The sequence below is a fragment of the Schistocerca nitens genome, chromosome 1, assembly GCF_023898315.1.
Source record: "Schistocerca nitens isolate TAMUIC-IGC-003100 chromosome 1, iqSchNite1.1, whole genome shotgun sequence".
NCBI lineage: Eukaryota > Metazoa > Arthropoda > Insecta > Orthoptera > Acrididae > Schistocerca > Schistocerca nitens.
Genome location: NC_064614.1, coordinates 744,883,916 through 744,956,004, shown reverse-complemented (window position 1 = coordinate 744,956,004; position 72,089 = coordinate 744,883,916).

Here is a 72,089-nt window from a genome sequence, read left to right as displayed (position 1 = left end):
TCTTTAGTGGTGACTCACCAATGAGTTCCAGTGACTTGTTCAAATAGTCTACGGAAGATTGAAGATCAATAAAAGAATCGTTTACATTTTCGCTACTGCACGGTAAAACTTCTTCTTCTGTTTTGTGTTTGTCACTAATCTTTTTCCTACATAAATCACATATTTTCATGCCACTAACGATTCCCAAGTCTAGAGAGCACATCCAGTCTGTTGCATTTCTTAGTGATTGTACACAGACTTTCTTATGTTGTTCTACTTTAAAAGAGTTACAACATTTAGCAGCAATAATCGCCCAATTTTTCTAAGATGCCATTTCTGTAAGGTAACAAATTCTACTATCAAAAGTAAATATATATATATACAACTTAAATAACTACATTTGTATTATTTGGAACATTCTACAAAAAATAAATATAGTAAATAATCGTATTTTATGATGTTTGATATATTACCACATACATGGCACAGTGTACACTAAGACTACACTGCTCTATACTAGATCACTTGGACAACTTAACGCTAAAACACAGTACAATATAGAGCACTCATAAGTTTTTTTGCTATGATTATTTCACACACATTTTAATGTAGGGGCGAGGCCCCACTTACGACTATATTAATGACATGTTTTTAGGTTTTATCATGTTTAACTTGTAGGAACTGATAATATAATACTTAATTTTACCTCTCAAGAAGTTCTTCTGATGCTTTGTACAACATGTAAAAAGAAGAAGAAGAAGATTGTGTGTTGCTTAAAGAAAAACACTACATAACTCAACTTCTTTAACACATATCTTTTCATTAAATGGGGACTTCAAACAAGACCAAACAAAGAAATGTTTCTATAGACAATTGAATAGCACATTTCATATTGCTTATTATAATCTATGGTAGGACTGGCTGGTATTCTAAAGGAGCTTAAGATTGCACCCGTTACATCAAGGTGGCCATAAGTGGGGTAGTGGCTAAAACTAGAGCCTTGACCCGATATGAAAATCTCACATTTCTTTAAAATAAAAAGTGAACGTCGTATAAAATCGTAAGATTCTTAAGTTATTATTTTTTTATGTATTTTATTCTCACATTAAAATATCATTTAATGAATTAACAAACAATAAGAGGGTAATGTTGAATAAAAAGGCTAACATAATAATTTAAGTTTGTTAGAATTACATAGGCCTACCTTAGTATTCATAGCCTAGAAATAGTCTGCTTTTCACCTCACTAGTGTGTATTGTGGTAGTAAAATATTATTTTATACAAGAACCCATGGATATCCCATCTTGAAATTTTGCATGCATGTAGTCAGTTAGACTGAACAACACACAAAATTTTTATAAAAAAAATCCGAGGGTACGTATTTTGGAAATTTCAAAAAATATTTTTTTAGGAATAGTTTAAAATTTTCAGATTTAGGTAGCATAGTCATGTTACATATCAAATTGAAGGGAATTTTTAGAGGAAAACAATGGTGCAAGTTTGAGCTCTCTAGGTTGTATAGTTTTTGAGCTACAGCATTTTAAAACAATCATCGATTGATCAAAAACAGAGTTTTTTTTATTTTTAAACCCATGAAACTCAAAACCCAAAGGTTAGAAAAATTTGAAATTTCAAATTTAAACTAGTGTTAGTGGGTACATTACCTGTAAAGAAAATTCATCCAAAACTGAGATATCAAGGTTCAGACTGTTAGTTGATTTGAGACGGAATGCCCCCTACCACAGTATGAAAGTTGTAAGTAAAGTAATTTTTGTGAAAATGTTCCTTGTGTGATAGTATGTGTGGCGAAAATTTCCAACAATGCCATGATCAAACTGTTCGAGAAAAAAAATTGAAATATAATTCAGAATGTAGCCCATAACATAATTACCTCACATGTAAAATTTGGTTCTATTATCTTTCAAACACGAAAATATGTGTTAGGTTATGTAAACATGTCAATTTTCTCCTCTGTCCCCTCTTAAAACCGACTGTCAGGAATATAATTTTTGTTTAAAACTGTCTACAAGGAGAAAGAATACAGGAGAAAGAATTTTTCCAGTAGCATAAATGCTCTGCTGTCTTAGTTAAACGTGACAGCGTGAAATGAAACGAAACTGTACATTTTCAAAGTACAGCATTTTCTTCTTGCAGTCGATTTTAACACAGAACCTAAAAATTTTTGTTTAAAAAGAATAAGAGTAATCCGATTTGGCACATCTATATTTCTAAAATCAATAAAAATATACAATGAATTTTATTTTTTCATGAATGGGAAACTCAAAAAGGTCTTTTTCATATCTTTTCATAGGCGTTCAATATGTCCCACTTTAAGATACACGGCACATACTAATTCGGTATTCAAATTGTTCCCACACCGCAGCGAGCATGTCTTGACTTACATGCTGCTCAGTTCATTCATTGTTGTTGGTAACGGAGGCATGTAAACAGGGTCTTTCATTAACCCTCACAAGAAATAATCACATACTGTCAGGTTAGGTGGCCTTGGAGGCCAGTAGTGTAAGGCTGAATCATTTGGTCCAGTGCGAACCATTGATCGTTCAGTAATCCTTTGATTTAAAAATTTCCGCACTTGTAGATGCTAGTGTGGTGGTGACCCATCCTGTTATCAAAAATGGTTCAAATGGCTCTGAGGCCTATGGGACTTAACTTCTGACGTCATCAGTCCCCTAGAACTTAGAACTGCTTAAACATTACTAACCTAAGAACATCACACACATCCATGCCCGAGGCAGGATTCGAAGCTGCGACCGTAGCAGTCGCGCGGTTCCAGACTGTAGCACCTAGAGCCGCTCGGCCACTGCGGCCGGCTCCTGTTAGTAAATGAAGTCATTCGAAGCTCTCCTGCGAACCTTGCAGGACTAGCACTCCTGAAAGAATGGATATTGCGGAGACATGGCTTAGCCACAGCCTGGGGGAGGTTTCCAGAATGAGATTTTCACTCTGCAGCGGAGTGTGCGCCGATATGAAACTTCCTGGCAGATTAAAACTGTGTGCCCGACCGAGACTCGAACTCGGGACCTTTGCCTTTCGCGGGCAAGTGCTCTACCATCTGAGCTACCGAAGCACGACTCAGTATACTTCGGTAGCTCAGATGGCAGAGCAGTTGCCCGCGAAAGGCAAAGGTCCCGAGTTCGAGTCTCGGTCGGGCACACAGTTTTAATCTGCCAGGAAGTTTCATATCAGCGCACACTTCGCTGCAGAGTGAAAATCTCATTCTGGAAGTCGTTCGAATCAGTTTCCAACTTTGGGAAAAGAAAGTCCTGAAGCATATGTGCTTCCTGCAAAAGTGCTCTCGGGAAAGAAATGTGGACCATACACCTTTCCCCGTGAAACTGCACAAAGTACATTAAACTTTGGAGAGTCTCTCTCATGTTGTACAACTTCATGTGGTTGTTCCGTACCCCGTGTTTGCACATTATGAAGGTACACCTTCCCATTTAAATGGAATGTTGCCTCGTCACTATACACCAAGCGTGGAAGGAAACCATCATCCTCTATCTGGCCAAGAACGAAATTAGGCTATCTGTTGTCTCAACACCATTTTTACTAGAACTGAAGTGGGCGCACCCTGCCGCTACCTGGAGGGAACTATGTACAACTCGAGAGTGTGCTCTTTCCAACAGTATGTTGTTCACGCACATATCTCAAATAACATAACAGCTACGATTTTTTAGAAATCAGATGATCCTTTTCGATACATCCTGTATATAGTATATTTCGTTGGAATGTTTATTAGACCATCGTGTAAAAATTTGCAGTAAATCGGTCAAGAGCTTTTGAAGATTTTTGGATACAGCATTACTGAAATTAAACTTCTAATTGCTGTTGTTTATAGGTCCCCTAACTCTGACTTCATAGCATTTCTGCTCAAGCTAGAGAGTGTTCTTAGTTCACTTTATAGGAAGTACCTAAAATTAGTTATATGTGGTGACTTCAATATTAATTTTGTATGTGATTGTGCAAGAAAAATGGTGTTGGTAGATCTCCTAAACTCGTATGATCTGATGCAGACCGTGTTTTTTCCAACTAGGATGCAGGGGAACAGTATCACAGCCATAAACAATATTTTTATTCTTTCTTCATTAATAGATGGGCATTCTGTTAGTATAAGGGTGAATGATGCACAAATTTTTACTCTAAAGGCTTCTGTACTCAGACAAATGTCACATATAATTACAAACTATGTAGGAACGCTAATCCACCTGCAATACAGGGTTTTTTAAACTTAGTTAAGAAACAAGAGTGGCAGGAAGTTTATAGTGCTGATAACATAGATGACAAATATAATGCTTTCCTTAACATATTTCTCAGGCTCTTTGAGAGTTGCTTTTCATTATAACAATCTAAACGGGGTACTAGCAGTAAAAGGCAGTCTGGATGGCTGACTAGTGGGATAAGGATATCACGTAGAACAAAGTGGGAATTATATCAAAATGTTAGAAATGGTCACAATCAAGCTACAGTAGCCCATTACAAACAGTATTGTAAAATGCTTAAAAATGTTATTAGGGAGGCAAAGAGTATATAGTACACAAATAGAATAGCTAATTCACAGGGTAAAATTAAAACCATATGGTCAGTTGTGGGGGAAGTGTCTGGTCAGCAGCACAAGGTCGATGACATAACGTCAGTTCGTAGTAAAACTATTTCTGTTACAGATAAGTCAGATATATGTAAGTATTTAACGATCACTTTCTGAGCATTGCTGGTGAATTAAATAAAAATTTAGTTCCTATAGGGAATCACGTAACTCTGGAAAATACCTTTCAGAGAGTGATGTCTGAAATACTCCTCTGCGATATTGAGAAGGGAGAGATTGAGACAATAATTAAATCACTGATGACTAAGGACTCTCATGAGTATGATGGAGTGCCTAGCAGACTATTAAAGTACTGTGCTGCACATGTTAGCCCTGTACTTAGCCATAATTTTTCCTTTAAGAACGGTCAGTTTCCTAAACGATTAAAGTACTCAGTTTTAAAGCCGCTTTATAAAAAGGGAGAAAGGGATAATGTAGAAAATTTTAGACCTATTTCTATGCCATTAGTGTTTGCTAAAGTTACTGAAAAGGCTATGTATGTACAGATAATTGATCATTTTATATCACATAATTTGCTATCTGATGTACAGTTTGGCTTTAGAAGTTGTTCAACAACTAAAAATGCTCTATTCTCTTTTCTCTGTGAGGCACTGGATGGATTAAACAAAAGGTTTCGAACGCTAGGCATATTTTTTGATTTACTAACGCGTATGATTGTGTTGATCACAAAATATTGCCCCAGAAGTAGGAGTAGCTCACGATTGGGTCACTTCTCACTCCTGTTCCTTATTTATATAAACGATATGCCCTCTAGTGTTAAGGGTAACTATAAAATATTTCTGTTTGATGATGACACTAGCATGGTAGTAAATGTTGTTGTGTGCAACATTGGCTCTGTTTCAAATGGTGCAGCCTACCTTAGTATACATAGCCTAGAAGTAGTCTGCTTTTCACCTCACGAGTGTGTATTGCGGTAGTAAAATATTATTTTATACAAGAAACCATGGAGATCCCATCTTGAAATTTTGCATGCATGTGGTCAGTTAGACTGGACAACACATACAATATTTATAAAAAAATTCGAGAGTACGTATTTTGGAAATTTCAAAAAAAGGCTTTTTTTGGAATAATTTAAAATTTTCAGATTTGGGTAGCATAGTCATGTTTGATATCAAATTGAAGGGAATTTTTAGAGGAAAACAATGGTGCAAGTTTGAGCTCTCTAGGTTGTATAATTTTTGAGCCACAACATTTTAAAAGAATCATCGATCGATCAAAAACAGAGGTTTTTCTGATTTTTAAATCCTTGAAGCTCAAAAAACTAAAGGTTGGAAAAATTTGAAATTTCAAATTTAAACTAGTGTTAGTGGGTCCATTACCTGAAAAAAAATCATCCAAATCTGAGAGGTCATGGTTCAAATGATGTAGTACAGTTGGTTGATTTGACATGTAATGACCCGTAAGTAAATCTTAGTAATCAGATAAGCAAACGTGTGGAACAGGTTTTTAATATCATTTTTAGAGCTCTTACAATTTATTTTCAAAAAGTATGCGTTTGAAACAAAGCAATTTCAATTTTACAGAAAAGTAAATAATTTTGACAGAAATACACTTAGAAAAATTTGTACCATAGGAAGTTGTGTTATACTGTGAACAAAATCTACAGAAAATTTCACTTTTCTATCTCCAAAATTTGTACCACAGGAAGTTGTGTTATACTATGAACAAAGTCTACAGAAAATTTCACTTTTGTATCTCCAATGAATCATCATACACTGAAAAATGGCAGTTCTGGTAAATGCACATAAAAGATTTTATAACGATTAACACCATAAATTTGTACCTTAATGTTGACCATAACCATACATTTGATCTTCTTGCTCTTCATGTGCCTATTTCCAATTTATCTGATGTTTCTGGCGTGCCCTTTTGGCTATATCCTTCACAGACAGTGTATAGCGTGCAATGCGTGCATTATCTATCTTCTTCAATAGCATCTCGGTGAAGCAACCTGCAACAAATCCTAGTTCAGTAATGGTCCTTATTCTTCCAATTAGACAGCAGACATGCATCATATGTAGCAATTTTAACAACAGTAGATAAGCTTATGGGCATCTTTTACAAATAAGACTGTTGAAGCTCTAATTCGGGTTTTGTGTTCCACCATGGGTACATTTCTTTAACAAATCTGGATGAGCTATAAACTGGGATGTTAGCTTTATGGTGTTTAAGACTGCTTCAGGAAGACTGTATTTATGTAAAAAAGGTTATGTTTTCTGCTTTTGTCTGTTTATATTTGCACCAGGATATATGACACAATTCATGTACTGGCTTCTCATTAGTTGACAACTTGTGAAAAAATATTGCCCACACTGCGTTCTGCATTGCCTTGAAATCTCCAGTGTTTTGCCTTTTTGCTTTGCTATAATATATTTGCAAATTGTAGGTCTCTTTTCAGGCGTTGTGACCCACCCAGTGGCTTTCCATCTTTGAGTTTCACACCTTTTTGTTCTCGTTTCAGTTTCAGAAGTCTCCCGCCCATCCTCTTCTAAATGTGCCCCACACACTCTAGCTTTTCAGTGTTGCATCCATTTCCATATGGCTTGCTTTCTACAACAGATTTGAAAGCACTAGAATCTCCATCACCAAGATTTTTCACATATCTAACTCCATTCCTTATTTCGCTCCGATGAAATATTGATTTCATTACTGCTAGCTCCTTGCCACCACTAGAACCATCATAATCCTTGCTGCAAATTATTTTGTGTTATATTTGTCACTGTCTCTGTTTTTCCTTATCGTCCAACGTCTTCCTCTGTGCACAAATAGAGCAATATTTGGACATCGCCTGCAAATTCAAAACTTTTCCTGTGTCAGCACTTATAACTGATGAAACAACGTGTAGGGAGGCGTGGCCCCTTTTCATCCATGTGCTATCACATGAAGCACATAGACCTGTAGAAGGCAAAGGGTCATTTACTTCTGTCTGAATGTCTTTGTTAAATAAAACTGCCTCTTTCACTGCTGCTGACAAACTGCTATAGCATTTGTAAGTAGGCTGTTAAGGTTTTCTTATTGGTAACGCCACGTAGCGCTCTGTATGAAAATCACTGGCTGTGCTGTGTGCAGTCTGTGGCTAGTTTGCATTTTGTTGGCCATTGTAGTGTTGGGCAGTTGGCTGTTAACAGCGCGTAGCGTTGCGCAGTTGGAAGTGAGCCGCCAGCAGTGGTGGATGTGGGGAGAGAAATGGCGGAGTTTTGAAATTTGTAAGACTGGATGTCATGAACTGCTATATATATTATGACTATTAAGGTAAATACATTGTTTGTTCTCTATTAAAATCTTTCATTTGCTAACTATGCCTATCAGTAGTTAGTGCCTTCAGTAGTTTGAATCTTTTATTTAGCTTGCAGTAGTGGCATTCGCCGTATTGCAGTAGTTCGAGTAACGAAGATTTTTGTGGTGGTGGTGGTGGTTAGTGTTTAACGTCCCGTCGACAACGAGGTCATTAGAGACGGAGCGTAAGCTCGGGTTAAGGAAGGATTGGGAAGGAAATCGGCCGTGCCCTTTCAAAGGAACCATCCCAGCATTTGCCTGAAACGATTTAGGGAAATCACGGAAAACCTAAATTAGGATGGCCGGAGACGGGATTGAACCGTCGTCCTCCCGAATGCGAGTCCAGTGTGCTAACCACTGCGCCACCTCGCTCGGTTTTTGTGAGGTAAGTGATTTGTGAAAGGTATAGGTTAATGTTAGTCAGGGCCATTCTTTTGTAGGGATTATTAAAAGTCAGATTGCGTTGCGCTAAAAATATTGTGTGCCAGTTTGAGCACAGTCATGTATAATTTTTCTAAGGGGACGTTTCACATTCTGTTTCCAAGGCGTTCATGAGATGATTGTTTAATGTTGAGTACGAGACAGACGGAGATGTTATATTCATTATTGCACAAAATAAATTGCTACCTTCCCTTCCAATGCCAACACATCTTATCCCATAGCAAAATCTTAGGTTGGCTTCATACACCCAATTCTAAGCAGTAGATGTTTTGAATTGAATGTCAGTTTGACAGCTGTCAGAAATCAAGTGCATATTACACACAATACCATCTCTGTCATTGCTGTCATACACTACTGGCTATTAAAATTGCTACACCACGAAGATGACGTGCTACAGACGCGAAATTTAACCGACAGGAAGAAGATGCTGTGATATGCAAATGATTAGCTTTTCAGAGCATTCACACAAGGTTGGCGCCGGTGACGACACCTAAAACATGCTGACATGAGGAAAATATCCAACCGATTTCTCATACACAAACAGCAGTTGACCGGCGTTGCCTGGTGAAATGTTGTTTTGATGTCTCGTGTGAAGAGGAGAAATGCATACCATCACGTTTCCGACTTTGATAAAGGTCAGATTGTAGCCTATCGCGATGGCGGTTTATCGTATCGCGACATTGCCGCTCGTGTTGGTCGGGATCCAATGACTGTTAGCAGAATATGGAATCGGTGGGTTCAGGAGGGTAATACGGAACGCCGTGCTGGATCCCAACGGCCTAGTATCACTAGCAGTCGAGATGACTGGCATCTTATCCGCATGGCTGTTACCGATCGTGCAGTCACGTCTCGATCCCTGAGTCAACAGATGGGGACGCTTGCAAGACAACAAACATCTGCACGAACAGTTCGACGACGTTTGCAGCAGCATGGACTATCAGCTCGGAGACTGTGGCTGCGGTTACCCTTGACGCTGCATCACAGACAGGAGCGCCTGCGATGGTGTACTCAACGACGAACCTGGGTGCACGAATGGCAAAACGTCATTTTTTCGGATGAATCCAGGTTCTGTTTACAGCATCATGATGGTCGCATCCGTGTTTGGCGACATCGCGGTGAACACACATTGGAAGCGTGTATTCGTCATCGCCATGCTGGCGTATCACCTGGCGTGATGGTACGGGGTGCCATTGGTTACACGTCTCGGTCACCTCTTGTTCGCATTGACGGCACTTTGAACAGTGGACGTTACATTTCAGATGTGTTACGACCCGTGGCTCTACCCTTCATTCGATCCCTGCGAAACCCTACATTTCAGCAGGATAATGCACGACCGCATGTTGCAGGTCCTGTACGGGCCTTTCTGGATACAGAAAATGTTGGACTGTTGCCCTGGCCAGCACATTCTCCAGATGTCCACCAATTGAAAACGTCTTGTCAATGGTGGCCGAGCAACTGGCTCGTCACAATACGCCAGTCACTGCTCTTGATGAACTGTGGTATCGTGTTGAAGCTGCATGAGCGGCTGTACCTGTACACGTCATCCAAGCTGTGTTTGACTCAATGCCCAGGCGTATCAAGGCCGTTTTTATGGCCAGAGGTGGTTGTTCTGGGTATTGATTTCTCAGGATCTATGCACCCAAATTGCGTGAAAATGTAATCACATGTGAGTTCTAGAATAATATATTTGTCCAACGAATGCCCGTTTATCATCTGCATTTCTTATTGGTGTAGCAATTTTAATGGCCAGTAGTGTATAATCGTAAAGGTTTATTGCGATAATTACCACATGCACGTGGATTTCTAATAATAGAATACGTATTTTCTAAATCAGTTATCCTAAAACCACTATTCACTTCGTCTTTAGTGGACTGAAGCTGTACAGCAGTTCTAAGTTTCTTCTGTGAACTGCTTGTTATCTTAGCTTCACAATTATCTTCCGCTAAATTATGTTGATTTACTTGTAGAAACTGTTTATTCACACGTAAATGGCGAGTTTTAGCCACTTTCTTAAACACTTTACCCCTATATCTTGGTACTGTCAACGGTAAATCATACAAAAAAAGCTTGAACACAGTCGTAATTTTCACACTAACAGCAGAACTGAAATGTTTGTATTTCTGCACCACAGACAATAACAGCTGCCAAAGACAGCTAGCGGAAAGCAAAGATAACACGACGTAAACGGGTCCACAGCGTTCTATACTCTTCCGATACTTTTATAACAGCAGGAAATAATAAAACATCGCAAACGAGGGGAGCGTCGTCTAGAAAAGTGGGCATGGCGCTGCGCAGTGATTGAAACAAGACAGTTTTTTTTATCATTTGTAATTGTAATTCATCTGTGAAAATTGGAGACAGTATTTCTAACAGGCTACAGAACTATCTGGTGGCAAATTTTTTTAAAATCATTTTTAACCAATTTTGCCTACGTCCCCCCTATACAGAAAACAGGATAGTTGGTTGTATTTGTGGCTTACCAGCTTATGATTAGAATACTACTCTGGGATCTGAATCGTCCGCAACTTTGTAATCCCACCGACTGCCAGATTAAAAATATGCGAAATACTAGCTACTGTCCTCACACACCCAGCAGCTAGATAGGTCTCTCTGATAGCCCGTATACCAATGATCCCAATCGGAATACCCTTTCATTTTAAGGGACTACCTCCCCAATCAACGTTTCGTTTGCAGTAACACTAAACAAGGCTAAAGGTCAGAGGTTGGGAGGGGGGGAGCGGGGGGGGGGGAGATGTACAAAGAGAGGGGGAAGGAGTAGGTGAACGGAGAGAGGAGAGGAAAGGAAATTAGGATGTATATGCAATTCCCATATGAATTTAGCCGTTGCGAAGCATTGCCAGGTTCGGTAATACCACAGCTGGCCTCTGAAGAACTTTTGGTCCTTTGCAGCCAAATCCCGGCAAACTGGAAGTGGTGCAAGAGACATCCCAGTTGCAAATATCTGAGAGGTTATTTCCAGTACTCGAATTCGCCTGATAACCAAGGGACGCCTGAAAATCTTGGTCGGAACTGGGCTGCAGCTGGGCACCGTTCGGCTAATCGCTGACTACGCAAGACACTCCATACACATTCACAGTTCTCATGACTCCGTACTCGTACTACAGGGACGTGGAGCGAGTACCATATACACCTCGCAGATGATTTCGCGGGACTGTTCTTCGCAGTGGAGGTAGGATGAAGAGTAAAGCGAGGGGAAATAAATTGCTTAATTGTCTTTGTTGACTAATATACCTGAGATGTACACCGCTGATGAGCTTCGATACACCACAGAGTTTTCACTTTAGAGACTCGTCGTTTTGATTTTAAAGACAGATAACGAGAACGCAGACTAATTGTGGAAAACGTTCACGTTGCGAGCGCCAGGTTTATCTAGCTCGTCAAAACAAGTTGTTTGGACACGTAGTGTGGAAGAACACAGGTAGGAACAAACAGATAGCACGACCCACTCGCGCAGGTTTATTCCGTGCCATGCATCTCCTCGTCAAAAAGGCACCTGCAGCAAGAATATCCAGTGAAGAACAACACTGTTTCACAGTTGGGTAAAGAACACCAAGAACTAGTTGACATTTACGTGGGTAATATTTATCGCATTAAACAAACACTCGCTGCTATTTGTATGAAACTGAGCAGGCTGAATATGTGTACACACAAATTTCTGGAAAGTAACGATTTTTTTAAATTTGTCAGACCAGGTTCAGGACCAGCGTATCTAACACGATAATTGTAATGTGCTTAGCATGTACAGCACGGGAAATAACACATTTACATATACTGTGTGAAACAGAGAATCACCGTCAAAATTTCACTGGTTATTCAGGGATTATTTCTGAGTACTTCGCTTTAAGGCTCCCGTTGTCTCCGGCTGCAGAGTAATTGAATTTCGTTTGATTTCCTACCCTCATTTATCTTTGAATCTGTATCGCACCGAAAACATCTACACGACGGTGGAAATATTGACGGTATGCTCTGTGTAACTTGTCTGGAAACTCGTTCCATTCACTCACGGTACTTGCTGTTGACGGCAACAAAGCCCACTTTACTCTTCACTCTCAAGTTTCAGTTCAGTACTGCTCGGTTCTGTCTCGGGTTTGTTCCTCCAGCAGTGTTAAGTGCACGTTAACAGAGACACACAGCAGTACGGATAGGTGTATTGAAAAAAGTTTCGTCTATATGTAGAGTTACCATATTTTGAAGTTCAAAAACTTGGAGAATTCAGATAATGTAATTTATTTCACTTATTTTTCATTTCCTTGGATCTCTTTTAGGAAACCTTCTTTAACAGATTATTCTGTCATAGTACTGAACACGTGTTACATTTTTCATGTTGCACAGTACAATCAACAGCAGCTTGACATTTTCAACGTCCGTCCACCGAACATTTAGCAGAGAAAATATTCTCCTGACCAGGTATGACAAAATAATACTGTTCCACTTCCAACAGCTCATTCAACAATTCAGTGTTGTAAACTTTGAATTTGCACTAACAGTTGTCTTTTCACATGTTGATTCTTATAACGATATACTGCCTGTTTAACAGTTCACTAGTCGGTCCAGATTCCAGAACATGAAGGTCCACTTGAAAAAGTTGCTGTGAAGTTTCTCTTGTTAAGCGAAACCTTCACAAAATAGGAGAGAAAACAAACAGTAAAGAGATGCAGTGCTGTAAACGTAAAGCAGAGTTCTCCAGAGACTGTCTAGAGGCCAAATAAATCATAGGAAAATACATTTACAAAACGACTGCTAGAAATATAATAGATTTCCTTGATGACTGTTGCGAGAGCCAGGATCCAAAATAAACTCAAATGATAAATAAATAATATGTTTTGTGGTATACTACAGGGTGATTATAATTAAAGTAAAACTTTAACGCTGTAGAAATAACACCACTGGTCAGAATGACGCCAAATTGGAACGGAATATTATCGGAGAAGGAGGAAAACGCATGACAGAAGAAAAAATAGAGTGAAAATTGATCAATAGGTGGCACTGTATGTGTCAGAATACGTAAATGATAACACCTGTCATGCGCACGACCCACTAAAGTTGGTATAAACACGCCGGGCACACGGCTTTTCCTCCTTTCGCGTCTGCGACGTTCGCCATGACTGTCTCAATGCTGGGTCGCGCTCTGCTTGTAAAGCTGTATTACAAGAATGATGACTGCACACGTCGCTCTGCAGAAGTTCCGGACACTGAAGAGTTTCAAAAAGGCGTTGATCCGATGACTGCCGTCGGTCTGGAGAAAATGGTTCGGAAAAGACGGGTTCTTTTGGTGTGCAACATGGTAGAGGGAGGGAACGAACTGATTCGACGTCAGTGGAAGCAGTGGCCACAGCACTGCAGGAGGAGACGAGTGGTGGTGTGCAAACGTGTAGTGCACGGAGAACTGCTCCACCATTGGACATACCCATGAGCATGGTGCGTAAAATCCTATGAAACATCCTTCTTTGCTATCCATTCAAAATTACCCATGTGTACGAGTTGCTTCCCGTTGACCTGTCAGCAAGAGAGAGATTTTTGCTTTAGAATTTCTTGCTCGCATGGAAGTGGTCAATGATTAGCCGTGAAAGATTTTGTGGACAGACGAAGTCCACTTCCATCTGACAGGATATGTTACTACACACTATTGTCGAATATGGGCAACGGAAAATCCACACGCAAATCAACCAGTATCATTTCATCCTGAAAAGGTCGTGGTGGAGATTTACGGCATCACTTATCACAGGGCCATATTTTTTCGAAGAGACAACTGCTTCCGGTCCTGTTACCTGTACCGTCACTGGTAAGCGCTATGGTTTCTTTTGCAGAACCACGTCATTCCAGCTCTCCAACAGCGTGGGTGTGTGGAAGGGTTCATTTTCATGCAAGATGGCGCACCTCCGCACATTTCAAATCCAATTAAGCAGCTACCGAAGCGCCATTTCGAAAATGCTGGAATTATCAGCCGCCGTTTCCCTACAGCCTGGGCTTCCCGATCACCTGATCTGAATCTGTGTGACTTTTGGCTGTGGGGCTATCTGAAAGATATTGTGTTCAGTGTTCTGATTGTGCAACATATTCTGAACGTGACCCCGGGAACACTTTGATCAGTTGTGGAACATTCTGTTTCTCGATTCCAAATTGTTGCAGAAAACGGTGAACAGCATACTGAACATGTTTTGCGCCAGTCACAAGGAAATTAATAATCTGATTTGATTCTGATTGATGCTTTTTATGCGGTTTTTGGCTTCAGGACAATTAAAAACCGATTTTTCCCATCCGATGTGATATGACCTTGCCGTGGTGGATGGACTTAGGTAACAACAGTATCACACATTACACCCATGCACACTGAGTAGTACAATTTGTTTAACGTCAAACGTACACTTTAGGCATTGTTGTATGATTCATTTGTCATTTATAGTTGACCACTATTAAATTATGATGTTACAGCGCCATCTATTGCTACATTTTGTAACCATTTGCCGGCTGTTGTGGCCGTGCGGTTCTAGGCGCTTCAGTCTGGAACCGCATGACCGTTGCGGTCGCAGGTTCGAATTCTGCCTCGGGCATGGATGTGTGTAATGTCCTTAGGTTAGTTAGGTTTAAGTAGTTCTAAATTCTAGGGGACTGATGACCACAGATGTTAAGTCCCATAGTGCTCAGAGCCATTTTTTTTAACTATTTTTTTTTTTTATTCTGCCATACGTTTTCCGCCTTGTCCGATAATATTCCGTTGCAATTTGACGTCATTCTGACCAGTTGTGTTATTTCTACAGCGGTTTGGAAGTTAAACTTTAATTATAATCACCCTGGCCGGCCGAAGTGGCCGTGCGGTTAAAGGCGCTGCAGTCTGGAACCGCGAGACCGGTACGGTCGCAGGTTCGAATCCTGCCTCGGGCATGGATGTTTGTCATGTCCTTAGGTTAGATAGGTTTAACTAGTTCTAAGTTCTAGGGGACTAATGACCTCGGCAGTTGAGTCCCATAGTGCTCAGAGCCATTTGAACCATTTAATCACCCTGTATAACTACGAACACATCGTTTACGGGTTTGCGGAATACAATGGAACAAGGGCACTATGACCTTTGCTGATCTGTTACCGTAGCAATGGCAGCCACATCACAATACTTTTACACCTGAGTGTTGTTGCATTACTTTGTGTTATGCGTTTATGTATCTATGGAAAGCAGTTATATGTTACATCACTCGTCCTGGAACTTACCACTCGCTAAAATTTAAACAGAAACCTCTGCGCGAAGCACACTGTCTCTCTTGTAACGCCTGCAACTGAAATTTGTTCAGAATCTCCGTAATGTCCATTCACTTACACTAAACGAGTCTGTGAAGAAAAGCACCGCTCTTCGTTGGCTAATCTTGATCTCTTCTGTTAAGTCGACCTGTTAGTGGCTCAGACAGACTAACAGTGCTCAAGATTCGGTCAAACAAGTGTTTTGTAAGCACTAATTTCGTGGATGAGTTTCATTTTCTTAGGTTTCTTCCTATGGATCTCGACCCTGACCGCTTTCCCTGCAAAAAATTTTATGTGATCATTCTACCTTTGCTTCGTATAACTGCTCCTAGATATTTTAAGGTTGTTACTGACTTATTTCTCGCAGTGTAATCAGGCAATAATTGATATTTCCGATGCTTTAAAACTACCGAAGACTGCCCTGCAGCAGTCTGTGACAGATGGCTGAGCATATTACTAACATTCAAAATGAAAGTTTTCCATCGCACTCACTTCCTAATCACCTTGTGACAAGTGTCAGTTGCCACTTCTCCACACTCTCCCTCCGGCTGTCTTTCAAGTTCCTGTCCATATCTCTCCAACTACGCCCCCTTCTCTCTTCCTGTTCCTTTATCAGTCAGTTGCTACCATTTATCCTGCAGTTCCAGGAGAGGGCCTCGCTAGATAACTCGCTAGCTTCCTCGCTACTTTCGGCCAGATTAAACCACTTGTTACCAAATTCACTTCGTATTTCATTACTTATGAAACCTACGACTCCCACATCTTTCACCCGTAGTCAAATTTTACAGCTGTTTACATTAACATAACGAACTAAGAGAAATGAAGCTTTAAAAGCCAATAACTACCTTTCAAGGGTTCCAATTCTTTAGTTTTTAATCCGAGTTATTATAGTCGTTTTCCTTCCACGATATTTCGACAACTTTCCTAGTTATCTTCGTTAGTTGTCAGGCACAGATTTCGTTGTGAAGCGGCACGCGACGCGGTGTCCTAAGAATTATTTTAACCAACCAAAAGGCTATGCCAAATTAAGAGAAAACAAATAAAGCGAAGTAAACGTCGTTAAACAATACTTTCGTGAAAAAACACCTTAATAGGCACAGTTTTGTTATGTAACGTGATGGAATCAAATTTAGAGCTAAATAACCATGTATCATTTATACCAAAATCACTGCCCCTGTTAATTCAACAGTCCACTGCACTGATTTCGATTGCTTCCACTATTCAAATGCTCTAACAGTTCACCGCCTGTACCATGATGCTCGTGCATATCTTTGTAGTTATTTCCTGTTGACAGGTGAGGCAGAGTTGAGGCATGTGTAGTGTTTGTATTCTCCACGCTGTTATTAGACTCTTCTTATAACCTTTCTAATTCCAAATTTTCACGGTAAGGAGTAACATTAGATTATCGGAGCCCTTGAGTGACAGCTTATGGCATGCAGATAGATGATGACGTGGTTGGTTTGTGGGGCGCTCAACTGCGTGGCGATCAGCGCCAGTACAAAGTCCCAATATTTACGCAGTCCAATCTCGCTACGTTCGCGAATAATGATGAAATGATGAGGACAACACAAACACCCAGTCCCCAGGCAGAGAAAAAGCACCAACCCGGACGTGAATCGAACCCAGGACTCCGTGATCCAGAGGCGGCAACGCTAGCCACTAGACCACGAGCTGCGGACGCATGAGGATAGAGGCAGACTTTCTGTAGATACTGTGCCTCAGAGATCTATAGCGCTCTTTTATAAAGGTAGTTGTTCATCTCGTTCCGTCCCCATACTGAATTTAGTACTTGGATAGATCGAGTTGCGATTTTGTTTCAGTTTTTTAGGTTCCTCCATTCCATGTGACCAGGCTACAATCATGTCGTCAGTACACCGATAGAAACATGTTGGCCTATATTTGGCAGATTCTACCGCCATGGCTTCGAAATGCTAAAGGAAGGCAATAAGGGACCGCCCTTCCCCAGCCGACTCATCAGAAAAAACATTATGGCCGTTGCCCGCGTAGAGACTGCATGCCGCCTGATGTAACGGAGCATGTGACGCGGTAAGGAAATACTGCAGACGCAGCAGGGACGAAAGGGAATCGAGCTAGCGATAACAGAGGTCGCAAATGGGGAAACTGAATGAAGTAAGCGACTCTGGCAAAATGCAGATTGTTATGGTCCGGCCCTTGGGACCATGCATCTTGGAAAAGCGAGGCTGGTCGGCTTTAGCGAGATACTGTCGTGAGCATCTATAGAAAGCGGTTGAAGTACTGTGAAAGAACTAGTAAGCCATGACGTTTTGTAAGTCCATAACTCATCACAGACCTTTGAGATCGGAGGTTTGCCCATTCTGTAAAATAAGACAAACGACAATTTATGGCAGATATGACGACAGAGCACAATACGGTTGCAGCCGCAAGCGTTTTGGAGGGCTTCGTTCAGTGTACATTATGGAATACGGAGCTCCTTATCATCGAGATTGCACCATGGATCAAAGCAAAGTGTTAACTGGCCGAATGACTCTCATTAGTCCAGCTCGTGCCATGGACGCCTGTGGTGTGGGGCAGCATTATGTTGCTGGGACATTCACCTTGAGGTGTCATGGTATCTATGGAACTACTCGAAGACACCATGAAAACTGTGAATGCGTGAGAATAGTGGCGAACCATCTGCATCGCTTCAAAATTTATATTTTCTCCAATGGCGATGGCATCTTCCAGCAGAATAACTGTACTGCACAACAGAATTAAACGATCATTTCTCGAAACCCGTAATTCCCACCCACTGTCATGGTTGCTTGAAATTTGTCTCAGTGGTACCTACATCCTTCTGCAATGGCTCAAAAGCGTGCCGCCCTGTGACGTCACCCTCTGGCTCGACAAACGCTTCAAACAGCAAGGTGCCGACACATGCGAAAAAAAAGGCCGCAGCTCAGAAGTCCATGTGACGAGTAAGGTGGGTTTATGATGTCATGTTGGCACCAAACGTTACTACAATACTGCCCAATGCCACCGTGGTCGTGTCACACGATCGGAAGGTCGTCACACCCACACCTACCCACATTTCACCCCTTCTTTTGATGCCTCTGCGAAGGAGGTTAGAACGGCAACGCCCAACATTGAAATCAAGTGGTTTCCTTGTGAGTAGCTGAGGAAAATACTTCAGACGCACCAACGCTCAGAATCGGCACGCAAAGGCGGCAGAGGGTGGCATAAAGATTGCCAATGAAACCAACCCTTTCGCTTGGGCGTTGGTTCCCACACGTTTCGCGGCCTAAAACATGTTGCAGTCCGTTGAGCAACAAGGTGACGTTCTTCACAGACTTCGACTCTGCTGACACCCTTGGTCATTTCAACCGTTCCCTAAAGACATTGTGGGGCTGCATCCCCATAAACGTGGTCGCACCCGTTTGGAGTGCAGCAAGACCACAAGATCTATTCTCGTGTACAGGTCGGAACCACTAGTGAACTTTCGAAACCATTAGAGGAAATTTGAAGATGATTCGAAGCAAGAAAGGGTGCTTATAGTTTTTCAGCGGTCCTACTTTGTGTCCACCTGCGGCGTGTTCATAGAGGGTGTGACAATGACACATGCATGAATAAAACGGCAAAGGATGGCTCTAAGCCCGCCAGCTCGTCAAAACCATCGGTGGCACCTTCCCACCTTGAATGAAAATTTAAAAAAATAAAGTACCTGTGCAAACAGAACCCGTGACGATCTCCTACGCGCTTGCAGGTTGGCAACCCCTTTGACACTACGACTCCAGATAGCCTACGATCAGGAGCAAGAGTAGCAGCGTAACTGCGAAAGAACAGCGTCGCAGCCTGCCTGCAGGGACCTGGGACACCCGACACGAGTTCTGTCTGTACAGACACATTTCTAAGGCTCTCAAGAAACGCGGATACGTGGCACCGAGGGTTTCGTCGAACTGGGCGATTTCAGAAGCATCCGTCGCCGTTTTATTCACGCACGTGACCGTGTCGCACTCCCCTATCTTCACGCCTCAAGAGGAGGCAAAATAACAGGGTTGAAAAAGCGTAAGTTCCGTTTGCTGCTTCGGGTCATCTTCAAATTTCGTGGAATGGTGTGGTGCGAACCGGTATAAGGCAGGAAAAATTGCGGCCTCGCTGCGCTCCAAACTTGTGCGATCGCTTTCGATGGGGATGCAGCTCCACAATGTCCTTAAAGAACGGTTGAAACGTCCGAGGGTGTCAGCAGTGTCAAAGGTTTTGAAGAATGTCACTGTGTTGCTCACCGCACGGTGAACTGTCATTTTCGGCCACGAAATGTGTGGGAATGAACGCCCCAGGCAATGCGGTGGTTTCACTGGCGCCCTTTATGCCACCGCCTGCGGCCTTTTCGAGCTGTCTGTGATCCTCTATGTGTCTGGAATGTGTGCCCTGGCCATAAAAGAACCATGTGATTTCAACTTCTCACCTCCATCGCAGAGGCATCAAAAGAAGGGGGTAAGAGGGGGTGTAACAATTTTACTACCGTGTGACACGTCCACGGTGTCGTTGGGCATTCGCCGTAGTGTAGTGGTTATGATTCTAGATTGTTGCATGGAACTGAACCGAAAAATATTAATTTCTATATTCGGTTCGAGTACATTCTAGAAGTATCCACAAATGGCAAGAATCATTGTACTGTAATGTTCTGTAGCTGTATATATACCGTATGTGTACTGGTCGGAAGCAGTTCGCTCCGCGCTCTTGTACGTGCAAGTGCTGAATAAACCTTCATTAAGTGAAGTTAGTGTCCGTCATGCATCTGCTTACTCCTTCCTCTACGTGACATTATTCTGGTGGAGGCGCTGGGTATAGTAACTTATGATACCGCACATAATCGACGACACAGTGGATCCCATCAGGCCACGACAGAGCCGCCGTTTACGTGGCGAGAAACCCGAGTTCAAGCCGTATTCAACAGACCGCAATCTGAAACTTCCTGGCAGATTAAAACTATGTACATCTACATCTACATCTACATTTATACTCCGCAAGCCACCCAACGGTGTGTGGCGGAGGGCACTTTACGTGCCACTGTCATTACCTCCCTTTCCTGTTCCAGTCGCGTATGGTTCGCAGTAAGAACGACTGCTGGGAAGCCTCCGTGCGCGCTCTAATCTCTCTAATTTTACATTCGTGATCTCCTCGGGAGGTATAAGTAGGAGGAAGCAATATATTCGATACCTCATCCAGAAACGCACCCTCTCGAAACCTGGCGAGCAAGCTACACCGCGATGCAGAGCGCCTCTCTTGCAGACTCTGCCACTTGAGTTTATTAAACATCTCCGTAACGCTATCACGGTTACCAAATAACCCTGTGACGAAACGCGCCGCTCTTCTTTGGATCTTCTCTATCTCCTCCGTCAACCCGATCTGGTACGGATCCCACACTGATGAGCAATACTCAAGTATAGGTCGAACGAGTGTTTTGTAAGCCACCTCCTTTGTTGATGGACTACATTGTAAGCCACCTCCTTTGTTGATGGACTACACTTTCTAAGCACTCTCCCAATGAATCTCAACCTGGTACCCGCCTTACCAACAATTAATTTTATATGATCATTCCACTTCAAATCGTTCCGCACGCATACTCCCAGATATTTTACAGAAGTAACTGCTACAACTGTTTGTTCCGCTATCATATAATCATACAATAAAGGATCCTTCTTTCTATGTATTCGCAATACATTACATTTGTCTATGTTAAGGGACAGTTGCCACTCCCTGCACCAAGTGCCTATCCGCTGCAGATCTTCCTGCACTTCGCTACAATTTTCTAATGCTGCAACTTCCCTGTCTTCTACAGCATCATCCGCGAAAAGCCGCATGGAACTTCCGACACTATCTACTAGGTCATTTATATATATTGTGAAAAGCAATGGTCCCATAACACTCCCCTGTGGCACGCCAGAGGTTACTTTAACGTCTGTAGACGTCTCTCCTTTGATAACAACATGCTGTGTTCTGTTTGCTAAAAACTCTTCAATCCAGCCACACAGCTGCTCTGATATTCCGTAGGCTCTTACTTTGTTCATCAGGCGACAGAGCGGAGCTGTATCGAACGCCTTCCGGAAGTCAAGACCGAGACTCGAACTCGGGATCTTTGCCTTTCGCGGGCAAGTGCTCTACCATCTGAGCTACCCAAGCACGACTCACGCCCCTTCCCCACAGCTTTACTTCTGCCAGTACCTCGTCTCCTACCTTCCAAACTTTACAGAAGCTCTCCTGCGAACCTTGCAGAACTACCACTCCTGAAAGAAAGGATATTGCGGAGACATGGCTTAGCGACATTCTGGGGGATGTTTCCAGAATGAGATTTTCACTCTGCAGCGCGAGTTCGAGTCTCGGACCGCCACACAGTTTTAATCTGCCGGGAAGTTTCATATCAGTGCACACTGCGCTACAGAGTGAAAATCTCATTCTGGAGATCGCAATCTATCAGAAACAGACGAAGAAAATGACGTCACGATGACAGCAACTTTGTGCCACCACGTGAGACATCCTTCCGGGTCTTCTGGTGACGATGGCCAGGATCCAGACAAGTGGCTGAAGGTATATGAGCGTATAGCAAAGTTTAACAAATATGATGACACCGTGTTTGGATAACGTATTTTTCTACTTGGAGGGCACTGCCATGCAATGGTATTTCAACAACGAGAAGTTCACATGCTGGGAAGTGTTCCAAGCGGAACTGCGCAAGTATTTCGGCGACACACACCGACAGAAGTGCAAGACTGAAGATAAATTAAAGTGCAGGGCACAGCGTCCAGGAGAAACGACAGCATCCTACATTCAAGACGTTCTGGAGCTGTGTAAAATAGTGGATCCTAGAATGAAGGAGGCAGATAAGGTTGCACATCTCATGAAGGTTGTTGCTGACAAGGGAACCTCCCCATCGCACCCCCGTCAGATTTAGTTATAAGTTGGCACAGTCGATAGGCCTTGAAAAACTGAACACAGATCAATCGAGAAAACAGGAAGAAGTTGTGTGGAACTATGGAAAAAATTAGCAAAATATACAAACTGAGTAGTTTATGCGCACATAGGCAACATCAAGGACAATATGAGCATAGGAGTGCCGTGGTCCCGTGGTTATCGTGAGCAGCTGCGAAACGAGAGGTCTTTGGTTCAAGTCTTCCTTCGAGTGAGAAGTTTACTTTCTTTATTTTCGCAAAGTTATGATCTGTCCGTTCGTTCATTGACGTCTTTGTTCACTGTAATAAGTTTAGTGCCTGTGTTTTGCGACCGCACCGCAAAACCGTGCGATTAGTAGACGAAAGGACGTACCTCTCCAATGGGAACCGAAAACATTTGATCGCAAGGTCATAGGTCAACCGATTCCTCCACAGGAAAACACGTCTGATATATTCTATACGAAACTGGTGACGGCATGTGCGTCACATGACAGGAATATGTTGTCGACCCACCTAACTTGTACACTTGGCGAATGGGTAAAAAGATTCTTCTACCTTCTACCCAAAAAAAGTGATGAAAACGTAACAGTTTGTCACATAAACTGAAAAATTAAACTTTTCACTCGAGGGAAGACTTGAACCAAGGACCTCTCGCTCTCCAAGTGCTCACGCTAACCACGAGACCACGGCGCTGCTGTGACTCTTAATGTTGACTATCTTGCACATGGACTACTCTGTTTGTATATTTTGCTTTTTTTTTCATAGTTCCACACAACTTCTTCCTGTTTTCTCGATTGATCTGCGTTCAGTTTTTGAAGGCCTATCCAATGTGCCAATTTATAACTAAATCTGAGGGGGGTGCGATGGGGAGGTTCCCTTGTGAGGACGTGTATCAAGCCTTACTCGTCAAGGAGGTTTCGACAGCAGACGACTTCATAAAATGGTGCCAGTATGTCGAGACAACGCATCAAAAAAGAATTACACGCAAGAAATTTGAACCGCTTCCAAACGTCGCGTCGATGTCTTTGATGGAGGAAGCAACTGATGTCACAAGTGTTCTTCGTCAGATAGTGAGAGAGGAAGTTCAGAAGGCACTTGGATTGCACGGCGAGCAAAACACCGAGACGCTTCAAGAGGTCATAAGAAAGGAAGTGGAACAGATATGGTACCCAATCTCTCGTCCTTCATTTGCCTTTAAAACAGTAAAAAAGTCGAGACCCAGGCGAAGTTACGTTCCTACAATGCCGCATGACGAACCTGTTTGGGCACCAAGGAAGACTGATGTCTGGAAGACCCAGGATAACCAACCAGTATGTTTCCACTGCGGACGACCGGGACATGTGGTGCGCTATTGTCGAGAAAGGCGGCGGATATTTGATGATGCCCGGGTCAGAAGACAGCAGACCGATCTTAGCCGACGCCAACTCCGGGACGACGAAGATGAACAAGAAGATGTGGGTGCAGGACGACGTAGGTCACCATCACCGCAAGCTAGCCGCTGGAAAGGACGCTCCCCAACACGCCGATCAAGGTCTCCATCGCCGTTTAGAAGCTCCAGCCGATCACCTACCCGCCGCAACCTGGAAAACTAAAGGGTGCGACCTTCCTTGGAGGTGAGGCCGCCGAAGACAAAAATCCTTCGCCGTCGATCACTACAAAAATGCCAGGAAACTACTACAATATCCTCATGGATGGCCGACCAGTCCAAGCTCTTGTGGACTCTGGAGCATCATATTCAGTCATTTCGGAGAAGTACAGTCGCCAGTTGCAGAAAACCGTAGTCCTCGACAGCAAAACATCTCTGCTGCAAGTGGCTAATGGGAAATCTGTAAAACCTATAGGATGATGTGTCATTCGTGTGGGTACAAGTGGCCATACACAGCCCTTAGAATTCATCGTCTTACAAGAGTGTAGTCATTACGTCATCTCGGATGGGACTTTTTGAAAGCTTCTGAAGCAATTATAGATTGAGGTCGCTCGAAGATTATGCTAGACGAGATGAGATACTGTGGACAGGAAGATGCGCATCCGCATGTGTGGAGACAATGTGTGCTGGATGAAGTGATCATTCCTGCAGTTAGCGCTAGAAAGGTAACTGTCGTGTGTCATGCCATGCTTCAAACCATGGATATTGTAGTGGAATGTAAGAGAAGCGTACCACTGAAGAATTAGTTGGACATCCCAGCCTCTGTCGTCTCATTTAAAAACGGATTCGGTGTATTGTGGATAGTTAACTGTCGCCGAGAACGGCAGATCCTTCCAAGACACATGTGCATAACAAATGCTGAGCCGTTTATTGCAGAACAGCTGAGCGTCGTAGAAACCTCCCATGAATAGGAATTAGCGCTATCACTACGAGACAAGATCTTCTAGCTCGATTTGCACCAGATCTCACAGAGGAACAACAGAAGAAGCTACTTGCCATTCTTCGAGAGTTCTCTGAATGCTTCAATCAACAGGTGAAGAGCGAATTAGACAAAGCGACGGTGAAGCACCGGATTAGCATTGGAGACCATCAGCCAATAAGCCAGAGAGCATACCGTGTGTCAGCAACGGAGCGTCGAATAATTCGCGACGAGGTAGAGAAAACGATGAAGAATGACATCATTCAGCCTTCGCAGAGCCCATGGTCGTCACCAATGGTTCTTGTCAGGAAGAAGGATGGCAGTTGGCGCTTTTATGTTGATTACAGGAAGCTTAATAAGATAACTAAAAAGAACGTTTACCCTCTTCGACGAATTGACGATGCACTAGATTGTCTGAAGGGAGCTAAGTTTTTCTCAACCATGGACATGTACTCGGGATAGGGGCAAATCGAAGTAGATGAGGCTTATCGTGAGAAAACTGCATTCATCACCCCTGAGGGCCTGTATAAGGTAATGCCGTTTGGTTTGTGTAATGCACCAGCAACTTTTGAACGAATGATGGATAATCTTCTAAGGCACCTGGAGTGGACGATGTGTCTTTGTTATTTAGATGACATTATAGAGTTCTCAGACACATTTGATGAACACATAAAAATACTGAGAGCCGTTCTTAAGTGTCTCCAACAAGTCGAACTGAAACTTAATCCAAGAAAGTGTTTCTCTGGAGCAAAAGAAGTCAAAATTCGTGGGCACCTTGTGTCAAAGGAAGTTGTGCGGCCAGACCCAGAGAAGGTGAGGGCTATAACGGAATTTCCTATTCCTAAAAGTATTGCAGATGTGAGAAGCTTCCTCGGATTGTTTTCTTATTCCCGTCGTTTCACCAAAGACTTTTGTGTCAAAGCCAAACCACTCCAAGAGTTGTTAAAAGCCGATGCTAAATTTATCTGGGGTGGTGCTCAACAAGATTCTTTCGATGTGCTGCGAAAAGCTGCGACGACTGACCCTGTACTTGGTCTGTATGATGAGAGAGCATCTACAGAACTACACACAGATGCCAGTGGGTATGGGATCGGTGCTGTTCTGGTGCAGATTGTGGATGGAAAAGAGAAGGTTATAGCCTATGCTTCTAGGACACTTACAAAAGCTGAGAGAAGCTACTCAGCTACAGAAAGACAATGTCTTTCTGTGATCTGGGACATGAGCAGATTTCGACAGTATCTCTATGGAAGGCCATTCACAGTTCTTACAGACCATCATTCACCTTGTTGGTTGACAGGTCTTAAGAATCCAACAGGACGACTCGCCAGGTGGGCACTACGTCCTCATGAGTATGACATTACCATAGTGGAAGAAAACACCAAGATGCCGACTGTCTCTCAAGACAGACCATCAAGACTTTAAGGAAGATAGTGACTGTCTCGCTGCACTCCAGGATTTGTCTGCTGAGCAGAAGAAGGAGACCAAGGTATTTCAAATTATGCTTGCCTTAAATCGGCCAGAGGATGTGAAAGGACAATTTAAGGTAGTTAATGCATTACTTTGCAAGAAAAACTTTGATCCGTTTGGAAAGAGGTGGCTACCAGTGATTCCTAAACACATGCGCTTAGATGTTCTACAGAAATTCCATGACACACCTGAGGCCGGACATTTAGGATTTATTAAGACATACGATAGAATCCGCAAGAGATTTTTCTGTCCAGGTTTATTTAGGAGTGTCCGTCACTATGTGTCGCACTGTCGAGAGTGCCAGAGGAGAAAGGCAGTTCCTCAGAAACCACCTGGCCGAATCATTCCAATTCAACCAGCCGAAACGCTTTTCCAGCATGTTGGTATTGACCTCCTCGGACGAGGAGATAAACCGTCGGTGCACCAATATTCATCACATGACGACTGCCTGCCGTCCGCAAACTAACGGGCTTACTGAATGCCTTAATAAGACCTTGGTCGACATGCTATCAATGTTCGTCAATGTTGAGCAGAGCAACTGGGACGAGGTGCTGTCTTTCGTGACGTTTGCCTACAACATCGCCAAACAAGACACCACAGGATTTACGCCAGTTTTCCTGGTGCATAGGCGTGAGGCGGCGACGACGATGGACACTGTGTTTCCGTTACATCGTGATGACGTGTTAACCAGAGCTGAGGAGGCTCGGAAGTTGGCTCGGCTCCGCACTCAGCAGGCTTAACAAAAAGATCGCCGGAGGTATGACGCGAGCCGCAGCCCTGTTGCCTACCAGACTGCTGACCTCGTCTGGATCTTCACTCCTGTTCGGAACGTTGGTCTCTCTGAGAAGCTCCTCAGGCGCTACTTCGGACCTTATAAGGTTGTAAGACAGTTTTCTGATTTTATTTATGAAGTTGCATGGGGGCTTAATTAAAATAGAATGCAAATAATTTTAATTACTGCTTTAGTAGCTGTTTGTCCGATTACGCAATGTCTCGTCAACGGTTGGCCCTGACTCGTATTATTACGCTATCTGACTGCATAGAACAACAACAAAGAATGAAATGGAAATTTTCATTAACACAATTAATTAATTAATTAAGTCCCCAGCAACTATAAAACCTACGAAACCAAAGCACAAGTATAACTGTTCTGTGTGTGGAAGTATGACTCAACGTACGCATCTGGCACGGTTCTTCTTCAATAACACAAGAAATTTTAAATATCATTTATACTGAATTAATTAAAGAAAATAAAAATACCATAATTACTCAAGAAAACCAGAATTACACTCTAATACAAGAACACAAGCCAGATGCTTTGTTGACTGAACCTGTAATGACGCATTATTTAAAACATGGAAATAATGAAAAATAAATCAAGTTTCGTTACCTTCATATATTGACCAAAATCACTCTAATCATTACAATATATCTCCACACCGACTCGCTATTATCACATCTCAACAAGAACTTTTCAGTATCACATCTCAGCAAGCACTCCTTACTAGCACATCTGAACACGAACTGACTACTACGAGTCCTCGACAAGCACTGCCCACTAAGAGTTCTCAATAATCACTGCCAGTGGAGGCGGCGGAACAATGCTCTCTAGCGATCTCTGGCGCTGTGGCTCAATGTAGCCACCTTTCAAAGTTGAAGATTTCAAACCCGGCACAAGACGACGAAAAATCAGAGATACGGTCCACGTCCTTAGAATGAAGCCCTATAAGGATCCTGCAACGTAGGGTAAATTCGAAGCTCCAGCGACAGGCAACAAGCGGAAAGGCAACGAAGAACGTAGTGGCAAGGAAAGTTCTAAGAAGATCACCGCCAGGGCGAACATCAGTCATCGGGAGTCGGAGTATGCAGGACCGATGACTCGTTCCCAGACTAGGAGGACGCAACACCGAGACGCTGTTCTCTTAAGGACGGAGCAATGTCGCAGAAGACGCCGAGTAGCGCAGTCGCTGTGGTGTAGTGGTTGTGGTATTAGATTGTTGCATGGAGGGTCGTGAGTTCAAAATTCATCTGAACTCAAAGATTTTAATTTCTATATTCGGTTCAAGTACATTCTAGAAGTATCCACAAATGGCAAGAATCATTGTACTGGAATGTTCTGTAGCTGTATATATACCGTATGTGTTCTGGCCGGAGGCAGTTCGATCCGCGCTCTTGTATGTGCAAGTGCTGAATAAACCTTCGTTCTACTTACACCTTCCTCTACTTGAAAATATTCAAGAGGAGCAATGAAGGCACAGCTGTGGACCCAAATTTATTTAAATACAGCTTTACCACAAAACACTGAGTAGTAGATTGTTGCAAATGAAGAAATATTCCTAAGCTGCAATTCATGACAAATCTGGTCTGGAAGAGATTGCTGCTGCCGTTGTGGTCATCAGTCCGAAGATTACTGTTACCAGTATTTAAATGTACTATCACCAAGAAATCAGTTTTATTTAAACGAGCTAAGAATATTATTATTTAAATTTGTTATCATGAACAAACTTATTTTATTTAGGAGAACCAAGACAATATTATTCAAAGAAACGTATTTAAATTAGGCATACCAGTGTTAGGACAGAGAGAATCTTCTATTCTGTTCATTTTTTCCCAGCAATTGCTCTCCTGTGCAAACCTCTTCATCTAAGAGTTACCCTACGTCCTCAGTTACTTAATGGATTTTATCCAGTCACAGCCTTTCCCTCTAGTTTTTACCGTATACGACTCCCTCTAGTACCATGGAAGTTATTCCTTGGTAGATTAATACATATCCTGTCAACCTGTCCCTTCTTCTTCTCTGTGTTTTCCTTATGTTCCGTTCTTCATTGATTCTGCGGACAACCTCCTCATTCCTTACCTTAGCAGTCCACCTAATTTTCAATGTCCTTCTATACCACCACACGGATTTTCTTCTTTTCTGGTTTTCCCACAGTCCATGATTTACTACCACGCAATGGTTGTGCTCCATCGTATATCCTCAGAAAATTTTTCCCCCAAAAAAGGTCGATGTTTGATACCAGAAGATTTCTCTCGGCCAGGAATGCTCTTCTTCCCTGAGCCAACCTCTTTTCGATGTCCTCTTTGCTTCGTCCGTCTTCTGCTGTTTTGGTTCCAAGGCAGAAGAACTCCTTCACTGCATCTACTTCGTGGTCATCAATTTTGATGTTCAGTTTACCTCTAATCTCATTTCTGCTACTCCTCATTATTTTCCTCTTCCATCGGTTTACTCAAAAGTAAGTTTCTAAACGCTTGCAGAGACAAGATTAAATTAATAACAGCACCCACGGAGTCATTAATCAATCATTTTTTCTCAGCATCGTCCGCGAATGGGACGGGAAAAACATATGTGGTACAATGGGAAGCACTCACCGCCATGCACATCACATGCCTCTTTTTTTTCCTTTATTGAGTTCAGATTCCCCCCGAAGGGGGCGGGTTGGCAGCAGCTTAGTATGCCGCTTTTCAGCCTACAGAATTTGTTTAAAAAAATGAAGATAATAAATAATAAAAACAAGCGATAAAATCGGAGACTTAAATGGTAACATGGCGAAAAATCGTGGAACTTAAAACATAGAACAAAGGGAAGATGATGCTAATAAAATACATATGAAGCAGACAGGTAAAATAATAGACAGGCAATTAAAAAACACGGCGACAGTGTGGTTTCTGTTCCCAAGAGACATAAAATTCACACCCAGCGACAGCATGATTTCTGTTCGCAATAAAATCGGGGACTTAAATGGTAACATGGCGAAAAATCGTGGAACTTAAAACATAGAACAAAGGGAAGATGATGCTAATAAAATACATATGAAGCAGACAGGTAAAATAATAGACAGGCAATTAAAAAAACACGGCGACAGTGTGGTTTCTGTTCCCAAGAGACATAAAATTCACACCCAGCGACAGCATGATTTCTGTTCGCAATGCTTCGGAAAGACGAACAACACAGAACATTCACTTGAGCACTGTACTAAAAAGTTGGCAAATGTGACATACCACAGCCAAGGGTAGATGGGGGGGAACCTGGACAGATGATGGGAAAGAAAAAGGGGGGAAGGAGAGGAAAAACGAAGGGGGGAGGGGGGAAAGGAGCTGATGGAGGACGAGTACCCATAAGAGGGGGGGGGAGTGCAAAAGGACTCGGGGGAGGAGAGAAGGGAGGCTGGGAAAGGTTAGGCAGGGAGAAAACCGGATGGAAGGAGGGGGAGGAGAGGGAGCCCAGGGAAAGGACAGAGGAAAGGAGGGGGGGGGGGGGTGAGGATCAGAGTTGATAGGAGGAATAAATGGAGGGAGAGAGGGCATCATCCGGGAGGGGGAGTTGATGGAAGCCACGTTGGGAAAGGAGATGAAGGGTGAAGGGATGGAGGGTAGGGGGGACACAACAGTGAAGGCGTGGCAGAGGGTGGGGGTGGGAGAGGAGAGGAGCAACCAGAGGGTGAGGGGGATCAAGGCGGCGGGAGGTGTAGAGTATGCGGATATGTTCAAGGAATAGGAGCAGATGGGGGAAAGGAATGAGGTCATAGAGGATCCACATGGGGGACGGGAGGCATATATGGAAGGCAAGGCAGAGTGCATGGCGCTCGAGGATCTGGAGCGACTTATAGAGTTTGGGGGGGGGGGGGGGCGGATATCCAGGCAGGACTGGCATAACAGAGGATGGGATGGATTAAGGATTTGTAGGTGTGGAGGATGGTAGAGGGGTGCAACCCCCATGTCCGGTCAGAGATGAGTTTGAGGAGTCGGAGGCGGTTGTGGGCTTTGAATTGGATGGAGCAGAGATGAGGGATCCAGGTGAGGTGACGGTCAATGGTGAGGCCAAGGTAGGTGAGGGTGGAGGAGAGGCGAACAGGACGGGCGGAGATGGTAAGGGAGAATTCCAGGAGCCGGAAGGAGCGAGTGAGCGAGTAGTAAGACCTACGATGACTGCATGGGTCTTGGAAGGATTGATTTTCAGGAGCCACTGGTTACACCATGCGGCAAAAAGGTCAAGGTGATTCTGGAGAAGGCGTTGGAACCGTTGGAGGGTAGGAGAGAGGGTAAGGAATGCGGTGTCATCGGCATACTGCAAGAGGTGTACTGGGGGGGGGGGGGGGCATATCTACCGTGTACAGGAGGTAGAGGAGAGGGGAGGGGAGAGGACAGAGCCCTGGGGCACACCTGCAGACGGGTAGGGAATTGGCACGCACATCACATTGTTTGCAGAGTAGATATGTAGAAGAGGACGAAGAACAGCATTCGATAAGTGATTCCCATCTAAAGACTACATCGACAAAGGAGCTTTCTGGCGATCGGAAGGAGGCTTGTTACCAGCTTATTTCTGGTATTCAATGAGAGAGTTCTCTTTTTATTCGACGAATCATACAGGGTTAGCACAAAGTCTTGCCCTGATCGTAAAAATTTATAACAGAATAACCGTTTCATACAGTAAGTAACATTTGATGCCGTTACATAGGTTAGTGTTACTAGTTGTGACCAACAGACGGCGCTAGTGCTCCACAACACCGACGCGGTCTGTTAGGTCACGTTAGTTGCTGGCGAAATGGCGTCGAAGCAGGAGAAAGCGCAACGTGTGCTTTGGTTTCACGAAACGAAATCGCCCATCAGTGTTCAGCGTAAATTTCGGGCTTCTTATGGACGCAGCCCTCTTGACGTTAAATCAATAAAGTGATGGTGTGCAAAGTTTAACGAAACAGGCAACGTTGAAGATCGTCCTCGATGTGGCAGACCTCGATGAGTGATGCAACTGTTGATCGTGTTCGGCAATCGTTTCACCGGAGTCCATCTAAATCAACTCGTCAAGCATCACGTGAACTTCAAACACCGCAAGCAAGTGTGGGGAAGATTCTACATGAAAGGCATGCTTACAAAGTGCAAATTGTGCAGGCCTTGGAACCGAATGATTTGCTGACACGTGCTGAATTTGCAATTGAGATTCTCAACAGGATTGATGGCGCTAACGATTACTTAAATCGCATATACTTTACCGATGAATCCACCTTTCATCTCAGTGGAATGGTAAATAGGCATAATGTCCGTAAATGGGTTTCAGAGTCTCCATATGCTACTGTACAGTTACAGCGAGACAGTGAAAAAGTGAATGTTTGGTGCGGCCTCATGCGTAACAAGGTTTCTCTTCGCGGAAAAATCTATTACCGCTAACATTTACTTAGACGTTTTGCAACAGTTCATTACCCCACAGTTAGAAGAATATCAGCTATGGATAATTTTCCAGCAAGATGGAGAACCCCCCCCCCCCCCCCCCCCCCCCACTGGGGTTTGATAGTGCGTGATTTCCTGGATGAAACATTTCCGGATCGGTGTATTGGAAGGAACGGTCCAACACCCTGGCCACCCCGCTCTCCAGACATTAAGCCCCTTGACTTTTTTTTCTGGGGCTATATCAAGGACAGAGTCTTCGTTACACCAGTTGCTGACGTCGACGAACTGAAGGCTAGGATTCAAGCTGCTGTGGGTACTGTGACAGAACACATGTTACGAAAAACCTGGCGGGAACTGGAATACCGCCTCAACATTCTCCGAGCTACCAAGGCAGAACACGTTGAGGTTTACTAACGTAAGTGGTCTTTAAAAAAATTAGTAACACTAACCTACCTAACGGCATCAAATGTAAATTCTTATGTCAAACGGTTATTCTGTGATAAATTGTTATAATCACCCTGTACTTTATACTTGTACAATGCATATTTTTCAGTGAGAAGTCATTAATGGTCAATATGTTACACCACAGAAGTTTTGATTACATCCAATATGATCTTTGATTGCCAGTAGTATTGTCGTTGGCTGTAGAAGTAGTCGAGAGTAGGCTATTAAATGCGAGAGTCTCGAGTTGGTCACGCTGCGCGAGAGTTCTGGAAATGACTTACAGGACACAGAGATGCAAATGCAGATGATGCTGATTTTTGAAAATATCGTTTTGTGAAGATTGATTATAGAAGTATGAAGATATTCAGGTAATGCCGCTGCGTTGCTTGCTCGCGCGTAATTTATGATGAGTTTCTGGGAGGCAAATTTTCAGTGTAATTTTTCTTTATTGGTTCGGGTCGGTTAGTTTAATTATCGAGACGAGATTAAACAAAACTGTAAACTCTCATGGCTTGGGGTCAGAGTTACACATTCACCACTACTTTATGATTTCATTAACGAATTATATGAGAGAATTACACTTTTTGATAAGAAATTAATTTTGTGATGCTTGTTGTAATAGATAAACGTGAGTTTCATAATACAGTTTTAAATTCTTAAAAAAGGAACTTATTTATGATGGACCATACCACATATGTAGAGTATCAGACAACAGTGCTGTATAGCTTGAATCCTTTCTTACACAGATGAGTACAGGAATTGACCATGCCACACATCTGAAAGCACTTATTGAGTAAAACTTAACATAATTTGCTGCAAATAGCTGAAGAACATTTTTTATTTCTGTCTGTTTGTACATGGCTGCCTTCTTACATCCAACTGACTATTATTTGATTATGGAATATGCATTGCTGTAACCTGCACTGTTGTACTTTCCGCCACATGTAAGGCATTGTAGTATAGAAAATATATGCTATTTTATAGATACACACATCAAAAAAGTTTTGCATCTCCTGGGTTCCGAGAGTTCCGGGACCTGTACAGAAAATTGGAACAGAGATCAACGTAAACATCATATCTACCCTTTTTATTGCTCATGGAAACCACACATTGCATGCTGTACCACCATACAGAGAGATCTTAAGAGGTGGTGGTCCAGATTGCTGTACATACCGGTATCTCTAATACCCAGTAGCACGTCCTCTTGCATTGATGCATGCCAGTATTCGATGTGGCATACTATCCACAAGTTTATCAAGGCACTGTTGGTCCAGATTGTCCCACTCCAAACGGCGATTCGGCGTAAATCCCTCAGAGTGGTTGGTGAGTCACGTCGTCCATAAACAGCCCTTTTCAATCTATCCCAGGCATATTCGATAGGGTTCACGTCTGGAGAATATGCTGGTCACTCTCGTCGAGCGATGTCGTTATCCTGAAGGAAGTCATTCACACCAGCTGCGTACGTCGGCCCCACATAACGCCACCCCAAAACAGCGGGGAACCTCCACCTTGCTGCACTCGCTGGACAGTGTGTGTAAGCCGTTCAGCCTGACCGGGTTGCCTCCAAACAAGTCTCCGACGATTGTCTGGTTAAAGACATATGGGACACTCATCGGTGAAGAGAACGTGTTGCCGATCCTGAATGGACCATCCGGCATGTTGTTGGGCCCATCTGTACCGCGCTGCATGGTGTCATGGTTGCAAAGATGGACCTCGCCATGGACGTAAGGAGTGAAGTTGCGCATCAAGCACAAGTGGGCACAGTTTGAGTCGTAACACGACGTCCTGTGGCTGCATGAAAAGCGTTATTCAACATGGTGGTTTCCAAGCCATAATCCGAAGTTAGCGGCCATCCACTGCAGTAGTAGCTCTTGTGCGGCCTGAACGACGAATATCATCAACAGTTCCTGTCTCTCTGTATCTCCTTCATGTCCGAACAACATTGGTTTTGTTCACTCCGAGACGCCTGGACACTTTCCTTGTTGAGAGCCATTCCTGGGACAAAGCAACAATGCGGACGCGGTCGAGCCGCGGTCTGGGCATCGTTGAACTACAGAAAACACGATCCGTGTACCTCCTTCCCGGGGGAATGACTAGAACTGGCGTTGCTCATGCATGATTTCTTACATCTTTGGGCGGGTTTAATGACATCTCTGAACAGTCAAAGGGACTATGTCTGTGACACAATATCCACAGTCAACATCTGTCTTCAGGAGTTCTGGGAACCGGGGTGATTCAAAACATTTTTGATGTTTGTAGTATCTTTCTATGTAACTTAATTTGTTTCTATGTTTAGGTGTTTTATGACTACAAAGAAAATTAAAGTGAGAGGTTTATTTTAAGAAATGTTACACGAAGGAATCAATCGTTACTCACAAGGGAACCTCCCCATCGCACCCCCCTCAGATTTAGTTATAAGTTGGCACAGTTGATAGGCCTTGAAAAACTGAACACAGATCCATCGAGAAAACAGGAAGAAGTTGTGAGGAACTATGGAAAAAAATAAGCAAAATATACGAACTGAGTAGTCCATGAGCAAGATAGGCAACTACAAGGACAGTGTGAGCTCAGATGCGCCGTGGTCCCGTGGTTAGCGTGAGCAGCTGCGGAACGAGATGTCCTTGGTTAAAGTCTTCCCTCGAGTGAAAAGTTCAATTTTTTATTTTCAGACAATTTTTTCTGTCCGCCCGTGTCAATTATCAAAGTTCAGGCACTCACACATAATCAACTTCGCTCTCCAAAATTCCAAGACATGTTCAGATTTGCTTGGACATATGCAGGATTTGACGGTCTACACACGGAAAAATTTGAAAACGTTAAAAACGTATGTTTTGATAGAGCACAGGGAAAACTGTGCGACTGTGAAACTGTTGCATTCATTTGTTGCAGTTTATGTCACAAACTCTTATGTTTTCATCACTTTTTTGGGAATGATCATCACATCCACAAGAAAACCTAAATCGGGCAAGGTAGAAGAATCTTTTTACCCATACGCCAAGTGTACAAGTTAGGTGGGTCGACAACGTATTCCTGTCATGTGACGCACATGCCGTCATCAGTGTCGTATAGAATCTATCAGACGTGTTTTTCTGTGGAGGAATCGGTTGATCTATGACCTTGCGATCAAATGTTTTCGGTTCCCACTGGAGAGGCACGTCCTTTCTTCTACTAATCACGGTGCGGTCGCAAAACACAGACACTAAACTTATTACAGTGAACAGAGACGTCAATGAACGAAGGGACAGATCATAACTTTGCGAAAATAAAGAAAGTAAACTTTTCACTCGAGGGAGGACTTGAACCAAGGACCTCTTATTCCGCAGCTCCTCACGCTAGCCACGGGACCACGGAGCTCCCGAGTTCAGACTGTCCTTGATGTTACCTTTATTGCACATGGACTACTCAGTTCGTATATTTTGCTTATTTTTTCATAGTTCCACACAACTTCTTCCTGTTTTCTCGGTCGATCTGTGTTCAGTTTTTCAAGCCCTATCCACTGTGCCAACTTATAACTAAATGTGAGGGGGGTGCGATGGGGAGGTTCCCTTGTCAGATGATGGAAGTAACAAATGAAAGATTTTGAGATATGCATGAGTGGTGACGGTAAGAGTTGGGTTGGGTTGTTTGGGGGAAGAGACCAAACAGCGAGGTCATCGGTCTCGTCGGATTACGGAAGGACGGGGAAGGTAGTCGGCCGTGCCCTTTCAAAGGAACCATCCTGGCATGTGCCTGGAGCGATTTAGGGAAATCACGGAAAACCTAAATCAGGATGGGCGGACGCGGGATTGAACCGTCGTCCTCCCGAATCCGAATCCAGTGTGCTAACCACTGCGCCACCTCGCTAGGTATGTTGAAGATAGAGAAAAAGGATGTACAGAGTACTTTTACCTTTTTCCTTGTAATATAAACGTTATGTCATATTTTTGCTCTTAAATTTATTTTTTCTACCATAGCATTATAGTCTGAGTTTTATTGTTACAAGGTGACCTATGTGGATACATTTCCCTGTGATAAAACCGTTTTCAGGTTATATTACTTCTTCTTTTTGGAACCAATTTAACATACACTAAAGTTAAGAGTAGGAGACCAATAGGCAAAACAAAACATACAAACAGAACAGTTACACCTCAAATATAGAAAATACTGAAGAAGAGAAAACTTTCCACACATATATAGCTGGTGGGGGAGATTGCATTCCTGTATTTGGCTGACAAGGGTTGTAAAGCAGTACATTTGGAGGTCGATCACTTGCAGTCCCGTTAATCATACATTCCAGTATCCTGCGAGATGTTTCAACTTCCTCATAGGTATTTTAACCCAGCATATTTTTTTTCCATCAGGCTTTTGCATGGAAAATTGTCCGCAGTTCACCAGCAGCTGCATGAACTGCGTTACAGAGGATTACGTCTTCCCCAAAACATTTCGAGAAACAAAGAAAAGATTCGCGGGTGTTATTACAGAAAAGAGTGTATGCAGTTAGTTTTTGCAGCTGGTGGTGTAACGCATTTTGGTCTGATCACCGTGTGCGCAAGCGCAGCTGATCGAATATGTACACAACTGTCTGCTTGCTTCCAGGAGGAAAGTGATACCCACAGTGCTAGTGTATCTGACGTAATGGACACGGCACAAATGCAAGGGCAGCGAATCTTGCTGCTACCTTCAGTGCAGATACAAAAATTTAAAAGAGCTCCGAACAACCTTACGCCGATAAATTAGGGCAAGGACTTTTTGGAAAGAAATATGTTGGATGTCTTATGTCACCAGGCATCTGACATACCCTTGAGAACTCAGTGTCGAAAGTTTCAGAGCCTTCAGCTTTTATATTTATATGTATATGTGTATTAAATGTATAAATAACTCAAGTCATTTTTCCAGAGACACTGAAATACACTGTTGTTACATCCCTCTTTAAGATAGAGCGATGTCAATAACCAACGACCTGTTTCACTACTGACATCATTTTCCAAAATCTCTGAGAAGGTGATATATTCTAGAATAGTATCTCACCTTAGTAACAATAATATACTCAGCAAATGACAATTTGGGTTTCAAAAGAGATGCTCCACTTAGGATGCCATTTACATGCTCACTAATCAAATTTTACAAGTATTAAATGATAAAATAGAGCCAGTTGGTATTTTCAGCGACCTATCTAAGGTATCTGACTGTGACGTCACAGTATTCTCCTAGATAAATAGAAGTTTTATAGGATTTATGGAATAGCCAACCAATCGTAAACGTCATATCTAACGAAAAGAATGCAGAAATCTGTATCTAGTAATTCAGTCAATATAGTCCAGAGACTTAGTTCTGACTGGGGAGAAACCACGTATGGGGTTCCCCAAGGCTCAATCTTAGATCTACTATTGTTCCTTATACATGTAAACGATCTTCCATCTAATACACAACAAACAGAATTAGTTCTTTTTACAGATGATTCTAATATTGTAATCAATCGAAGCATATATAAAGGAAGACAAGAAATTGTAAAAAATGTTCTTAAAAGTATCATTGAATGGTTTTCTTGGAGTGGTCTCACCTTATGTTTTGAAAAGACTCGGCATATTCAGTTCTGCACATCTAGGGAAACTACATTCATGGCAAGTGCAATACATGGTTAAGGACGTAATAAATAAGGTTGAAATTTCCAAGTTCTTAGGTGTCCATATTGATGAGAATTTAAAATGGAAAAACACATTTTGAAATCATAAAAACAGCTTAGTTCAGCCACATTTGAAGTTACAAACATTCCAGTTTTGGAGAGAGACAAAGCACTGAGTTACATATTTTACATATTTTCATTCAATAGTATCATATGGAATAATGTTCTTGGGTAACTCATCTTTAAGAAAGAAAGTCTTCATTTCTCAGGAACGTGGTGATTACCAATGATCATCTTGTAGACATCTGCTTAAGGATTTGAGCATTCTCACTACTGCTTCGCAGTGTATTTATTCATTCGTGAAATTTGTTGCAAATAATCCACTATATTTCAAAAGAAACAGTGACGTACATTGTTACAATATCAGAAGGAAAAATGACATTCACTACTCCACATTAACGTTGTCTTTAGCACAAAAAGGGGAGCACAATGATCAACAAATATTTCTGATCACTTACTCAGTGATATAAAATGTCTGACAGACAGCGAAGTAATATCTGAAAACAAATTGAAGAAGTTTCTCTTTAGCAACTCCTTCTATTCTGCAGAAGAACTATTTTTGTAATGTGTAAAAGGCGGCGGGTAGGAGTTATTGTATATTTAACAAAAAATACTGTATATTTAAAAAATAAAATAAGATATAAAAGTTCAGCATGTAGCCATATTTACAAATGAATTTGCTATGCGAATGTAAAATGACTTGTTCCACATCGTTAAGATTTATCGTGTAAAATGATGCATGGAACATGAAACTAACTACTGCATCTCACATCAGAGAATGCTAACGCTGGCATTTCCTTTACTCACATCTGTTTCGATGTCGTTTTATTCATTCGATAGTAAAATAAATAGATATCACTGGCACGCATATTCTATTAAAAGCAAAAACAAAATCTGTTCGAAAATAAAGAAAATAGATACCACTGATGCGCATTCTCTATTAAAAACACAAAGGCTGGAGTTTGACGTTTTGACCTTTGTGAAATCATCAGAAGTGAAACTCTAGCTCAGTTGGAGGACGATAGGGAAAAAGAGTTGATCGTGTTCCTGTCAAGGAAACAATTTTCGTATTCGTCTGAAGCGGGTTAGGGAGGACATAAAAATCACTATGGCTGGATAGTAGCATCTGCACATACAGAATAGGAGGAATATTGTCTCAACCACTCGGCACGATATGTCAGTAGATCTTCCGTTATTAACATTTCTTCCAGTTTCTTTCTACCCATTCCTTTGCGACGTATTTTCCGTAAAGGACATAGCACACCAGATGCAGGTCCAGGATTCGGTTTTGGCGAGAGTAACTGATGTTACCGCATATTACAGTGCCCCTTCTCCAGCCACATATAGCTCTTTGTCTCTACCACCTTTAATATGTTCTAGACGCCAAGAATTTTAATAACAAAATATAAAAAAGTCATAATATATCGTAAATAATTTGTTTACATAAGTGGCTGGTACATCGATTTAACACATGTTGGCTAGGTTGTTTCGAGTACATTGCCGTTACACACCCTCCATACATGGCGTGCTCTCCCCAGATGATCTCCATGTTTTTGGAGTCCTGAAACAAACATTCGTGCCCATTAATTTGCTTTGGACGAAGAGGTACACCCCTGGATACAATCCGTAGGCATCTGGAAGCGTTTTCCCATGAAGGTACTGACCGGCTTGTCTCACAGTGGGATAACTGTGTTAATACACTCCTGGAAATGGAAAAAAGAACACATTGACACCGGTGTGTCAGACCCACCATACTTGCTCCGGACACTGCGAGAGGGCTGTACAAGCAATGATCACACGCCGGCACAGCGGACACGCCAGGAACCGCGGTGTTGGCCGTCGAATGGCGCTAGCTGCGGAGCATTTGTGCACCGCCGCCGTCAGTGTCGGCCAGTTTGCCGTGGCATACGGAGCTCCATCGCAGTCTTTAACACTGGTAGCATGCCGCGACAGCGTGGACGTGAACCGTATGTGCAGTTGACGGACTTTGAGCGAGGGCGTATAGTGGGCATGCGGGAGGCCGGGTGGACGTACCGCCGAATTGCTCAACACGAGGGGCGTGAGGTCTCCACAGTACATCGATGTTGTCGCCAGTGGTCGGCGGAAGGTGCACGTGCCCGTCGACCTGGGACCGGACCGCAGCGACGCACGGATGCACGCCAAGACCGTAGGATCCTACGCAGTGCCGTAGGGGACCGCACCGCCACTTCCCAGCAAATTAGGGACACTGTTGCTCCTGGGGTATCGGCGAGGACCATTCGCAACCGTCTCCATGAAGCTGGGCTACGGTCCCGCACACCGTTAGGCCGTCTTCCGCTCACGCCCCAACATCGTGCAGCCCGCCTCCAGTGGTGTCGCGACAGGCGTGAATGGAGGGACGAATGGAGACGTGTCGTCTTCAGCGATGAGAGTCGCTTCTGCCTTGGTGCCAATGATGGTCGTATGCGTGTTTGGCGCCGTGCAGGTGAGCGCCACAATCAGGACTGCATACGACCGAGGCACACAGGGCCAACACCCGGCATCATGGTGTGGGGAGCGATCTCCTACACTGGCCGTACACCACTGGTGATCGTCGAGGGGACACTGAATAGTGCACGGTACATCCAAACCGTCATCGAACCCATCGTTCTACCATTCCTAGACCGGCAAGGGAACTTGCTTTTCCAACAGGACAATGCACGTCCGCATGTATCCCGTGCCACCCAACGTGCTCTAGAAGGTGTAAGTCAACTACCCTGGCCAGCAAGATCTCCAGATCTGTCCCCCATTGAGCATGTTTGGGACTGGATGAAGCGTCGTCTCACGCAGCCAGAACGCTGGTCCAACTGAGGCGCCAGGTGGAAATGGCATTTATAGAGACGATCGTAGAGATGCTGGATGTAGTCCTGTGGAACACAGGACTACATCCAGCATCTCTACGATCGTCTCCATGGGAGAATAGCAGCCTGCATTGCTGCGAAAGGTGGATATACACTGTACTAGTGCCGACATTGTGCATGCTCTGTTGCCTGTGTCTATGTGCCTGTGGTTCTGTCAGTGTGATCATGTGATGTATCTGACCCCAGGAATGTGTCAATAAAGTTTCCCCTTCCTGGGACAATGAATTCACGGTGTTCTTATTTCAATTTCCAGGAGTGTAGTTACGGCGAGAGGAACGAAAGAGCATGGAAGGCTGTGAGACGACTTCAGCCAATAGCACGCTCTAGCAGAGGCACTAGCAGAACCGTTATTAGTGATCCATAGGCACTCGCATGATAGCTTGTATGGACATTGTATATAACGAGGAACATTGATTATCTCCATGTCGCGCCCATCGCTTGCGACAACTCGTTGTAACCAAAGTTAAGTATTGTCACTCTACTTTATTGTAACAAAAACCATTAATGTAATTTGCTTGAATTGTATAGCTATCAGAGGAAGCAGAATACTTTAGGCACCCTGTAAGAGACGAGTGTACAGGACCCCACAATTACACCTACAGAAAAAAAATGAACAGGACCTTCTTGTAGGAAGATTAATATAGTTAAATTTTGAACTGGAATACGTTTCCGCCGTAGGCTACGGTTTTCGAGCTATTTGAGAAAAACGCTTTTACAGTTCACTAAAGTACGTTTTCCTTGAATAATTCGAGAACTATGGCCTCTGGAGAAAACGTACCATAGTACAAAATTAACTATATTTAAGTTCCTACAAAAAGGTTTTGTTCGTTTTTTCTAGGGAACTAATAGTTTCCGTTTAGCGAGAGAGAGAGTATGAAAACCATGCTCGTAGTGTTTGAAGATGTTGTGGGTTGCATGAGACCCATAACTAGGGGCAGCTGAATCACCTCGCATAAGCACATGAGACAATAACTAGTCTGCGCGTCGTTTTAGATACTTTTCAACGCACAATTTTTGGAAATGCAGAACTAGTACTATTGTACATCTGTCTCAGGTATGCAAATTGTGAAAACACCAAATTTATAGAGAAAAACATTTTCGAGATGTGCAGGCAAATGATACGTCTTGCCTTTCTACTGACGGATGTACACTGAGCCAAAATATTACGATACTGTTTTTTTCTTTTTTTTTTTTTTTGTTTCACCGACTCAATAGCGTGTGGAGCCGCCTTTGGAGCGCAATACAACAGCGATTCTGCTGGCATGGATTCGACAAGGATTCAGGAGCTATGTGGCACTAATTCCCACGAATTATGGATCAATTTTTTGTGGGAGCTGGTGCCAGATAGCGTCTCAGAAGTGTTCCATTGGGTTCAGAACAGACGAATTTGGTAGCCAAGACATCAAAGTAAGTTCACTAGCGTGCTCGTCAAACCACGGTAGCACAGTTATGCTTTTGTGACACGAACAGTCAGGCTGCCAGAAGATGTGATCGGCCCCAGCGAAGACATCAAGCATGAAGGTAGCAGGTGGTCTGTAATGATGTTCATGTAGTCCACAGATACCATAAATCCATTGTAACGCTGCGACATTTTGTCACCATACATTTAATATTCTGATACATTTATATTTATGGTAGATCACTGCTTGTGATAGCCAGATTAGTAACGATTTCATAGGCTGATACTGGCTAGCAAAATGTACTTACAATTTCTGTAGTACTGCACGTCTGGAAGTTAATTAGGGCTGAGCACTGACAGAAAAGATGAAGTGGGCCACATGATCCTCAAAAGCCACTGCTGGATAAAGAGGGGCTTGGAAGAGACTTGTCGTGTTCTGCAAGGGCGGAAATTTATCGCCCTGTGAGAGAGCAGAGTGTGGCGGCGGGAGTTTACGAGGCTGGAGGCGGCTGAACCCCTGAAAGGTGGGCAGGTCTGGCAGGAGATTGCTCTCTGGTGGGGAGGAAAAAATTTCTGAATAGTGTACTGGAGATAAATGGCTCTGAGCACTATGGGACTAACTTCTGAGGTCATCAGTCCCCTAGAACTTGGAACTACTTAAACCTAACTAACCTAAGGACATCACACACATCCATGCCCGAGGCAGGATTCGAACCTGCGACCATAGTGGTCGTGCGGTTCCAGACTGTAGCGCCTAGAACCGCTCGGCCACTCCGGCCGGCGTACTGGAGAAAGAGCGGCGGGGGAGGAAGAGGGCGAAGGACATCTTTTCAGTATCAAGGAATGCACAGGATCACAAACAATGGTCACGAGCTGACTTCCGAGGGATTTTCTCAGCGGAAGTGTTAGGGTACGCTTCCCTGCAAAAAGCAGAGACACGTTTCTGATCGACAGAGTGATAAGAATTTAAGAGGGGAAATGGAACCTTCCAGAAAATCGTCTGAAGGAAGTATGAGCTTCAAGTGATTTTCTTGCGGATTATGACCCATTTAGTGGAAGGTAATGTTTTTGTAATGGCCACTGGAATTCGTCGCCTGAGCACAAATGTAGACGCCGCGTGTCCAGGTGTGTTCGGGATGTATGATATGAGCAAAGGCCTCCAACCAAGGATCGTCGAGAACACTTGCATTCTGGGAGCGATAAAAGGCAGTTTGCTCCGGGGTCAAGCTAGAGACTTTGCTGGCAAGAGCCATATTGGAGAATCTGGCAGTTATATATTGAAGCACCAAAGAAACTGGTATACCCATGCGTATTCAAATACAGAGTTATTTAAACAGGTGAACCACGGCGCTGCGTTGGTAACGTTTATATAAGACAACATGTTCTGGCGCAGTTGTTAGATCGGATACTGCTGCTACAATGGCAGGTTATCAAGATTTAGGTGAGTTTGAACGTGGTGTTAAGTCGGTGGACGAGCGATGGGACACAACATTTCCGAGGCAGCCATGAGGTGGGGATTTTCCCGTACGACCATTTCACGAATGCACCGTGCATATCAGGAATCCGGTAAAACATCAAATCTCCGACATCGCTGCGGCCGGAAGAAGATCCTGCAAGAACGCGACCAACGACCACTGAAGAGAGCAGTCCAACGTGACAGAAGTGGGTGCCTTCACCAAATTGCTGCAGATTTCAATCCTGGGTCATCAACACGTGTCTGCGTGCGAACCATTCAACGAAACATCATCGATATGGGCTTTCGGGACTTCACATCTGAGGTCATCAGTCAACTAGAACTTAGAACTACTTAAACCAAACTAACCTAAGGACATCACACACATCCATGCCCGAGGCAGGATTCGAACCTGCGACCGTAGCGGTCGCACGGTTCCAGATTGTAGCGCCTAGAACCGATCGTCCACAGCTGCCGGCCCTACACAGAAGCATATACTTCTCGAATTAATGTATCTTATAACATAGCGTAATTCTTTCACTGATTCAGTTGTTTCATAGCCTTATCACGTGATTTACAGTTCTGAACGCCATCTGTATCCATTTGTATTTATTCACTGAATAGTTTTATTGCTTTCTGCTGTTACTCCTTGGCAGAGATGACTGTCAGTTTGGCTCAATCCTTTTGGCTGTGATGTCGTTTGCATAGTTGTTGACCAGTGGGCTATGCTTGGACGATAGACAGTTATTGTCAGACAATCACATGAAAATTCGTCAATAAGATATATAAATACTGTACAACATTGTCGGTGTTTTCTTTCCTAAGGAGACTCAGAGACACCTTCTCTTTCTTGGTCTAATGTCGGTGGTTTATAATCTGCCAAATAAGAAGACGTTATCAAATACCTCACTCTGCAGTACACCTACTCACCAAAACAAACCTCACATAGGGTTGAACCACTTTGGAACGAATCTTAGGTTTGTGTTATCTTCTTCTTCAGCTGAAGCCGTATCCTCCCTCCCATGAATGTGAAGCGAGAGGCTCAGGGTACTCAAACCTTCAATAGTGTGCAAAACTCAAGGACGAATGTAACTTTCGCATGATATGTTACTGCCAAGTGACATAGCTCGATGAAATTGGGGCTATACATAGAAAGAACGTCAGCCGCTCGTGGTCTCGCGGTAGCGTTCTCGCACCCGAAGCGCGGGGTCCCGGGTTCGATTCCCGGCGGGGTCAGGGATTTTCACCTACCCCGAGATGACTGGGTGTTGCTGTGTCGTCTTCATCATCATTCATCCTCATTACTGTCGGAGGAAGGCAACGGCAAACCACCTGCATTAGGACCTTGCCTAGTACGGCGGTTCGGGTCTCCCGTATCGTTCCCCTACGCTCTGTCAAGAAGCATGGGACTTCATAGCATAGTACCGTGCAGCACAGAAGATAACTGAAATTAATATGCAATGGGGCGAACAGAAATGACGGTTTTATTCAAAGACGTTAAGTATACTGAAGCGAACGCGATTTGTAATGGTCTCCCGGACATTACAAAACGTGGGACACGGTTCTTAATAGGGTGTGTGATCACCACGGATGACAGTGCATGCTCTGCAACGTGTTCCCGTGCAGGCCACAAGGTTGGTAAGAGAGCATTAGGTGATGAATTTAGTGGACTGCAATATAAGGATGTCGATAGTGCGACATATGGGGATTTGGGTCGGTCCGTTCGAGTCCCGACCCGACACAAATATCATTGTGAATATTGGGTAGTAGATCTATACCTAATACAGCTGACGTCAAGGAACTCGCAGCTAGCTACCAAGTTCATAAGTATTGTGTACAGCTACGGATCGTCGACAGTGTGTATTCTTCCAGACATGCGTTAAGTTCTGTCGAATATAATCGTTTTTGTGTTCAACGTTACTGCGACAGTACTCTTTCCCCACGTGCGTCTCTTCAGGGAAGCATTCGGCCCTATCTTCATTTTTACTGATGACAGTGCGCTACCGTATCGAACAGCACAAGCGGGGGAGCTCTTGGAACGAGATGATATTCGGTAAATGGACTGACCTGCCCTTTGCCGCGATTTAGATCCCATCGAGCATGTATGGGAAGCGTTGGGGTGACGCACTGCAGCACGCCCGCATACAACAACGAGCCTCCAGCAGTTATCAGCAGCGCTGGTGGGTGAAAGAAACGCCTTACCACAAGAACTCCTAGGAAATCTGTGACCAACATGGAAGCACGGTGCAGAGCTTACATTGCCGCCCACGACGCTCGCACATCCTATTAAGAACCATTTCCCGCCTATTGTAATATCTAACGGGCCATCATAAATCGGGGTGACTTAAGAATAATTATATACTTTAAATCGCAGTGATTTCAGTATACACTGAAGCGCCAAAGAAATGGTATAGTCATGTGTATTCAAATACAGAGATACGTAAACAGGCAAAATACAGCGCTGCTGTCAGGAACGCCTATACGAGGTGCATTCAAGTTCTAAGGCCTCCGATTTTTTTTTTCTAATTAACTACTCACCCGAAATCGATGAAACTGGCGTTACTTCTCGACGTAATCGCCCTGCAGACGTACACATTTTTCACAACGCTGACGCCATGATTCCATGGCAGCGGCGAAGGTTTCTTTAGGAGTCTGTTTTGACCACTGGAAAATCGCTGAGGCAATAGCAGCACGGCTGGTGAATGTGCGGCCACAGAGAGTGTCTTTCATTGTTGGAAAAAGCCAAAAGTCACTAGGAGCCAGGTCAGGTGAGTAGGGAGCATGAGGAATCACTTGAAAGTTGTTATCACGAAGAAACTGTTGCATAATGTTAGCTCGATGTGCGGGTGCGTTGTCTTGGTGAAACAGCACACGCGCAGCCCTTCCCGGACGTTTTTGTTGCAGTGCAGGAAGGAATTTGTTCTTCAAAACACTTTCGTAGGATGCACCTGTTACCGTAGTGCCCTATGGAACGCAATGGGTAAGGATTACGCCCTCGCTGTCCCAGAACATGGACACCATCATTTTTTCAGCACTGGCGGTTACCCGAAATTTTTTTGGTGGCGGTGAATCTGTGTGCTTCCATTGAGCTGACTGGCACTTTGTTTCTGGATTGAAAAATGGCATCCACATCTCATCCATTGTCACAACCGACGAAAAGAAAGTCCCATTCATGCTGTCGTTGTGCGTCAACATTGCTTGGCAACATGCCACACGGGCAGCCATGTGGTCGTCCGTCAGCATTTGTGGCACCCACCTGGATGACACTTTTCGCATTTTCAGGTCGTCATGCAGGATTGTGTGCACACAACCCACAGAAATGCCAACTCTGGAGGCGATCTGTTCAACAGTCATTCGGCGATCACCCAAAACAATTCTCTCCACTTTCTCGATCATGTCGTCAGACCGGCTTGTGCGAGCCCGAGTTTGTTTCGGTTTGTTGTCACACGATGTTCTGCCTTCATTAAACTGTCGCACCCACGAACGCACTTTCGACACATCCATAACTCCATCACCACATGTCTCCTTCAACTGTCGATGAATTTCAATTGGTTTCACACCAAGCAAATTCAGAAAACGAATGATTGCACGCTGTTCAAGTAAGGAAAACGTCGCCATTTTAAGTATTTAAAACAGTTTTCATTCTCGCGACTGGCGATAAAATTCCATCGCCGTACGGTGCTGCCATCTCTGGGACGTATTGACAATGAACGCTGCCTCATTTTAAAACAATGCGCATGTTTCTATCTCTTTCCAGGCCGGAGAAAAAAAATCGGAGGCCTTAGAACTTGAATGCACCTCGTATAAGACAACAAGCGTCTGGCGTAGTTAGATCGGTTACTGCTGCCGGATTGCCAGGTTATCAAGATTTAGGTGAGCTTGAATGTTGTGTTACAGTCGGCGGGCGAGCGATGGGACACAGTATCTCCGAGGTTGCGATGAAGTGGGGATTTTCCCGTACGACCATTTCACGAGTGTACCGTGCATATCAGGAACCCGGTAAGACATCAAAGCGCCGACATCGCTGCGGCCGGAAAAAGATAGTGCAAGAGCGGGACCAACGACCACTGAAGAGAATCGTTCAACGTTACGGAAGTGCAACCCTTCCTCAAATTGCTGCAGATAGTGTCAGCGTGCGAACCATTCAACGAAACATATTCGATATGGGCTTTCGGAGCCGAAGGCCCACTCGTGTACTCTTGATGGCTGCACCACACAAAGCTTTACGCCTCTCCTGGGCCCGTCAACACCAACATTGGACTGTTAATGACTGGAATCATGTTGCCTGGTCGGGCAAGTCTCGTTTCAAATTGTATCGAGTGAATGGACGTGTGCGGGTATGGAGACAACCTCATCAGTCCATGGACCATGCATGTCAGCACGGGCCGGCCGATGTGGCCAAGCGGTTCTAGGCGCTTCAGTCTGGAACCATGCGGCCGCTACGGTCGCAGGTTCGAATCCTGACTCGGCATGGATGTGTGTGATGTCCTTAGGTTAGTTAGGTTTAAGTAGTTCTAAGTTCTAGGGGACTGATGACCTCAGATGTTAAGTCCCATAGTGCTCAGAGCCATTTGAAACATTTCTGTCAGCACGGGATTGTTCCAGCTGGCGGAGGCTCTGTAATGGTATGGGGCGTGTGCAGTTTGAGTGGTATAGGACCCCTAATACGTCTAGACACGACTCTGACAGGTGACACATATGTAAGCATCCTGTCTGATCAACCTGTGTCCATTCATGTCCATTGTGCATTCCGACAGACTTGGGCAGTGCCAGCAGGACAATGCGACACCCCACACGTCCAGAATTGCTATATACATGTTCGAGGAACACTCTTCTGAGTTTAAACACTTCCGCTGGCCACCAAACTCCCCAGACATGAGCATCAATGAGCGTATCCGGGATGCCTTGCAACGTGCTGTTCAGAAGAGATCTCCACCCCTCGCATTATTACGGATTTATGGACAGCCCTACAAGATTCATGGTGTCAATTCCCTCCAGCACTACTTCAGACTTTAGTCGAGATCATGTTACGTCGTGTCGTGGCATCTCTGCGTGCTCGCGGTAGCTGTACAAGATATTAGGAAGGTGCACCACTTTCTTTGGCTCTTCAGTGTAGTTAGTTCCTTTGAATGATAGAGTCGCTTCTGTTCGTCTCATTGCGTATTTCTTTCAGTTACCTTCTGTGCTGCACTGTAGCAGTTCTTTCTATGTACCAAGTTCCATCGAGTAATACTACTCGGCAGTGACATATCATGTGAAAGTTACTTTCCTCATTAAGTTTTGTAGACCAATGTTCGCTGCAGATTGAATCTCTGACAAAAGTCTACAGGACGGTCCGTTAGCGCTATATCTGATAGCTGCAGGTAGGGCTGTCAGGATTTTACGCGGCTGATGAAGATACCTTTGTCAGACGGCCGTCTTATACCTGCATCCGGGAAAACACAGTGGCGAATGCGGCTGATGTTCGCCAGGACCTGGTAGCTTCGTTATCAGAATGCCAACGAAAAGATTTTCCAATGGACCATAGCGATCTTCTCGTTCTGATGCCCATACTGTACCATAAAATAGATTAACGTTTGTTATTAGTGAATGAGTCGCAGTCAGTTGTTTGTTCCTATACACTGAAAAGATACACTACATGCAGATCATAGCTTGTGAGAGGTTTCCTCCCAATACATCTACACTCCTGGAAATGGAAAAAAGAACACATTGACACCGGTTTGTCAGACCCACCATACTTGCTCCGGACACTGCGAGAGGGCTGTACAAGCAATGATCACACGCACGGCACAGCGGACACACCAGGAACCGCGGTGTTGGCCGTCGAATGGCGCTAGCTGCGCAGCATTTGTGCACCGCCGCCGTCAGTGTCGGCCAGTTTGCCGTGGCATACGGAGCTCCATCGCAGTCTTTAACACTGGTAGCATGCCGCGACAGCGTGGACGTGAACCGTATGTGCAGTTGACGGACTTTGAGCGAGGGCGTATAGTGGGCATGCGGGAGGCCGGGTGGACGTACCGCCGAATTGCTCAACACGTGGGGCGTGAGGTCTCCACAGTACATCGATGTTGTCGCCAGTGGTCGGCGGAAGGTGCACGTGCCCGTCGACCTGGGACCGGACCGCAGCGACGCACGGATGCACGCCAAGACCGTAGGATCCTACGCAGTGCCGTAGGGGACCGCACCGCCACTTCCCAGCAAATTAGGGACACTGTTGCTCCTGGGGTATCGGCGAGGACCATTCGCAACCGTCTCCATGAAGCTGGGCTACGGTCCCGCACACCGTTAGGCCGTCTTCCGCTCACGCCCCAACATCGTGCAGCCCGCCTCCAGTGGTGTCGCGACAGGCGTGAATGGAGGGACGAATGGAGACGTGTCGTCTTCAGCGATGAGAGTCGCTTCTGCCTTGGTGCCAATGATGGTCGTATGCGTGTTTGGCGCCGTGCAGGTGAGCGCCACAATCAGGACTGCATACGACCGAGGCACACAGGGCCAACACCCGGCATCATGGTTTGGGGAGCGATCTCCTACACTGGCCGTACACCACTGGTGATCGTCGAGGGGACACTGAATAGTGCACGATACATCCAAACCGTCATCGAACCCATCGTTCTACCATTCCTAGACCGGCAAGGGAACTTGCTGTTCCAACAGGACAATGCACGTCCGCATGTATCCCGTGCCACCCAACGTGCTCTGGAAGGTGTAAGTCAACTACCCTGGCCAGCAAGATCTCCGGATCTGTCCCCCATTGAGCATGTTTGGGACTGGATGAAGCGTCGTCTCACGCGGTCTGCACGTCCAGCACGAACGCTGGTCCAACTGAGGCGCCAGGTGGAAATGGCATGGCAAGCCGTTCCACAGGACTACATCCAGCATCTCTACGATCGTCTCCATGGGAGAATAGCAGCCTGCATTGCTGCGAAAGGTGGATATACACTGTACTAGTGCCGACATTGTGCATGCTCTGTTGCCTGTGTCTATGTGCCTGTGGTTCTGTCAGTGTGATCATGTGATGTATCTGACCCCAGGAATGTGTCAATAAAGTTTCCCCTTCCTGGGACAATGAATTCACGGTGTTCTTATTTCAATTTCCAGGAGTGTATATGTCCAAAATATGACGACAAGCAAAAAGTATTAAATTCCTGGCATTACAGGTTGATAATATATTCTTTTGGGGATAGCGTATCCCAAACTACAGAAGCAGTCGTTTGTGTTAACGGCAGCCTATCCCTGGGACGGTAGTTCCCTAGATTGCCTGCTGCTAGTCTCCGGCCTATGGTGCAGGACCTACATATACATCTACGTGATTACCCTATTATTCTCTATAACATGCCTGGCAGAGGGTTCAATGAACCACCTTCAAGCTGTCTCTCTGCCGTTCCACTCTCAAACGGCGCGCGGAAGAAACGAGCACTTACATTTTTCTGTGCGAGCCCTGATTTCTGTTCTTTTATCGTGATGATCATTTCTCCCCATGTATATGGGGTGTTCAAAAAGAAACGAGCCGGAGGCATAATTACAGAAACCAGTACCTGTATGTTAGAAGTATTGACCCTGCCTGTTGAGCCGCTTGTCCCACTGTGACACAAGGCGGTGAATGGCTGGCTCATAAAATTTCCAGGGCTGCGATGTTAACTAGTTCCGCACCAACAGCTGGACGTCGTCGTCCGAGGTGAATCGTTTGCCGCTATGCTGACGTTCTACTTTGACCGAGTTGAACCCCTTCTGATTCATTTCCTGCAGCACGAGACAACAGTGAATGCCCAGCGTTACTCGCAAACCTTGATCACCCTTCGCCAAGTGATCAAATCAAAACGACCAGGCAGTCTCTCCCGTGGGGTCATTGTGCTCCACAACAATGCAAAGCCTCGTCCCGTCAACGCAGTTGCGGCACTCCTGCAGAAATTCAAATGGGACGTTCTCGGCCACCCTCCATACAATCCGGACCTCTCTCCCTGCGATTACGCCATTTTTGGTCCGCTTAAGAAGGCTCTGAAGGGCAAACGATTCACCTCGGACGACGACGTTCAGCTGTACGTGCAGAACTGGTTAACATCGCAGTCCCGGGAATTTTATGAGACAGCCATTCGCAACCTTGTGTTACAGTGCGACAAGTGTATCAACAGCCAGGGTCGATACTTCTCACATACAGACACTGGTTTCTGTAATTATGGCTCCGGTTCGTTTCTTTTTGAACGCCCCTTATACGTGGGTGCCAACAGAATGTTTTCGCAGTCGGAGGAGAAAACTAATGATTGAAATTTCATGAGAAGATCACATCGCAACGATAAACGCCTCTGTTTTAATTATTGCCATTCCAACTCATGTATAATGTCTATGGCACTATCTCCCCTATTTCGCGACAGTAGAAAACGAGCTGCCCGACTTTGAACTTCCGTCAGTCCCACCTGATGCGCATCCCACACCGCACAGCAATACTCCAGAATAGGGTGGACAAGCGTGGTGTAAGCAGTCTCTTTAGTAGACCTGTTGCTCCTTCTAAGTGTTCTGCCAATGAATCGCAGTCTTTGGTCTGCTCTACCCACAACATTATCTATGTGATCGTTCCAATTTAGATTATTTGTAATTGTAATCCCTAAGTATTCCGTTGAATTTATAGCCTTATCGCGTAATCGAAATTTAGCGGGTTCCTTTCAGTACTCATGTGAGTAACTTCACACTTTTCTTTATTCAGGGTCAATTGCCACTTTTCACGCCATACAGGTACCTTATCTAAATCATTTTTCAATTCGTTCTGGTCATCTGATCACTTTACAAGTCCGTAAATGACAGTATCGTCTCCAAACAATCTAAGACGGCTACTCAGATTGTCACTTATGTCGTTAATATAAATCAGGAACAATAGAGGGCCTATAACAGTTTCTTGGGGAACACCGGATATTACCTCTGTTTTACTCGATGGCTTTGGTCTATTACTACGAACTGTTACCTTTCTGACAGGAAATCACGAATCCAAATGCACGACTGTGGCGATATTCCATAGGCACGCAGCTTGGTTAGAAGACGCTTGTGAGGAACGGTGTCGAAAGCCTTCTGGAAATCTAAAAATATGGAATCAATTTGACATTTCCTGTCGATAGCACTCATTACTTCATGAGTATAAAGATTGGTTGGTTGTTTCGGGGAAGGAGACCAGACAGCGAGGTCATCGGTCTCATTGGATTAGGGAAGGACGGGGAAGGAAGTCGGCCGTGCCCTTTTCAAAGGAACCATCCCGGCATTTGCCTGGAGCGATTTAAGGAAATCACGGAAAACCTAAATCAGGATGGCCGGACACGGGATTGAACCGTCGTCCTCCCGAATGCGAGTCCAGTGTCTAACCACTGCGCCACCTCGCTCGGTGAGTATAAAGAGCTAGTTGTGTTGCAGAAGAACGATATTTTCTGAAACCGTGCTATGTGTCAATAAATCGTTTTCTTATAAGTAATTCATAATGTTCACGCACAGTATATGTTCTAAAACGCTACTGCAAATCTACGTTAGTGATGTGGGTCTGTAATTCAGCGGATTAACGCAGTACGTTGCAGGGAGTCCATTACTTGTTCTCAAATGACATGCACAAAAGTGAATGGGTTACAATGTGCATGATGGACAATATGGTGATCCTCGGCCAGATAAAAACCCAAAATGACACTCCTCTCAAATTCTGTCAGGGGCTGATAACGTAGTCTCACAAACGTACGCGCCATCTCCGTGTCCTTCACAGTGACCGCGCAGCGCACGATTTTTCACGTCTCTAATATACCCTACAAGGCCCGGTATCAACACTAAACAAGAACACCACTAATGCAATCTGGTGGCCGTTTTACCTGTCACGGAGAATTGGAGCTGTAATCACTTAACATACCCGCCGATGATGTGTACGTGTTCGAAGTTACACTGATATCTGACCAAGTTTTCTGCGAGCTTCACTTTCTGTCGGATAGTGTAATTTCATGTCGTTGGTTCTTCATTAATTTTATTTTTGTTTTTAGTGCATTAATATAACTGGAACAAGAGCCTTCCCCATTTCGCAGACATTATATAGGTTGCAAGTAGGAGGTGGGCGTACGAAGGGTGATATGGTGAAGTGAAGGCATTGTTTCGGTTGTCGTTTCTCTAGCCTCTTTTTGTGAGAATTCAAATACAACGCAGCTCACAGCTCACCATGTACCTCAGACGAATGAGTCGGAATGTCATCGTAACCTAGACAGAGGAAAAAATGGAATAATAACACTAATAATACATACACTACTGGCCATTAAAATTGCTACACCACGAAGATGACGTGCTACAGACGTGAAATATAACCGACAAGAAGAAGATGCTGTGACATACAAATGATTAGCTTTTCAGAGCATTCACACAAGATTGGCGCCGGTGGCGGCACCTACAACGTGCTGACATGAGGAATGTTTCTAACCGATTTCTCATACACAAACAGCAGTTGACCGGCATTGCCTGGTAAAACTTTGTTGTGATGCCTCGTGTAAGGAGCAGAAATGCGTACCATCACGTTTCCGACTTTGATAAAGGTCGGATTGTAGCCTATCACGATTGCGATTTATCGTATCGCGTCATTGCTGCTCGCGTTGGTAGAGATCCAATGACTGTTAGCAGAATATGGAATCGGTGGGTCATACGGAAGGCCGTGCTGGATCCCAACGGCCTCGTATCACTAGCAGTCGATATGACAGGCATCTTATCCGCATGGCTGTAATGGATCGTACAGCCACGTCTCGATCCCTGAGTCAACAGATGGGGACGTTTGCAAGACAACCATCTGCACGAACAGTTCGACGACGTTTGCAGCAGGATGGACTATCAGCTCGGAGACCGTGGCTGCGATTACCCTTGACGCTGCATCACAGACAGGAAAGCCTGCGATGGTGTACTCAACGACGAACCTGGGTGCACGAATGGCGAAACGTCAATTTTTCGGATGAATCCAGGTTCTGTTTATAGCATGATGATGGTCGCATCCGTGTTTGGCGACATCGCGGTGAACACACGTTGGAAGCGTGTATTCGTCATCGCCATACTGGCGTATCGCCCGGCGTGATGGTATGGGGTGCCATTGGTTACACGTCTCGGCCATCTCTTGTTCACATTGACGGCACTTTGAACAGTGGACGTTACGTTTCAGATGTGTTATGACCCGTGGCTCTAGCCTTCATTCGATCCCTGCGAAACCCTACATTTCAGCAGGATAATGCACGACCGCATGTTTCAGGTCCTGTACGGCCATTCTGGATACAGAAAATGTTCGACTGCTGCCCTGGCCAGCACATTATCCAGATCTGTCACCAACTGAAAACGTCTGGTCAATGGTGGCCGAGCAACCGGCTCATGACAATACGCCAGTCACTACTCTTGATGAACTGTGGTATCGTGTTGAAGCTGCATGGGCGGCTATACCTGTACACGCCATCCAAGCTCTGTTTGTCTCAATGCCCAGGCGTATCAAGGCCGCTATTACGGCCAGAGGTGGTTGTTCTGGGTACTGATTTCTCAGGATATATGCACCGAAATTGCGTCAAAATGTAACCACATGTCAGTTCTAGTATATTTGTCCACTGAATACCCGTTTACATCTGCATTTATTCTTGGTGTAGCAATTTTAATGGCCAGTAGTGTATTTATGAGTTATATCATTATTTTTATTGAGTGTACTTTCAAGATCGCAATATACAGGCAATTAATGTTGCATGTTCCATACCAAAAAGCGAATATCATGGTTGGCACTCTTCTAACACATGTGAATTGTTTGGGTTTAAAGTTGAGTGTGTTTCTGTTTGCCTTAGTATAATAATTAATATATTGAAATTTTAGGATGCCATTCACCGAGACTGGAGGCAGAATACTTAAGTCTGATGTAACTGCTCTGGTGTCTTGCGTTTCCGGAGGTATTTGGTTTACTTTCTTCCTTTCAAATATTTCTGTGTTGACATGTAGCTTTCAGATATTACTGAGAATTGCGGAACAGCGTCGGCGGGAGTCTAAGGGTTAAACACCTTCGCACGATCAGCCGTAAAGTTACTGCCAAGAATTTCTGCAGACGAGCGCCGGTAAGTTTCTCTTCAGACCCGCCGCGTTTATTGCGTGCCAAGTTTAATCGAGCGGCGGGCCTTTCCCGGACGTCACAAAGTCGTCCTGCCTCGGTTCAGATACGCGGTTCGAATGCGTAGTGGTAGACCCCACTCCTTGGCGGAGAGTGCTGGATCGTCGTAACGCACAGAACAGGTTCGATAGCTAGCAAGGGAAGAAACTTTCATTTTTAGAATCTGGCCCGAGAAAGCGTAAGGTGAGATGATGCGCAGTTCCTAATCACCAAATTGTAGGCTAACGTCGAGAATAAGGGCTGCAGGCTGGTCTTTGAGCACTATGAAGTAAAGCCAAGAATTTTATTTATACTGTTTCAGCGTTTTGATTATATCTATAAATCTTCCCTTAATTGTCGCTTCCTTGCATACTCGCAGATAATTAATGTCGTACCTCCAGAGAATTTCTTCTGTTGCCCTCTCGTGGCAGCTTCAGATTTCTTGTCTTAATGCAGATCTATCTGTCGAAACTTTCTACATTAATATAATGGAACAGGTAGGACATTTACAGACAAGAAACAAATAGTAGAACTTCAGCTCGCTTTAGACATATTTTTCTACACGAATGAAAGTGGTGACAGCTTTACATTTTGGGAGCCATTAATCCAATGAACCGTATTATTAGTGGAAGTAGTCCTGTTACGCTTGGAAAATTGTTAGGAAAGAAAAAACATTAAGGAAGGTACAAAAACTTTCTTCCCCCAAAAATTTTCTTCCCCCAACCTATAGCATGTTAGAAATTTCTGAAGTTATAAATTTCGGAGTGCACGTAGGGAAAACCTTGCTTGACACACTTGCTTACAGAAACATTATGTCTACACAAACACCCGAAGAATACACGAAATCAAAGAGCTTATAACAGGTACTGTCTCCGACCCAAAAGCACACAGTGCGTTTTCAATGATTAATGTCAAATGTTGCGATAACTGTATACATTCTGTACATCCTTAAGTCTATTTTCTTATTTTATATTTAAGTGTAAATGAAATTAAATGTGTCGTTCAAATTTGTCGTACTGTTTCATGTAACTTTAATTATAATCAATTTATGAGTAAAGAATATACCTTGGTCCGCTAGAAATAGTTTTATTTGTGCATAATTTTTCTAACAAAGAACTGACAAGTGAAAGAAGTGGGGACTGGTCAGTGTAGTGACGGACGTCGAGGATGTATCGTTTAAGTGATAGTTTCGTGGAAAGACAGGCAGATTTCTTTGTGATGGAAGTCAGAAGGTTGTGTGTGGGGAAGAGGAAGCAGTGTGAACACATAGAGATGAGCTGAACGCAAACGCTTCGAGGAAGCTATCATAAAAACATTGTTGCAGTTAAAGAGGAATTTCCGAGAGTAAATATGACTTTTCTATTTTCAACGTTTCAACGGAGACGAGCAGTCACAAGAGGGCCATATTACAAGAAATTAGACGCAAGAGGCAAGATTTCACAACTTGGCTGTGGATCGACGCAGAAGCTCAGAAGATTATCAACGCATAGAATGTACGAGAAGATCCAGTCGTCATCAAGAAACCAGGGAATACGGTGAATTCTCTGAGACAGAGTAATGAAAAGTTATAAGATTTATTTTTGTTGAGCAAAAAACATGAAATGCAGCGGTAGTGCAGACTGAAGTATGAAAAGTGATGTAAAAATTTTTGGTACTTACAGAATCTGGACAGGAAACAGACTATGTTTATTAAATGAGTTATTATGAGGACCAAAGGACACTATTTGAAAGTGAGATATTAATAAAGTGATAACACGCCATTTAAGTACATCGGTAAGTTATGGCGTTTTTCCTGTTGAGAGGTGATCAAAATGTAATTTAAAGTCTGCTTATCTGTTCACACTCCAGATCCTGGACGCTCAAAGAAAGTCAGATACTGATCCTGGTTAGAACGCCCGCAGTAGAGGTCTAATATTTAATCCCCAGAGCCACGTGCAATGGTTTATTATTTCGAAATGTTAGGACTGGGTCCTATAAACTGACCTGGTGCGTTTATTTCGAGTTATTCCTTACGCGAAATCTAAAGTTCTAGTTTTCTGAGAAGAGAAAGGCCTCAGACACGGCCAACCAATTCGGTTTATATTTGGCAGGTCGATTGTGTAAAAACTGGTAAGAACTTAACTACCTACCCCTCCTTCCCCCGCCTTCCCGTTTTTGAGGAAACCATCCCTAAAGTGATGACGCGCAATCAACTAAATAATTGACGCGATGGATAGATAACTGAAACCTTATTGTAATACAGAGGGCTGCAAATGCATAGTTTCCTATAAATCGAGAAAGAGACGGTTAACACTGCTGCTTATGCACCCATAAGGTACGCACTGTTCATCGAAAGCGTCGTTGGTGTAGCTGCCGCGGCATATGGCTGAAGAGCAGGAACCCGTGTTCGATTCGCAAATGCTTTCTGCAGCTTTTTTCATTTGTATTTTTTCCTTATCGATGTTGGTAGGGATAGCAGCGTTAATGAGGTACGTAAATCATTAAGGAATAATAATAAGGTAGGCAAATAAATTACTCGAATAAATAATTAAAATTTTAATCTCGATAGCTTTAGTCACTCTGTTACATATCCTCACTTTCGTTTTGAACAACTAGTCGGGTGGTACTTGTCACATAAACATTCGAAGCAAATATACTCGCTGCACCAGGAACATCTATTGAATGCAATCTTGTGGCAGCTTCGTCATTCCTGCCGACTATTCGGCGGAAAACACACTTGGTTTACAATTTAAATTTTTTTACAGTAATTATTTTTAATGCATGCCATGCACAAGATAACATCGCTTGAAAAATCGGTGTTGAATATTAATCATGAATTATGCTACGAATTGTTATTGCGAACCTATTGTGACCTCATTAATACTTCTATACCAACCATTTTCGATACGGAAAAATATACAAATGGAAAAAAAACTGCGGAAAGCATTTGGGAACCGAACGAAGGTACTCTATTCCACACCAAGATGCCTTGATCGCTACACTTGCAGCGCTTTCGATGAACAGTGTTTACCTTATCGGTACATAAATAACAGTTGTAAAGTTTCTTTCCTCGATTTCTAGGAAAATGTGCGTTTGCGGACCCCATATACACTGAAGTGACAAAAGTCACGAAGTAACGATATGCATATATACAGATGGCAGTAGTATCACCTACGCAAGGTATAAAAGGGCAGTGCATTGGTAGAGCTCTCATTTGCACTCAGGTGGCTCATGTGAACAGGTGATTATGGCTGGCAACTTTGAAGCGGAATAGAAGCTAGAGCTAGATGCATGGGACATTCAGTTTAGTAAATCGTTAGGGAGTTCAGTATTTCGAGATGTACAGTCTCAATAGTGTGCCGAGAATTCCAAATTTTTCGCATTACCACTCACCACGGACAACGCAGTGCTGACGGCCTTCACTTAACGACCGAGTGCAGCGGCGTTTGCGTAGAGTTGTCTGTGCTAACAGACAAACAGCACTGCGTCAAATAACCGCGCCGGCCGCGGTGGCCGAGCGGTTCTAGGCGCTTCAGTCCGGAACCGCGCGACTGCTACGGTCGCAGGTTCGAATCCTACCGCGGGCATGGATGTATGTGATGTCCTTGGGTTAGTTAGGTTTAAGTAGTTCTAAGTTCTAGGGGACTGATGACCTCAGATGTTAAGTCCCATAGTGCTCAGAGCCATTTGAACCATCAAATAACCGCAGAAATCAATGTGGGCCGTACGACGTACGTATCCGTTAAGGCAGTGCGACGAAATATGGTGCTAATGGGCTATGGCAGCAGGCGACCGACGCGAGTGGCTTTGCTAACAGCACGACAACCCTGCAGCGCCTGTCCTGGGCTCACCTGTGGCGCCCTGGTAGGCATGATGTGTAATGTTATGGGAACGGTGCTTTGGCGAATTGCGATGCACATAGTAATTTTAATTCTGGTGTGCCAACGCTTCGCTCATTTCATGTTTTATATATACCTGGAAATTCAATGGAAAGATTTTATGTGTATCTGGCACTAGATGTTTCTAATAATGTTTATAAAGATCTGAAGATGGTACCCTTGTTTTACCAAAACTGGTTATCTACTATAGATTTTTTTGTAGCGATCTCAGCTAATAAGTTCTTCTTCTGAGTAAGATTAAAATGTTATTCAAGTCACATATAGAAATGTACTTCAGGAGAAGAATTTGGTAATTACTGAATCAAGTGATGCGTTAATGGACAATGGCAGTTGTACATAATAATCACTCCTGTAGCAAAGGACTGTATCAAGTTACGTAAGGCTTTTTATTCATTCATGTAATAATGTTAACTAATATTTCGTATGTTGTAGTTCAATGAGCCATTTCCGATAGTAATCAAAGAACCCAAAGTTATGATTGGACGATTGTAGTTTCGTCTGGTCATAACACTATTGAGAACAGAATATTTGAATCCATATTAAGAGCCGAACAAGACAGAATAGTGTATAGGCATCACCATGCAGGCGAAATTATATACCTCCTAGATGAAACGCCGACTCGCATCTTACAATTCTGCAATGACATAAACACATCCCACACAAAATTAAATTCGTCATAGAAGCAGAAATTGACAAAAAGATAAATTTAGTTGACTTCGCAATACATGGACGCAACAAACAACATCAATTTTCGATATAAAGGAAACCCACCATCAGCACAGTCACACATACAATCTCAAATCATCTCACAACACATAAACAAGCCAGTTTCCAACAAATGCTGCAGACATTCAATAAATCTCCATTTAATGAAAACAGCTGCAAAAATGAACTACAGATAACCAACAAATGTCTGTTCGTAATGGATATGACACAAACATTATAGACAAACTGAATTACAAAATTAAAACAAAGCTGAAATAGACACCTCTCACACGAAAACAAATGGATCATCACCAACGTACAAACACAAGCACGCGGAACATCTACGCACAGTATTTGGAAATTTGTGGTAAGGTCTTATGGGACCAAATTGCTGAGGTCATCGGTCCCTAAGCTTACACCTACTTAATATAACTTAAACTAACTTACGCTAAGGACGACACACACACACATACTCGAGGAAGGGCTCGAACCTCCGACGGCGGGAGCCGCGCGGACCGTGACAAGACGCCCTTAGACCGCGCGGCTACCCCGCGTGGCATATACACACAAATACATTCACAAAAACCAGAGAACATAAATTCACATAAACAAGAAGTATCCGAAACAACAAGCAAATGGTAGACTACACTACCACTTAAAGAACAAAATAGTTCACAGACTAGGCAATGTACACACAAGTAGGAAAAACTTAAATTGGAAGGAACACATACAAAATGTTGTTGGGAAGGCTAACCAAAGACTGCATTTTATTGGCAGGACACTTAGAAAATGTAACAGATCTACTAACGAGACTGCCTACACTACGCTTGTCCGTCCTCTTTTAGAATACTGCTGCGCGGTGTGGGATCCTTACCAAATAAGACTGACGGAATGCATCGAAAAAGTTCAAAGAAGGGCAGCACGTTTTGTATTATCGCGAAATATGGGAGACAGTGTCACAGAAATGATATAGGATTTGGTCTGGACATCATTAAAAGAAAGCCTTTTTTCGTTACAACGGAATCTTCTCAGGAAATTCTAATCACCAACTTTCTCCTCCGAATGCGAAAATATTTTGTTGACACCGACCTACATAGGGAGAAACGATCACCACGATAAAATAAGGGAAATAAGAGCTCGTAAGGAAAGATACAGTTGTTCGTTCTTTCCGCGTGCTATACGAGTTTGGAATAATAGAGAATTGTGAAGAAGGTTCGATGAACCCTCTGGCAGGCACTTAAATGTGATTTGCAGAGTATCCATGTAGATGTAGATGTAGACTGAAAATAGCCTACAAAGCAGGTAACTCACTACAGAAAAAAATAAGGACGCCCATAACAGCACAGTCAAACACAATACCTCTTCTATTTATCAGGTGACATGTCAAGACTGCAATTCAGTTTGTATTGGTCAGACTAGCAGAACTTGAAGCATTAGGTGCACAGACCACACAAGAGCACTAAAGAGTAAAAGCTGTCATTCGGTATTCCCAGAAAGCCAGACATACAGGGTGTAATGAGTATAAGTCTAAATATTTTTATTGGTGACTGAGGGCAGTGTACTGAACAATATTACATCAGTATTTACATCATCTGCAGACTAACAATTACAGCTATTAGGAGTAGCATGTTTTTAGGATGGTTAGTACTCCAACTACTCTGGGCATCACATGAGGTGCGGAAGTGTGAACACCCACGTGTTCACACGTAATGGCTAGTCTAGAACCGTTCGGCCACAGCGACCGGCGAACTACTTGATGATGGAACTTCTACCACAGTATTTAATCCAGACAGACGACAGCCAGCGGTAGATCTAAACATACGTTCACCAGAATTAGCTACCATAGTTCAGTGGTCAGTTCAGAGCGATACTTTGGGCTTTAATCACCTCCCAATAGAAATTAAACTAGGAACAACTCCTGTAATAGACAATGAAGTAGAGCTGGAAAATGGAGAATAAAAGAAGCACAGTGGGAAGAATACGAGGCTTGGACCCAGTCCCTAATTTCTAGGCAAAGTACACATCACAACATAGAGGATGATTACAAAACACTTATCAAACTCATAAACAAAACATCCGCTGAAACAGTCCCATTGAAGAAAATACGGAAGACAATGGATACTCCAAACCATTTGGTGGGATGCAGAATGTTCAATAGCAATTGCAGCAAGAAAAAACGCTTTGAGAGAATATCGAACAAAACAGTCAGTCAATAAGTACTTACAACATAAGAAAATAGATTCCCAAGTCAAGAGTGTTTTAAAGGAAAAGAAGAGAGAGAGCCGGTCAGAATTTTGTAATAAATTAAAGATACTAACGTCACAGATATATTGAGATGTATTAAGGCTCTTCAACACAGAGACCGAAGAACTGCCAACGTAAAAAATGGATGAATCACCCGCAGACAAATTCCTAGACAAAATAGCACACCCATCAGTACTGCCAGAACCTTTGAGTGTCCCAGAAGAAATATCACATCATTTTCTTTGTTCACCATTTACAAAGGAAGCGAACGGCCTTCCCATCAGATCGCCGAAGTTAACCACTGTCGGGCTTGGCTAGCACTTGTACGGGTCACCTTCTGCGTCTGCCGAGTGCTGTAGGGAAGTGGGCTGCACTCACTCCTTGTGAGGCTAATTGAGGAGCTACTTACAGAGAAGTAGCGGTATCGGTCACGAAAAAGACAACGGCGGGGAGAGCGGTGTACTGACCACATGCCCCTCTGTATCTACATCCGGTGACGCCTAAGGTCTGAGGATGGCATGGCGACCGGTCGATACTGTTCGGCCTTCAAGGCCTGTTTAGACGGTATTTGTGTTTTTGTTTGCATTTACAAAGGAAGACCTATCGATCGCCTTAACCCACTCAAAGAATGCAGCACCACAAGAGGATAATATTTGCAATGCTTTAAAATTTATCCGAATCTGCAAAAGGGAGACAGATGGAAATTTACATTAAATTCCTAAAGACTAGACTACTCAGATCGTTATACCACTTCAGAAATCAGGAAGGGACCAGCATCTGCCGACTCCTATACACCCATAGTACTATCATTGTGCACTGCAAAACTTTGGGACAAATGATTAAAAATTGTCTTGAATGGTGGCATCGCTGTACATTAGATAATTTGACACAACTCGCTTTCGACATACAAAGAGCATTGTACAAAAGACAGTATGCTACATCCATGTTTGTGGATACTGAAGTGGCATGCGATAATGTTATTTTGCCCTTATTATGGCAAAAAATGTTAGCGATGTGACTGCCCTACAACTTCGTTTATGGGATAAGCAAATTTTTCTCCAGAACTATCCTCTTACGTTAAAAAATAAAACTGTAGGCTCAAGACAGCCCACTCGTCGCCTTCCTCAGGGATCGATATTGAGCTCTATTCTCTTTAATGGTTATACGGCAGACTTGGGAACCAAACTATCAAGAGCTACACAAATACTCCAGTATGCTACGATATATGTGTATATACATCTGACATCAGCCTTGAAGCAACGAGGAGAGCAACAGCCGAGTTAGAAACCTGCTTTACAAATTGCAGCCCTTAAGAAGATTACTGTTAAGTTTGATAGGAGAAAGATTCCATAAGGCCTAACACATATAATACTAAATAATCAAATTTTCCCTGTGAAGAGTCAAACTAAATTTCTAAGAATGATAATGGATTCACGTGTCAAGATCCAGCCTTGTCTCAACGTACTGCGCTTGGTCCAAGGAGTTCCATAAGATCTAAAATCGACTACGGAAGCATGCTCTTCTCCGGGGCTCCAGGAAATCAATTTGGAAACTAGAAAAACCCCAGTTTATCTGCATCATAACTTGCCTAAGAGCTATATGCTGCACGTTGGCTGAAGCTGCAGAAATTCCCAATGCCCTATGATGGAAATTAATGATTGCAATATTCCTTCTAAAAAGACTTGCTGTAATCGGCCACCCACTGATACAGAAACTCGACAGATGGTTTCAAGAAGTCATGGATAGACAGAGAATAGACCCTGCCCTAAACTCAGAACTCTGTACAAGCTTCGTAAACCTAAAGGATTCTTTACCTAATCTCCGAAGAACGCCAGCATATTCCAATTCATAATACAAGTATAAAGAAATAACTTCAGAAGCTGATGTCTCCTACTTCTCAATAACAGCAAATAATGATGCAGGACAGTTAGTAGAAACCTGTATTGCTTATAGTTTACCGGAATATCTCCAGATTTATATTGACGACTCCAAAACCCCAGATAATGGTAGAGTACGTTGCGCTTTCTTATGCCCAAGCACAAGGAACTGATATCGCTTCCCAGCAAAATTTCTAGGTTTTCGGGAGAAGCTATAGCTATACTCGCAGCTTTAAATTGTTCACAAACCCTCACAGCGAGAAGAATTTTCATTATTTTTAAGGGAATGCAGAAGCTTGCTCCAAGACTTGCAGACACTTCCCATTCTCAAGAAATCTAATCCACTGGTAATGGACATCAAGAGAGCTACCAAAGAAAAATAATATATCGGGACGAAGACAAAATTTATGTGGATCAAAGGACACGCCAACATTAAATATAATGAAATGGTTGATGACTTATCGAAAACAGCTGCTTATCACGGTACTTTTATAAATATCTTATTACCGTCATCAGACATACAAACTACTTTATGTAGAAGAACAAGGCGACCATGGAATGACGATTATCAAACCTCATTGCGCATTAAAGGGAAATATTATTGTCAAATATTGCCGAACATTCCTTCAGTTCCCTGGTTCTACACAATTAAAGCGAACAAAAAATTTATAAATTCCTCAATCCGAATGAGATTACTCATGAAAAGTTCCCTAGCCATCTTCACCGATTACATTTCTGAGACAATGCTTAATATGCATGTGATGGAATAACAGGAGGGATATTTAGTCACATCCTTTTCGAATTTAAACCATGTGAAAACCAGCAAATCGAATTTATTGACCAGTTAATCAGATTGCAGCAATCATTACCAACTCTCATACCAACTCTCCTGCATCAAAATAATGTACTAATCCTAAAATCAATTATGAAATTTTTAGACCTCCACTTCGTAAAACCCCAAAGCACTGAAAAGTGCTAAATAAATGAAAAAAACGTGCTAAATAAATGAAAAAACTCTGATGTGAAAGCGATATCGTTAGTTGCAGTCGAACAGTGACGTAAACTATGTGTGCAATGTCATGGCGTCGGTCAGGTTTATTTTGTGTAATCCTGCTAGACAGAAACACTTGAAAATTTATGACTTGTTCTTATTTCTTGTCGCGGTATAAACTAAATTTGACGTGGACATTATGAAATTAATTGTTGGACTGTGAGCTTCACTGATTACTATAAACAACAGTGACAATGCTTACATGAATGGACTGTAATTGTCGCAGCTGGTAACAAACTGATTTTCATCTGAGTTGCACGAAGTCATGTCCTTTGAATTTATTACCTTGTCTATAACTTAATGAGTTGCGGCGGGCGGTAAAACATTAACTATCGCCTTGGAGATTTGCAAACCGATTGTGACGTGTGACACTGTTTTCTCCTGAATTCGCGGTCTTGATTGCTGAAAGCGTACGGACTGAAATATCGCGATCAACGAGTCGAAGTGAATTAGATACTGTTTTAAAACTGCGTATGGAACGTTAGAGATGTGTGTGTATGGAACGTTGTAGTCGAGCGCATCCGAAACTGGATACACAAAAACGACTACAGATACGTCCGTCCAGACTGCGACCAAAGAAACGGTACGGAGGATAATATTATTGCGTGGTGAATCATATGCTAAGCAAGAGGGTGTATTCAAGGCAAATTTCGTGACTAATGGAGTCATAATAATTACGCCGCCAGTACCAATGAACTGCCGCTGATTTCACGACGTAACGTCTACAAAATTATAAGCTGCAATGCCAAACGCTCTCCCCCTGTAAAGACTAAGAGGATTTTGTGAAGTTTAAAAAATATAATTTCTTTTTCTCTTGTGACAAACTTTTCTTCACATTTGCTTCCTTTAAAAATAAATGTAATTTGAGTGAAGTATGTTGCTGATTGTGTTGACACTGTTGACCTCCCATAAAATGTAGTTATGGCTATTTCCTATCTCTGTCTTGTTCCTTCACTTTATTGTAGTTGTTATTGCACAAGCTTTTACGTATTCCTTTTGGAAGGGTGTGTTTTAATTCAAGTGTGTAGTGTTCTTATTGAGCGCATTTACGAGTTCGTTGCGGTATGCGTTATCCCGCGTAAGTTGTGGAGTCCGCCATTACGCTCTGAGAGCCATCCAATCACAGTCAGGCCGCTCGTCTCGTATTAGTGCAAGGCACACTATAGGTGGGAACTTTGAATCTAACAGCAGTCAACTGCGTAACTGCGTTTACATTCAATAACAAGTCATATTGTAGCATTCGCATTACCAAGTGCGAGTTTATTTGGCTTTTACAGCTACAACTAAACAAGTTTATAGCCATTTCCTTAATAATTTACGAAATTATTTACGGGATTTTTTGTGTTTTATGTTCTTTTACTGGATATTTTTACCAAACTCTGACGTGGTTTTGTTAAGTTTGGAAGTGAATACGGATCTTTTGAGTTTAAATATTAGAAATTCACGGTCAAAATTAAGATCAGTTTTCTTCACCTATGGCTCAGTTCGTGACAGAACTAAGTAATACAGCAGGTTATGGGTTAATTTCGTTACACTAGTGACCTATCAGCACGAGTCTGGGGCTATCCTTTGCAGCATTAAGTTTTGATTGAGGTTAAAGTTATTATCAAAGCAGATTAAAGTGTCTCAGATGGAAATGCGTATTAACAGCAGCAACGTGGCATTTATTGGTCTGCACTAAATTTATAATTACAATAGTAAAAATAAAAGTAGAGCTCACGTTACATCAAGAACCATGAGTACGCCATACAGAGTTTCATTACCACCGAGAAGATCCTTTTCAGCAAAGTAATATTTTACTTCTGTACTTTAAGGCATTAACCAGTGTTTGCTGAAGTTTCTGCAATATTATAATTAAAGTGCACTAAAGTATTATATACTTCACTTTGTTCTGAGCTGCTAACCTTTTTAGGCTTCTTTTCCTGTTTCACGAATAGACCGAGCATTGAATCAAAGTGCAAGTATTGGCATCATAAAAAATTGTTTTTAAAAGTGTGAACTGGGTTCATTTTATTAATTTGCAAATAGGCTTTAATTCAGTGTGCTGAAGTTCAGATATGAACACACGAGCAAATTATCAGCTCATTTAATAATACAAGCACCGTTACTTAAAGTACAGTAAAACAAGAAGCAATATTAAAGAGTCGAAACAGTGATCACAAGCTAGGTTTACTGGTCGTAGCATATTAAAAGCATACACCTATTACATGTATAACAGGTTTATAATCAGTGCAGTATGTTTATTTATGTTGATGTATATATGCTACTGTTTTTTTTTTTTTTTTTAATTCTTGAATGTGTTGGATAGAGAGAAAGTTGCAAGACAAAACACTTTAAGTGTTCCCCCTGGCTACAGTCTTTGTTTCAGTAAATTACCAGTGAAAGTTTACGTATTTATTCTTGTGGTTTATATGTACCTAAAGGCTTGAACTGAAATACCAAATCTAGGTAATAACAGATTCAGGACTCCCATGTGCAAACGTTTCACTAAGAAAGGCAAACTTTAGGGATATGTAATGAGAAGAACTTGTTTTCATTGCAAATGAAGCAATTTCTCCAAAATTAATCCAGAAGTCGTGATTATCTTGAGTAAAGATTCAGAGTCTCCGTATTCTACAGAATAGTACCGCCCTAGTTACGTGGAATACTGCAAACCTACTACCATTCCTTACTAAAATGGTTAGCGCACTTCAGTGCGACATAGTTTCTTGCATTAATACTATCGGCCAGTATGAAAACTATTACTGTCTCTATTGAAAGAATCTGCTCGTGTGTGTGCGCTGGCGGCGCCATCGCCAGCAGACCGATCGGTATTAGGAAACATCGTGTATCAGGTGCTGAACTAGGCGCGCCTATGACAAGACCAAGACACGCCCCCAGACTACGCGTCGATAACGCCCCATAGGCAGCGTGCATATAGGCCGCCGCCGCCGACGACCGAGCTGTCTCAATTTCTCAATCACTCAGTCCGCCTGCTTAGCTGAGTGGTAACGTGTTCGTTTCCCATACAGGCGGGCCCGCGTTCGATTCCCGGCCTGGTTGGAGATTTTCTCCCCTCGGGGACTGGCTGTTGTGTTGTCCCCATCATCATTTCATCCTCATCACCGGCGCGCAAGTCGCCCATTGTGGCGTCGACTGAAGTAAGACTTGCACTTGGCGGCCCAACTTCCCCGGATGGGGCCTCTCGGCCAACGATGCCATACGCTCATTTCATTCTTTCAACCATTCAGTCTCTCAATCTCAGTACCTCAGTACGTCGTATCGGGACTCAGTTCGCATTGCACCTCAATACATAGCACTGTGCTCTAGTCTTCCACAATGTTAGTCGTCGGATCACGCCTTAGCTAGCTGTGAGGGAACGTTAGGCACTGTATATAGCTGTGATATGGACAGGGACAAGATTCAAGAATTAGTACATGTTAATTCATTGCTGTTAACCACAGAACTTCAGATTGAACATCTTTGATGTTAAGTGCTCAATTGGTTCATGTAATAAAGTGTGTTTTAAACACGTGCGCATTTTGTGTTGTAGTGAGATGAAACCGTCCACCTACCCAGCGTACCACCCTCTCCTCATCCAGCCAGGAACCACAAACCATCACAAGAGGGCACAGTCACAACCGTGTTCATATCTGATTACAAGAGTTTTCTTAATGAAATATGGAAGAGTTTAGTACTTGTTTTACTCCAGGAAAATGTTACTACAAATTTCCTTGAAATTACATTCTTCCATCCTATTCCAGCGACCGCATTCGGTTTTAAAAACCACATACTTACACTTTTTGCTACAGACCGTTGCCTGGATCCCAGCTATAATTACTCCTTATCCTTTCAATATGCAACTTATGCAGAATGCCAAATAAAGTCTGGCTATTTTTCCGTTAGCCACTCGATCAGGGTCATCTGTCATCCTGTCGAAGGGTTAACATTTAGGGTGGATTTGCGAATATTAATGCGTTAGTATTATTTCAATAATATATGTTCCGCGACGACCTGTTCGTCAATATTACCTAGATATAAAATTTTCTTGTCCTTCTTCTGAATTTTTCGTGGAATAGTGAAGCCTTGGGAAGTACCTTGTAGGTATGTCTTCCCCCTCCTTGTTTGTCCTCTTTATCGTGTGATTAGGAACAGCTAGCAGTTCCTGGAGCCCTCAAATGCACAGTATTCAATGAGATGTTTTGTTTCCTCTAATGCCTCTTCCGATGAAAATGTAATAGCTCTGTATAAAATGAGGTATCCCTGATTACGAGGACTGCTCCCTGAAGTTACAGTGGGTGAAGACTGTAGTGTCGATCTGTTACTAAAGAGATAGCTAAGGATGTACCGAGGCTATGGCATCATAGGTCCCTACCACGGTCGCGGGTGCGGAGGGGCGCAAAAACTGACCAGAAAAACTATAGAAAAAAATAATTGCCTAAGAATAAACCATCATCGGTACGTGAGTTCTCCTACCCTCTCTCACGCCACTACCTTAGCTGTTCTGCCTAAGAGAAGAACCCTTTCCCTCGGCCAGAGACTCTCCACACGAGCTGTTGTCAGTGTCATTGCTAGAGTTTCATGTCGACCAAGAAGCATCACAAAGCAACGACTATTACCAAATAGATGTCTACTGGTAGAGTCCGCGCCGGGATACAGTGGCTGGTGCGCAGTGACCAACTTCCATCCAAAGCGCTGGGCGAGAACATTCGTTTGTTCAGAAGGGGATGCCGACACTGCCTTGCCACCTTTCGACCGGTAGGGGATGACAGAATCGAGGTGCACGCCCTGCAGTCTTTTTCAAACTATTTTACGGAAACTATTTGGTAAAAAGACTTCATTTCTGCTTTACTTGTAGCTTTATATGTCAGGTTCATTCTGATATGCCCGTCGTTTCGATAATGCTCATAATTATTGTGATATTTACATGGAAGTAAGACAATGCGAGAAATTCGAAAAAGTTTGCAATAAAAATTTAGTGGTTTGCTACAATTTTGCGTTTGGTGCATATTACACGGTATGGTGCTCCGTATGAAATTTAGCTAACATATTGAATTTTTTTTTTAGACTTGGATGGAGGTCTCTATATGCCACCAGTCTCGAGAAAACTGATCTGATGTATCGCTGTCATTTGCGATCGCGCCGTGCCGGCGATAAAGCCAGAGTGAAATATCCGCAACATTCCTCACATTTCAGAAACGGTTTGAGCCATCGAAACGAAGTTTTGGCAAATGATAACACACAAAGAAGAGAGTATTTTGCCGTACGGCTATTACACAAAACTTTATTATCTACCGCTTTATTCCACTACCTACAGACGTTTCAGGTGAAAGAATGTAATTTTTAAGAGCCATCGATAGCTTGTGAAACGAGATATGCTATGGATTTGGAACAACATAAGTGAAGACATTACATGTTTCCTTTTTTGTGTGCCGAAGATGTGCTTTTTTATAAGATACTGACCTCACTTTCCCCAAGTTCCTCACTTAATAAAGTTAATAGACCACTATTTGAGAATTCTCTCGCAACTGTGTGTACACAACATGTTATTGAGCTGATACTGTGCAAATTCCGCTGTGTTTTGGCAAAAGAAGCAAACAATAACATGATAACAAGAGAACTGTGTAGATTTTACTCAAAATTCGCCAATCTCGACACTTCTCTGGAAGTTACAAATGGTTAAAAAGCCAGACGAAAATAATTCGCTACATTTTCGTCGGAATTCTTTTTAGGTACTAACCAAAGCAGAGGCGACATACACTACTGGCCATTAAAATTGCTACACCACGAAGATGACGTGCTACAGACGTGAAATATAACCGACAAGAAGAAGATGCTGTGATATGCAAATGATTAGCTTTTCAGAGCATTCACACAAGATTGGCGCCGGTGGCGGCACCTACAACGTGCTGACATGAGGAATGTTTCCAACCGAGTTCTCATACACAAACAGCAGTTGACC